This window comes from Nicotiana tomentosiformis, chromosome 1 (genome assembly GCF_000390325.3).
Source record: "Nicotiana tomentosiformis chromosome 1, ASM39032v3, whole genome shotgun sequence".
NCBI classification, from domain to species: domain Eukaryota; kingdom Viridiplantae; phylum Streptophyta; class Magnoliopsida; order Solanales; family Solanaceae; genus Nicotiana; species Nicotiana tomentosiformis.
In genome coordinates, this window is record NC_090812.1 from 28900145 (window position 1) to 28971264 (window position 71120).

Here is a 71120-nt window from a genome sequence, read left to right on the forward strand (position 1 = left end):
ATTTTATATAACATTTCTTTTTCTTTGTCCATCATTCTGTTATAACTGTTATGATCAACATCAAAATGTAATGACTACCCAGCGACAGAGATTTCGATGAAGAAATCCTGGCATCAACATGCAAACAATAGTCGGATTTCAAAATAGATGATTCAACCACAGAGGGTCAACTACACAGCACATAATTGCGAGAAGAATAGAGCTCGCCTCCACTTTAAATTCCACCCGTCTCTGATCTTATATGAAAGTTCAAATTCTAATTAAAGAGAAACTTGGAACCAGCCCAAATTGTTATTGAATATGGATGCAGAAATGCTATTGAACTGCGCCAAAAATAGCTCCTCAATTTTTTTGATCTTTATTACATCCATACCTACCACAAAGCTCATGTTTAACCTTCAGATCATATATAATTTATTTTTTTAATCGAGTCATGTCCTATATAATGTGCATAGAAGCTAACTGCTAAATATTCTAGAATAGAAGATATGGAGGTAAGGCAACTTCCAAAGAAATCTATTTACTTACTATCTTGAGGTCCCACATAGTCTGATTACCAACTGGAAGAGTAGGGTAATCAAGACAAGAAGATTCATGCAGTTCCAAGACAACAGTATAACATAAACCCCAAACCATGGTGCTTAAGAAAAAAAGATCTTTGAGGCAACTCAACATGACAATTAGATAATATACCTTGAAAATTTACTGAGACCATTCGAGGGGTGTATGTAAGGACGCCCTACATTCCAAAAATGTGAGAGTAGCTCTAAGTATGTGATAGCTATATAACAAAGACATAATCCACTATAAAGTTTATGATCAGATAACTCACCTGCTGAGTTTCACCAGTACGATACAACACGTCCATATCAAGACCATGATTTATGAATACTTGATCACTCTCAGGGCTTTCAGCCAATCCAAGTAATTCATCCTTCAATGTTCAATATTGAGTAAGAAAATATTAGCCAATAAAATCAGTAGTACTTAACCTACTTGCAGCCTATTACCCTGAATTTACAACCAATAATTGGGAACATAGTTACCTACTCCAGTAGGAACTTATACTAGAAATGGAAATGAGAGAGCAAAAAGGAGGAAGAAAAATAAAAGATATCAACAACCTGAATATGAGAGCCTCCACTTTAAATCAAATCAGCGGATGGAGCTATGATCAAAATCCTTATCCTTGGTTAAACGATTAACTGTGGTGCTTCACAAACTACTGAAACTAGGTTTCTGACTTAATGATTTTTAAATTTAACTAACCGATTGGCAATATAATGAACATAGGATGATCACAAAGAAAGAAAGAAAAAACTAGCATAGAATCGCTTGAAAATATTTGTTCATTTTCATCTTTTTTCTTTCTTTCTTTGTTGGGTCTAATTCGATTGTAAACTAGTAATTTCAATTAGGACCACCCACATTTTTCTTTCCCCCCATAGCTCTAGCTAGACCAAGATAAATGGTTACTGCCAAAAAACCCCCAACCACAGTGCCAAGTTTAGGGGTGGGAAAGATTGTAGCAGCCCACACAAGATTCTAATTTTTGAAATAACTAATCTTAAAATTGTAAAGCTCCTATCAGCCATTTGATTACTAATGGTAAGGAAAAATAAGTTGTATATAAAATTACTCATTTTAAAACTGCAAAAAACATAACCTCGCAGGAATTTACTACCTTAGCGTCTGTTTAAAACAAGCAAATGGGCATTCGACAAACCTACATATTTAACTAACCGTAACAGCTAGAGGGAACTGAGCTGCTTCTTGATTAGACACAGACAAATAGCAGTAAAAGGGGGTTTACCTGGAAGTTCCAGAAGTGAGAGCCAATAAAGTTGGCATAATTCCCCACTTGAACAGTTACGATTTCTCTCATACTGAACAAGGAACAATACGACGTCTACAACAGTGGAACTGAACTGAGTCAGTGGCAGAAATTGGCGCGCGATATAGGAAATAGAGGGAAAACGCCGCCCCGACCTTGTATTGTATTATTCCGTCATAAACCCTGTATACTTGACAATTATTGAGCTCGCGACCAACGTGTAATGTTTAATTAAAATCAAACTAACTTTACCTTTAAGGGTTCGTTTACTACGAAAGATAAATAAAAGTAATCATAGGATAAAAATTTACTATCAACTTATTTTTTATTTGGATATTAATTTTGGGATAAGTTATCTCAAAATTAAAATAATACAAGGATAATTTATATCTGCTAGATGGTGGAATAGTAATTCCAGAATAGGTTATCACTTGATAAAGTAATAAAATTGACAATCTCATGATTAATGCAACATACCAAACATTCAATAAAAAATAATACTAGGATAACTAATCACATCATAACTAACAAGTATAATTAATCCAGTATAACTAATCTCAGTATAACTTGTCTTTAAACCAAACGACCCCTAAAGGAAACATTATTCCAGAATTGAAATAAACATATATACTACCCCTACATTTTATCATTTATTTATTTGATATGAATATTGATATTGAACTAATATTGTTACACTTTTGAATAGCATATATTAGAAAGATATTTTTAGAGATGGGCATTATAAAAAAGAGACGAGAAATATCTAAATTGAAGGTTTAATTTTGACAATTTACATATATACTGATATTGATTGTGCATAATTCGCACTTATATATGCCTTATTGTTAGATATTCTAATTAATTTCATAGATGAAAAATATTGAACAATTCCGTAGATCTTTTAAGATTTATTTTAGCTGCAATATCGATGGTACTAATAAGTTTTGATTAGTAAATAAGAAAATTAGAACGACACAAAGAAAACTTCATGTAACACTGTAACGACTCGGTCGGTCGTTTTGAATATTATAACCCAATTCTCTCATTTATTGCTCAATTTATGCCTTGCAATTGATTTATGACGTATCGGGTTAGTTGGTTCGGGTCCGGAAGAAATTCAGAATGAAATGAGACACTTAGTCTCATAATTAAAAATTTTAAGTTAGAAAAGTGGACCGGATATGGACCTATGTGTAAATGACCTCAGATTTGAATTTTGATGATTCCAATAGCTCCGTATGGTAATTTTGGACTTAGAAGCGTGTCCGAAAAAAATTTTGGAGGCACGTAGAGGAATTGGGCTTGAAATGCCGAAAGTTGAATTTTTGGAAAGTTTGACCGGGGTGACTTTTTTATATCAGGGTCGAAATCCGATTCTGAAAATTTTAATAGGTCTGTTATATCATTTATAACTGGTGTGCAAAATTTGAGGTCAATCGGACGTGATTTGATAGGTTTCGACGTTGTTTGTAGAAATGGAAAGTTTCAAAATTCAATAGGCTTGAATTGGGGAGTAATTCATGATTTTAGCATTGTTTGAGAGGATTTGAGGATTCGACTAAGTTCGTATAATGTTTTAGGACTTGTTGGTACATTTGGTTGAGATCCCGAGGGATTCGAGTGAGTTTCGGATGGTTAACGGATCAAAAAATTGAACTACAACAGCTGCTGCAATTTCCTTCTATTGGAAATTTCTTCTGCCATAAACGAGCCCAGAAAATCGAGCCCAAATAAATCGAGCCTAGAATATCGAGCCCAGAATCGAGCCCAAATAAATCGAGCCCAGAATCAAGGACGATCGAGCCCAAGGTCGAGGGCCACGATCGAAGGCAGGGTCGAGGATCAGGCTCGAAGCCACAATCGAGACCAGGGTCGAGGGCCACGATCGAAAGGCAGGGCCGAAGACCAGGGTCGAGAGCCATGATCGAGGGCCAGGATCGAGGGTTAGAATCGAGGCCCAGGATCGAGGACCTCGATCGAAGGCCAAGATCGAGGCAGTTTGGGCAGAATTATAGAAACAGGGACTTTGTCCCATTCGCCATTTTTGAAAAATTGGAGCTTGAGGATAGGCGATTCTTTTGATATATTTTCAAGAAAAACTTGAGGTAAGTCCCTTGTGATCATTTCTACTCCATAATATTGAATTATCATCGAATAATCCGACTAGATTACATGACTTTGAAGTGTAAATCGGAGATTAGAACTTAGAAATTTGGAAATAAGATTTGTAGATTTGAGGGTCGAGTTGAGATCGGATTTTGGTAAAATTGGTATGGGTAGACTCGTGGTTGAATGGGCTTTTCGGATTTTATAACTTTTGTCGAGTTCCGAGACGTAGGCCCCACGGGCGATGTTTTAGTTAAATTTTGGATTTTTATGAAAAAAATAGTATTTTCTTATGGAATTAATTCCAATAAATTTTATTGACTGAAATGAATTATTTGTGCCACGATTCGAGGCATTCGGAGGCCGATTTGCGAGGCAAAGGCATAGCAGAGTAAAGAGTTTCACGTTTTTAGGTAAGTAATAGTTTTAAATCTAATCATGAGGGTATTAAACCCCGAATTTTGGTATCATGTGATTATTTTGGAGGTGACGCACATGCTAGGTGACGGGCGTATGGGCGTACACCGAGGGGATTGTGAGTTGGTCCGTCCCGGGAAACTGTAAAACTGAATAACTTGTTGATAGTTATGTGCTCTATATGTGTTGTGAAAACTTGACTATAAGTCATGCTAGAAACCATGTTTAGGCTATATGTTGGTATTGTTGGGACCCACAGAGGTCGTGTACATGTGAATTATCTGCTTAATTTGTTATTTTGTACTCAGTTAGAGCTTACTTGATTATTTTATCTCAGTCTCTATTGTTCATTATTGATGTATCATATCATTGTTGTTTGGGCTGATTTTGTGATTGTGGAGAGCCCGGAAGACTAGAGAGCTTTATGACTGAGTGAGCCGAGGGCTTGATTGTGAGATATTATACCATAGCACGTGAGTTGGCCGTGCAGCACGTGAGTTGGCCGTGCAGATCTTTATATTATACTATGGCACGTGAGTTGGTCGTGCAACACGTGAGTTGGCCGTGCAGATCTTTATATTATACTATAGCACGTGAGTTGGTCGTGCAACACGTGAGTTGTCCGTGCGGATCCTTATATTATACTATAGCACGTGAGTTGGCCATGCATCACGTGATTTGGCCGTGCGGATTCAGATATTTATAATATGGCACGTGAGTTTTTCGTGCAGCACGTGAGTTATCCGTGCAGATTATAGCGCTTGGGCTGTAGGAGCCCCTCCGGAGTCTGTACACCTTCAGTGAGCGCGGGTACCCATTGAGAGTGAGTGATGAGGGCTGGGAGCCTAGAGAGTGATGAGGGCTGGGAGCCCAGTGAGTGAATGTTGTCCTAAGAGGTTGTACTTGATTTCCATTTATTGTTGTACTTAGTTGTTATCTATCATTGTTGTGAGATCTCTGAAAGATTGTTGATATACGGATTACATGAACATGAACTGTATAAAAATTGATTTGACATTAAACTACCAGATTTGATAGCATATCTATTCTTTGCGGGAATTACTGGAAATGAACCATAACTGTCTAGCTCGTTACTATCTTCAGTTCCTTATTTATTATTATTACTTGCTGAGTTGGTTGTACTCATACTACACCCTGCAATTCGTGTACAGATCCAGGTGTTCTCGGACATAGCGGGTGTTGATCCTTTCGCGCGGTTGATTTTCAGAAGATTTTGAGATAGCTGTCGTGTTTCGTAGATCTTGTCTCTCCTTCTCTATCTCTTTGCTTACTGCATTTGGTCTCAGACTATTATAGACTATATTTTTCAGACTTGTATTCATATTAGATGCTCGTATACTCAGTAACACTAGGTTTTGGGGAGTGTTTGTATTGTATTTAAATATTATATTTTTAACCTTAAAGAGAGGTTTTGGTTTATTGAGATTTTCGGCTTGCCTAGTATCGAGATAGGCGCCATCACGACAAGTTGAGATTTTGGATCGTGACAAGTTGATATCAGAGCCTAGGTTACATAGGTCTCACGAGTCATGAGCAGGTTTAGTAGAGTCTTGCGGATCGGTACAGAGACGTCTGTACTTATCTTCGAGAGACTGCAGAACCCTTAGGAAAATTTCACTCTCTTGTATTCTGTCGTGCGAATTTGTTAATTCTGGAAACTAAATTTTTGCTATTCTATTCTCTCACAGATGGTGAGGACACGTATTACCGGATCGGACGGTCAGCAACCAGTTAGGGCCGCGAGAGGCCGGGGCCGTGGTAGAGGCTGGGGCCGAGGTAGAGATCGAGGTGTAGCTCGTACCACAGTTGGAATAACACATGTAATAGCAGCAGTTGTTCCAGCTCAGGAGCAGATTCCAGATATAGTTGAGCCGACAGGATCAGCTCAGGCACCAGCTGTGCGCAATGAGATTGCGGGCATTCACGAGACTTTGGCCCAGATATTGACAGCATGCACTAGTCTTGCTCAGGTGGTTTCGGCTCAGGCCGCCCCTGCCACTTCTCAGGCTGGGGGAGGTACTCATACCCCAGTTGCACGTACTCCAGACCAGGTAGTACAGGAACTTCAGATACCGGGGGCACTACCAACCCAGCCGGTTTCAGCTGCTCAGGCCCCGGTAGTTCCTGTTATGGCAGACGATGAGCAGAGGAGACTTGAGAGATTTGAGAGGCTTCGACCTCCACCATTTAGCGGTACTGAGTCAGAGGATGCTCAAGATTTTCTAGATAGGTGTCAACGGATGCTTCGGACAGCGGGTATTCTGGAGACCAGTGGGGTCTCATTCACTACTTTTCAGTTTTCTAGGTCTGCACTCAGATGGTGGGAGACTTACGAGAGACGTAGGCCTGTTGGCGCAACACCCCTTACTTGGCATCAGTTCTCCGTGGTCTTTTTGGAGAAGTTCGTACCTCAGTCCCGCAGAGAAGATCTGCGCAGACAGTTTGAGCAGCTTTGCCAGGGTGATATGTCCGTGACGCGGTACGAGATGAAATTTTTTGAGTTGGCTCATCACGCAGTCTGGTTGGTTCCCACTTATAAGGAAAGGATTATGAGGTTCATTGATGGCCTCGCATATTAGCTGCGGTTACTTATGACTAGGGAGAGAGTATCTGGTGCTACTTTTGATGAGGTAGTGGACATTGCTCGGCAGATAGAGATGGTTCGTAGCCAGGAATGTGGAGAGAGAGAGGCTAAGAGGCCTCGTGGTCCAAGTGAATACAGCGGTGTTCCTTCAGGGGGTCAGTTTCACCGTGGTAGGGGTCGTTCTTACAGACCCGCTCAGACGGGTCGTCCAGCTCACGTGGTGCATCAGCTAGCCATGGTTCTTACAGTGCTCACTTAGGCCAGTCTTCATTCAGTGCACTACCAGCGCAGAGTTCTCATCATGCCTCGTCCGCACAGGCTTCTGCAGGTCATTCCTCGGGTTATCAGGAGCAGCAGTTCCGTCAGAGGAGAGGTTGTTTCTGTAACACCCCGAATTCTTTTTTGAAGAACTTAAGTGTAAAGTTCGGTAAAATTTGCAAAAAAAAAATATTTCATGGTGCCGGACTAGGATTACGTATTTGAGGATTTTAGAAATTTTCTTCGGCAAGCTTGCGAGCCGCGACTCGAACCTTTGGGGTTGAACAATGCACGGAAAAGTAAAGAAATATTTTTGGCGGAGCTGTGCATTTCTGCGGTCCATTATACGACCGTAGAATCACTTTGCGGACCACATAATGGCCGCAGAGTGACGCAGTTATTTGGGTCAGTTGGAAGCAATTATGCGGTCGACTATGCGACCGCAGAACAGTTATGTGGACTGCATAGTGACCGCAAACTCAGGCAGATTTTTGGTCATTTTGGACACCAATTATGCGACCGATATGCGGTCCGCATAACCATTATGCGGTCGCATATGCGACCGCAGAACCTGTTCTGAAGCTTCATTTTTGGGTTTTTAAAACCCGACCCTATTTCGTTAAATAGACGCAAAGGGTCATTTTTGAGCAAATATTCTGATATTTTAGAGAGAAGGGAGAGTGTTTTAGAGAGAGAGAAAACCCTAGGCTAATTATTCATCAAGTCTTGCTGAAATCTTGGAAGATTAACAAGGGAAACCCACAAGTTCTTCATCTAAGAGGTAAGGTTCCATACCTTAGTTTTCAATTTTGAATTTGGGTAGAAGATGGTTGATTAGGAGTATGATTCATGAGTATGAGAGTATTATTTATACATGCATGTACCAATAAGAATTGTGGGAAGATTGTTGAACTTAAATAAGTAAGAATTGGATTGTGGAGTGAAGGAAATCTTGTAGAAGAACCTTGTAGTTAAATTTGCACACCTAGTGTTTGATAAAATGCTCAAATGAGCTGAGACCATGAATATCTTCCTAATTATGATTCAATTTTGTTATGTCTCAAATAGATTGGGATTGCTAGAATTTCCGGAACGTTGTAGTAATTTAAGGAAAGCTCAATTGAGGTATGTTGGCTAAACTTTCTCTCTTGGAATTGGATTCCATAATGTTACCGTGAGTTTCAAAGGATGGGTTGCGTATTAAAATGTTGTGGCTTTGAATCGTATTTCAAATGAAAGCTAGTATGCCAAATTGTGTGAGAAAATTTCAATATTCTTAAGACTCTTAATTGCTCATATGTGTACCTAAAGTCTTGATTGGGAATGTCTTATTGTTGATAACCTATAAAGATGTTTGGAAGTGAAATCAGTGAATTAGGGATATAAAGTGTGGCTAACATACCAGTAGTAAAAGGCATACTTATGGCCAATGGTGCCGATGTAATGAAATAATATGAGAAAGATTATGAAATGAGCTTTGACTCAACTATTCCAAAGTTGACTTCGACAATATAATCGGCTAAAAGTTTATGAACTCAAGTGATGCCCATTTGTGGCTGTTTTAGCTAATGTTATGCTTTGTAAGTAATTTTCAATGTGCTTTGTATTCTTACATATTCGTGAGTGGAAATTGTGTATGATTTTAATTTGTGCTTCGATTGCCAATCATTTTACTCCATTTATTGGAAAGGAATCGATTATGTTTAAAGCCTTCATTACTAATGAACTTAAAGTTGTGATTTCCGGAATATTCTACTTGTTGATAATTATGATGATGATCTATGAAAGGGAAGAAATAAAAGTGTGGAATATAAAATACGGCCATTGCGCCATGAATAAAGAACCATATGTTTGACCAAGAGAGCCAATAAAATAATAATGTTGTAAGTGGTTGAAAGTAGGGATTAGGTGATATGTGATGTGAAAGGTTATGAGATGTACGTATTTGTACTTTTGTTTACAATGTGTTATGAAACCCTATGGACGGTCTTTGAAACGCATAGGTATATTGTGTTATGAAATCCTATGGACTGTCTTTGAAACGTATAGGTATATTGTGTTATGAAACCCTATGGACGATCTTTGAAACGCATAGGTATATTGTGTTATGAAACCCTATGGACGGTCTATGAAACGCATAGGTATATTTTGTTATGAAACCCTATGGACGGTCTATAAAACGCATAGGTATATTGTGTTATGAAATCCTGTGGATGGTCTATGAACGCATAGGTACATTGTGTTATGAAATTCTGTGAACGGTCTATGAACGCATAGGTACATTGTATTATGAAATCCTGTGGACGGTCTATGAACGCATAGGTACATTGTGTTATAAAATCCTGTGGATGGTCTATGAAACGTATAGGTACATTGTGTTATGAAATCCATTGTGGTATGAAATCCTGTGGACGGTCTATGAAACGCATAGGTGCATTGTGTATAAGAGGCATAGATGTACGATATGAATAAACACTGTGGACGGTCTATGAAACGCATAAGTGTATAATATGATATGTGAACACTAAGGACGGTCTAATGAGACACATTATTAATGCAGATAATAGGTGCCCCTTTTGTTGTCCTTGTTTGTACAGGTTGTTTCAATTACATTATATTATGTGTTCCACGTATAGATCATATGTGCATTCTATTTTGAAAGAGGATTTCTAGCTATACATACTAGTGCTATTCGACAGTACTAACGTCCCTTTTGCCGGGGCGCTGATCAGTGATAGCAGTACACTCCTTTCAGCCGATTTGGTGAAACCCACTTCATTTCGGGGTCATGTATCTTTTGTTTCTCATGTACTTTGTGGTTGAGGTATAGTCGGGGCCTTGTTGCCGGCATTTCCATATTACTCTTCAGTTGTACTTAGAGGCTCCGCAGACAGGTTGTGGGTGGTATTTGATGTTGGGAATTGGATTAGAACTGTTGGTATTTGGCAACATATTTTTCATTAAATCTATAAACTCGTACTATTTTGAAAATATTGAATGATATTTGTTAATGGGAATGAAATGGAAGCTGTTAATGAAATCTCTTCAGTATTTGATTAACGGAGTACATCTCCTCTTTATTCATGAATTAATTTGGGTAGAAGGAATCTAACATGCTTGCTCGGTTGGGTTCACTCGGTTGAGCGCCGGTCGCGCTCCTCGGTTTTGGGGCGTGACAGTTTCGTGTGTGGAGAATTTGGTCATTTCAAGAGTGAGTGTCCTAGGCTGTTGAGTGGGGCTTCACAACAGAGTTCTCGACCGACGGCACCAGCACCAGCAGTTACACCACTTGCCCTGCCATCTCGGGATGGGGGTTAGGCAACTAGGGGTCGCCCAAGAGGGGGAGGCCGATCAGGAGGCGGGCAGGCTCGATTCTATGTTTTTCCTGCCAGGCCATATGCTGTTGCCTCAGACGCAGTGATCACAAGGATTGTTTCAGTGTGCCACAGGGAGGCTTCTATATTATTTGACCCTAGTTCCACTTATTCATATGTATCATCATATTTTGCTCATTATCTAGATATGCCCCGTGAATCCTTAGTTTCACCTGTTTATGTATCTACACCGGTGGGTGATATTATTATTGTGGATCGTGTGTATAGGTCGTGTGTGGTAACTATTTGGGGAACTGGAGACTAGAGTTGATCTCTTATTACTCGGTATGGTTGATTTCGATGTAATCCTGGGTATGGATTGGTTGTCTCCATGTCATACTATTCTGGACTGTCACACAAAAAGCGTGACATTGACGATGTCGGGGTTGCCAAAGGTTGAATGGAGGGTTTCTCTAGATCTTGTTCCTAGCAGGGTAATTTCTTATTTGAAGGCCCAACGTATGGTTGGAAAGGGATGCTTGTCATATTTGGCCTTTATGAGAGATGTTGATGCAGATGCTCCTATTATTGATTCAGTACCGGTCGTGCGAGACTTTCCAGATGTATTTCCTGCAGACCTGCCGAGTATTCCACCTGACAGGGATATTGATTTCGGTATTGACTTGGTGCAGGGCACTCAGCCCATTTCTATTCCTCCGTATCATATGGCACCAACTGAGTTAAAAGAATTAAAAGAGCAACTTCATGAACTCCTTAAAAAGGGATTTATTAGGCCTAGTGTGTCACCTTGGGGTGCACTGGTTCTGTTTGTGAAAAAGAAAGATGGTACTATGCGGATGTGCATTGATTATAGGCAGTTGAACAAAGTTACAATCAAGAATAAATATCCATTGTCGCGTATTGATGATTTATTTGACTAGCTTCAGGGAGCTAGGGTGTTCTCCAAAATTGATTTGAGGTCTGGGTATCACCAATTAAAAATTAGGGATTCGGATATTCTAAAGATGGCATTCAGGACTCGTTATGGCCACTATGAATTTCTTGTGATGTCTTTTAGGCTAACCAATGCCCCAGCAACATTTATGTATTTGATGAATAGTATATTTCAGCCATATCTTGATTTATTTGTCGTGGTATTCATTGATGATATTCTGGTGTACTCACGTAGCCAAGAGGAGCATGCACAACACTTGGGTATTGTATTACAGAGGCTGAGAGAGGAGAAACTTTATGCCAAATTCCCTACGTGTGAGTTCTGACTTAGTTCGGTGGCATTCTTGGGACATATAGTGTCTAGTGAAGGTATTAAGGTGGATCCGAAGAAAATAGAGGCAGTTCAGAATTGGCCCAGACCATCCTCAGTTACTGAGATTTAGAGTTTTCTCGGCTTGGCCGGTTATTATCATCGTTTCATGAAGGGTTTCTCGTCTATTGCATCGCCTATGATTAAATTGACCCAGAAAGGTGCTCCGTTCAGGTGGTCGGATGAATGTGAAGAGAGCTTTCAGAAGCTCAAGACAGCTTTGACTACAACTCCGGTATTGGTGTTGCCTACAGGTTTAGAGTCTTATACTGTGTATTGTGACGCGTCACGGATTGGTCTTGGTGCAGTACTTATGCAAGACGGTAGGGTGATTGCCTATGCGTCCAGACAATTAAAGGTACATGAGAAAAATTATCCAGTCCACGACCTTGAATTAGCAGCTATTGTTCATCCTTAAAAATCTGGCGGCATTACTTGTACGGTGTCCAGTGTGAGGTATATACAGATCATCAGAGTCTACAATATTTGTTTAAACAGAAGGATCTTAATTTGCGGCAGCGAATGTGGTTAGAGTTGCTTAAGGATTATGACATTACTATTTTCTATCACCCCGGAAAGGCCAATATGGTGGCCGATGCCTTGAGTCGTAAGGCAGAGAGTTTGGGCAGCTTAGCATACTTACCAGTTGCAGAGAGGCCTTTAGCCTTGGAGGTTCAGGCCTTGGCTAATCAGTTTGTTAGATTGGATGTTTCCGAGCCGAATCGAGTTTTGGCCTGTGTGGTTTCTCGGTCTTCTTTATATGATCGCATCAGAGAGCGCCAACATGATGATCCATATCTACTTGTCCTTAAGGACATGGTTAAGCATGGTGATGCCAAGGAAGTCACTATTGGAGATGACAGTGTATTACGGATGCAGGGCACGCTATGTGTACCTAATGTAGATAGTTTGCGTGAGCTGATTCTCCAGGAAGCTCATAGTTCGCAGTACTCTATTCAACCAGGCGCCGCGAAGATGTATAAGGATTTGAGACAACACTATTGGTTGAGGCGGATGAAGAAAGATATAGTTAAGTTTGTATCTCGGTATTTAAATTGTCAACAGGTAAAGTACGAGCACCAGAGACCGGGCGGATTGCTACAGAGACTTGAAATTCCTGAGTGGAAGTAAGAGCGTATTACCATGGACTTCGTAATTGGACTCCCACGGACTTTGAGAAAGTTTGATGATGTTTGAGTAATAGTAGATCGGTTGACCAAGTCCGCACATTTTATTCCAGTCGGTACTAATTATTCTTCGGAGCGGTTAGCTGGGATTTATATTTGCGAGTTTGTTCGCCTACACGGTGTGCCGGTGTCCATTATTTCAGATCGGGGTACGCAGTTTACCTCACAGTTTTGGAGGGTAGTGTAGCGAGAATTGGGCACACAAGTTCAGTTGAGTACAACATTTCACCCTCAGACGGACGGACAGTCCGAGCGCACTATTCAGATATTGGAGTATATGCTACGCGCTTGTGTCATTGATTTTGGGGTTCTTGGGATCAATTTCTGCCACTCGCAGAGTTTGCTTACAATAATAGCTACCAGTCAAGCATTCAGATGGCTCCGTATGAAGCTTTATATGGGAGACGGTTTCGGTCTCCGGTGGGTTGGTTTGAGCCTGGTGAGGTTAGACAATTGGGTACTGGCTTGGTTCAGGATGCTTTAGAGAAGGTCAAAGTAATTCAGGAACGGCTTCGCACGGCACAATCTAGACAGAAGAGTTATGCCGACAGGAAGGTTCGTGATGTTGTTCACATGGTTGGGGAGAAGGTTCTGCTCAAGATTTCACCCATGAAGGGTGTGTTGAGGTTCGGGAAAAGGGGCAAGTTGAGCCCTCGGTATATTGGGCCTTTTGAGATACTTAAGAAAATTGGGGAGATGGCTTATGAACTTGCTTTGCCACCTAGTCTATCAGGTGTTCATCCAGTGTTCCATGTATCCATGCTCCGAAAGTATGTCGGGGATCCGTCTCACATTCTGGATTTCAGTACAGTACAGCTGGACGGTAATTTGACTTATGATGTGAAGCCGGTGGCTATTTTAGACCGACAGGTTCGAAAGATGAGGTCAAAGAATATAACATCAGTGAAGGTGCAATTGAGAGGCTAGACAGTCGGAGAAGCTACTTGGGAGATGGAGCAGGAAATGCAGAACAAATATCCACACTTATTTGAGACTCCAGGTATTATTCTAAACCCTTTCGAGGACGAACGTTTGTTTAAAAAGGGGAGAATGTAACGACCCGACCGGTCGTTTTGAATATTATAATCCCGTTCCCCCATTTATTGCTCAATTTATGCCTTACAATTGATTTATGACGTATCGGGTTAGTTGGTTCGGGTCCGGAAGGAATTCGGAATGAAATGAGACACTTAGTCTCATAATTGAAAATTTTAAGTTAGAAAAGTGGATCGGATATGGACCTATATGTAAATGACCTCGGATTTAAATTTTGATAATTCCAATAGCTCCGTATGGTAATTTTAGACTTAGGAGCGTGTCCGGAAAAATTTTTGGAGGTCCGTAGAGGAATAAGCTTGAAATGCCGAAAGTTAAATTTTTGGAAAGTTTGACCGGGGGTTGACTTTTTGATATCGGGGTCGAAATCCGATTCTGAAAATTTTAATAGGTTTGTTATATCATTTATGACTGGTGTGCAAAATTTGAGGTCAATCGGACGTGATTTGATAGGTTTCGGCGTTGTTTGTAGAAATGGAAAGTTTCAAAGTTCAATAGGCTTGAATTGGGGCGTAATTCATGGTTTTAGCATTGTTTGAGGTGATTTGAGGATTCGACTAAGTTCGTATGATATTTTAGTACTTGTTGGTATATTTGATTGAGGTCCCGAGGGCATCAAGTGAGTTTCAGATGGTTAACAGATCAAAAAATTGAACTACAACAGCTGCTGTAATTTCCTTATGTTGGAAATTTCTTCTGCCAGAATCGAGCCCAGAAAATCGAATCCAGAATCAAGCCCAAATAAATCGAGCCCAGAATATAGAGACCAGAATCGAGCCCAGAATCGAGCCCAGAATCAAGGACGATAGAGCCCAGGGTCGAGGGCCACGATCGAAAGCAGGGTCGAGGATTAGGCTCGAAGCCACGATCGAGCCCAGGGTCGAGGTCCACGATCGAAGGCAGGGTCGAGGGCCACGATCGAGGGTCAGGATCGAGGCCCAGGATCGAGACCCAGGATCGACGACCTCGATCGAAGGCCAAGATCGAGGCAGTCTGGGCAGAATTATAAAAACAGCGACTTCGTCCCATTCGCCATTTTTGACAAATTGGAGCTTGAGAAGAGGCGATTGTTTTGATATATTTTCAAGGAAATCTTGAGGTAAGTCCCTTGTGATCATTTCTACTCCATAATATTGAATTATCATCGCATAATCCGACTAGATTACATGATTGTGAGGTGTAAATCGGAGATTGGAACTTAGAAATTTGGAAATAAGATTTGTAGATTTGAGGGTCGAGTTGAGATCGGATTTTGGTAAAATTGGTATTGGTAGACTCGTGGTTGAATGGGCTTTCGTATTTTATAACTTTTGTCTAGTTCCGATACGTGGTCCCCCACGGGCAATTTTTGAGCTAAATTTCGGATTTTTATGAAAAATTAGTAGTTTCTTATGGAATTAATTTCAATAAAATTTATTGACTGAAACGAATTATTTGTGCCAAGATTCGAGGCATTCGGAGGCCGATTTGCGAGGCAAAGGCATAGCAGAGTAAAGAGTTTCACGTTTTTAGGTAAGTAACAGTTTTAAATCTGATCCTGAGGGTATTAAACCCCGGATTTTGGTATCATATGATTATTTTGGAGGTGACGTACATGCTAGGTGACGGGCGTGTGGGCGTGCACCGAGGAAATTGTGAGTTGGTCCGTCCCAGGAAACAGTAAAGCTGAATAACTTGTTGATAGTTATGTACTCTATATGTGTTGTAGAAACTTGACTATAAGTCATGCTAGAAACCATGTTTAGGCTATATGTTGGTATTGTTGGGACCCACATAGGTCGTGTACATGTGAATTATCTGCTTCATTTGTTATTTTGTACTCAATTAGAGCTTACTTGATTATTTTATCTCAGTCTCTATTGTTCATTATTGATGTACCATATCATTGTTGTTTGAGCTGATTTTATGATTGTGGAGAGCCCAGGAGACTAGAGAGCTTTATGACTGAGTGAGCCGAGGGCTTGATTGTGAGATATTATACCATAGCACGTGAGTTGGCCGTGCAGCACGTGAGTTGGCCGTGCGGATCTTTATAGTATACTATAGCACGTGAGTTGGCCGTGCAGCACGTGAATTGGCCATACAGATATTTATAGTATACTATAGCACGTGAGTTGGTCGTGCAACACGTGAGTTGTCCGTGCGGATCCTTATATTATACTATAGCACGTGAGTTGGCCATGCGGATCCATATATTTATAATATGGCATGTGAGTTGTCCGTGCATATTATAGCGCTTGGGCTGTAGGAGCCCCTTCGGAGTCTGTACACCCCTAGTGAGCGCGGGTACCCACTGAGAGTGAGTTATGAGGGTTGGGAGCCCAGAGAGTGATGAGGACTGGGAGCCCAGTGAGTGATTGTTGTCCTAAGAGGTTGTACTTGATTTTCATTTCTTGTTGCACTTAGTTGCTATCTGTCATTGTTGTGAGATCTCTGAAAAATTATTGATATACGGATTACATGAACATGAACTGTATAAAAATTGATTTGACATTAAACTGCCAGATTTGATAGCATGTCTATTCTTTGCTGGAATTACTGGAAATAAACCATAACTGTGTAGCTCGTTACTATCTTCAGTTCCTTATTTATTATTGTTACTTGCTGAGTTGGTTGTACCCATACTACACCCTGCACTTCGTGTGCAGATCCATGTATTTTCGGACATAGCGGGTGTTGATCCTTTCGCGCGGTTGATTTTCAGGAGATTTTGAGGTAACTGTCGTGTTCCGTGGACCTTGTCTCTCCTTCTCTATCTCTTTGTTTACTGTATTTGGTCTCAGACTATTATAGACTATATTTTTCAGACTTGTATTCATATTAGATACTCATGTACTTAGTGACACCAGATTTTGGGGAGTGTTTGTATTGTATTTAAATATTATATTTTCTACCTTAAAGAGAAATTTTGATTTATTGAGATTTTCGGCTTACCTAGTATCGAGATAGGCGTCATCACGATAAGTTGGAATTTTGGGTCGTGACAAACACAAAATTGACAGGGTATATAAAAATAATAATTAGACGTACCAATTGATGTACTTTTAGGGCACTTCAGCAGTGTAGACTGCTAATGTCTGAAATTTGAATTTCAAACTAATATTCGTAAGTTTTTCTTTATACTAAATAAAAAATCTAGTAATAACAAGCGTATTGTTACAAAACGATTAAAACATTTAATGGCTGAACGAACTCAATCTCAAGGGCATTAGTTGACTTTATTGAATTAGTTGAAACTTGAAGCAAAAGGTATTCATTCTTATTTAAATTCACCTAATCCTCTAAGTCCTTATTGTTGATCAAAATTCAAAGGAGACCAACGCTCATGCTCATTCGTAACAGTGAGACTGCATAGACTAGTCACTAGTGCACAACCAAATAACTTATGGGGTTCCAGCAAAGCTTAATTAATTATATGAGCCTTCTTAAATCTAGATTTGATATTTAAATTGGGAGTCAACACCATATCCTCTAACTTCCTCCTTTTTGCTTTCTTGTTCATACAATGGTTAATAAAATAATTAAGAAATTTGCATGGTGTGAAAAACATCGATTTCTTATGATCATCTTCTACTTCATATCAGGAAAAATATCTACGGTAATAAAATACATGGGTAATAATCTATAATGATCTTAGTAAAGAAACTATAGTATATCAACCAGTATCTTTAGTATTGCATCGATTTTGCAAATAAAGTACTTTAACTTATTTATGATTACATTTCGTCTATAGACAAACCAAAATTTATTTAATAAATAAAGATGTCCTTATTTTATAAGATTGTAAAAAAATACTATTGAAGCATGGTGAAGTCATTGTCGGAAGTATAGTTGTTAAGTACTTAACTTTTTTGGCCAAGCAACAGCCACACATCTTCTATCTATATAGAATAGGAGAAGCAAATCAATATAATGATGCCAAGTGTAACAATAAAAATTTAAAAGTGTCAAATTTTAGGACAAACTTCCAACAAATTTTTTGTTGGAGATTCAAAAATTATTTAAAAAAAATAAAGAAAAACAATGATAACTATCTTCTATATGTTAGTAAACTGTATTTGTAAAATAATTCTGGAGAAGATAAAATAACATATAAATAGAAATGTAAAAGAAACGGAATTTAATCCGAGCTCATTGAATTACAGTATTTTCTTAAGGAATTTAATCCCCTCCTAGTGCCCAAGGTTGTGGATTATTTCCTCCCAGGATAGAACGAATTACACGCTGGTGTAGCGGTACTTCAAACTCCAGTGTTTCAGCGAACACAAAGATCGGTAGCAAATCACACTTACTCTTGTTTTCTTTGTAGTTAAAACAATGCAGAAGAAAGGAGGAGAAGTCAGAAATTCGTATTGAAAATCTGAGAGAATGGACTGGTATTTATAGCCAATGTTGAGCTCAAAATGAAGAAGTGCAACTCTTCAAAACTGAAGAGGTGCAACTCTTCAGAAGGGTTGTTTGTGTAAAACGGCCATAACGTAAATGGCTTTTACAAAAAGCGAAGGGCATATACTGTTCTGTTGGATGTAATATTAATATTCCGTTGGATTTTTACAAAAAAATGAATATTTAATAATATTTATGTTAATATTTACTATTAACAAATAAATTTGGTCCAAAATATTAATAAATCAATCGATCATTTGACCGAATCCGAAGCCGAGCCGAGCGAGTGACGACGACGACGACGCGAGCCTTGCCTTCTTCTTAACTCTTTAAGAGCTAGAAGAAGAGCAATTGTATATGTATACCCATCAAAACCTTTTCTTCTTCCAATAAGGGACAATGTCCCTTTGTCAAAGAGGGGAACTCAAATATTATCAATTTCCCTCCATTTCCCATTCACCCTCTTTTAAGCTTAAAAAAACCCAACAATCCCTCCACATGAATGGGGAATGGCTATATCACGGAAATATGCATGAAAAACTGTGTGATTCGCAAGCAAGGATTAATTGCATCTGGATAAGTAGGTTTCCTTTTGAACTTTCTGTAGTGAACTTATGTCGGATATATTCGGTCAATCGGTAGATTTGATATCTTTGAACCGTCGAACTTTGGTGTATACCCAGACAACCATAAGTCACACAACCAACCCTTAACCGTCTTTGGCTCTCATTGTTGTGTTCGTTTCAGCCATGAATACCGCATGGTTTTATAAGTGCATAGAGAACTGGCCTTACAAAATTCTCCTTAAAGCGGCTAACACTTCACATTTACATAGGTGATTCCTAAACGTGTCATCCCGTAGATACACTATTTGATATACCCCCGTACCAAATTTAGAAATCATTAAAAAGCTTTAATGCTTTATCCTTGGTACTGAACATTGTCTCATCATGAGAATGGACCAAAATTTTAGTTGACAATGTTGAACCGTCATTAATGACTTTGTTTGATCTCCTTGAACCTAGATCTTGGGATTTCCAGTCTTCTAGGTAGAGTTACCGCCACAGTGACTTGTTCTCGGCCATAGTCCCATTCCCCTCGATGATTACTCAACTACCTCTCTAGTTAGGCCTTTTGTAAGTGAATCCGACACATTATCACTTGACTTTACATAGTCAATCGTGATAATTCCTCTAGAGAGTAATTGCCTAACGGTTTTATGTCTTCGTCGTATATGACGAGATTTACCGTTATACATCACGCTCTCAGCCATTGCAGTTGTCGCTTGACTATCGCAATGTATGCATATTGGTGCCAACGGTTTGGGCCAAAATGGAATGTCTTCCAGGAAATTTCGGAGCCATTCAGCTTCTTTACCGGCTTTATCTAAGGCTATGAACTCAGCCTCCATTATAGAGCGGGCAATACAAGTTTGCTTGGACGACTTCCAAGATACCGCTCATTCACCAATAGTGATTATATATCCACTTGTAGACTTAGAATCAGTTGAACCGGTGATCTAATTTGCATCACAGTATCCCTCAATCACCACATGATATTTATTGTAGTGCAAAACAAAGTCCTGGGTATGTTCTAAGTATCCCAAAACTCGTTTCATTGCCATCCAATGAGATTGACCTGGATTGCTCGGGTATCGACTCAATTTACTTATAGCACAAGCTATATCTGGTCGTGTACAATTCATGATATACATTAAGCATCCCAACATACGAGCATAATCCAATTGTGATATGCTCTGGCCTTTGTTCTTTGCTAATGCAAGATTCACGTCAATTGGAGTCTTTGCAATTTTAAACTCTAAGTGCTTAAATTTTTCAAGTACTGTCTTAATATAATGAGATTGTGACAGTGCCAGACCTTGAGGAGTCTTATGGATCTTAAAATCAGCAACTCCCAAGTCCTTCATATCAAACTTGCTAGTTAGCATACGCTTAGTCGCATTTATGTTGGCAATGTCATTACTCATTATCAGCATATCATTCACATATAAGCAAACAATGACTATGTGATTTGGAACATTTTTAATGTACACACATTTATCACATTCATTTATCTTAAAACTATTTGACAATATTGTTTGGTCAAATTTCGCATGCCATTGTTTGGGTGCTTGTTTTAGTCCGTAAAGGGACTTAACAAGTCTACATACCTTATTTTCTTTACCTGGAACCACAAACCCTTTAGGTTGTTCCATGTAGATTTCTTCCTCCAAATCTCCATTTAAAAAGGCTGTCTTAACGTCCATTTGATGAATTGCAAGACCATAAACTGCAGCTAATGCCACTAACATTCGTATGGACATAATTCTTGTAACTGTAGAGTATGTATCAAAATAATCAAGATATTCTCGTTGTCTATACCTTTTGACTACAAATCTTGCCTTATATTTATCAATAGTGCCATCATCTTTCATTTTTCTCTTAAAAATCCATTTAGAACCCAAAGGTTTATTTCCACGAGGAAGATCAATCATTTCCCATGTATGATGTTCAATATGGATTCTATTTCACTATTGACTGCCTCTTTCCAAAACAATGATTTCGAAGAAGACATAACTTCTTTAAATGTTCGAGGCTCATTTTCCAATAAGAAAGTCACAAAATCTGGTCTAAATGAAGTAGACGTTCTTTGACATTTACTACGTCTTGGATGATTAAATGTACTTTCTTTTGTTTCTTCCTGAGGTCGTTTAAATCCTTCACCAATTGACTCATATTTCTTTTTATACGGATATATATATATTTTTAAAGAACTCAGCATTATCTGATTCTATAACCGTATTATTATGAATGTAGGGATTTTCTGATTTATGAATCAGAAATCGATATGCTTTACTATTGGTCGCATATCCTATGAAAACACAATCAACGGTTTTCGGTCCTATTTTTACTCTTTTGGGTTTAGGAACTTGCACGTTTGCCAAACACCCACACACTTTAAAATAATTCAAGTTGGGCTTCCTTCATTTCCATTTTTTATATGGAATGGATTGTGTTTTGCTATGGGGTACTCGATTTAGTATCCGGTTAGCCGTAAGAACGGCTTCCCCCCACAAGATCTGTGGCAAACCAGAACTTATCAACAATGCATTCATCATCTCCTTTAATGAACGATTCTTTCTTTCCGCAATCCCATTGGATTGGGGCGTGTAAGGGGCCGTTGTTTGATGAATAATTCCATATTCTAAACATATTTCTTCAAAAGGAGATTCATATTCACCACCCCTATCACTTCTTATCATTTTGATTTTCTTGTTAAGTTGCGTTTTAACTTCATTTTTGTATTGCCTGAATGCGTCTATTTCTTCATCTTTACTATTAAGTAAGTAAATATAGCAATATCGAGTACTGTCGTCAATAAAAGTTATGAAATACTTCTTTCCACCACGAGATGGTATTGACTTCATGTCGCAAATATCTGTGTGAATTAAGTCTAAAGGATTTAAATTCCTTTCAACTGACTTATAAGGATGTTTAACATACTTAGATTCCACACATATTTGACATTTTGATTTGTCGCATTCAAACATAGGCAATACTTCAAAATTAATCATTTTTCGCAAGGTTTTATAATTGACATGACCTAAACGTATATGCCATAATTTATTTGACTCAAGTAAGTAAGAAGAAGCTGAAATTTTATTATTATTCTCAACAATCATTACATTCAGCTTGAAAAGGTCCTTAGTGAGGTAACCTTTTCCTACAAACATCTCATTTTTACTTATTACAACCTTATCGGATACAAAAATACACTTAAACCCGTTCTTAACAAGAAGTCCAGCAGAGACTAAGTTCTTTCTAATCTCGGGAACATGAAAGACGTTGTTCAAAGTACCAGCAGTCATTTTCATAAATATCTTCCCACGTCCTTCAATTTTGGCCGCTGCAGAATTTTCTATAGAAAGCGCCTCTTCGGGTCCAACAAGACCATATATAGCAAACGCTTCTCTAATAGCACAAACATGGCGAGTGGCTATAGAATCAATCCACCACTCCTTAGGATTTCCCACCAGATTGCATTCAGAAAGCATATCATACAAGTCATCAACATCTTCGTGCTTTTCAACCATGTTTGCTTGACCCTTCTTCTTGTCTTTCTTTGGAGCATGACAATCTGCAGATCTGTGTCCAGCTTTTCCACAGTTATAGCAATTTTCGTTGAACCGCTTCTTGATTGGGTTGCTTTTCGGTCCATAAGCCTTCTTTCTCTTTATATCCTCAACAATGTTTGCTCCTATTATTGTTGAGTTTCCACGACCTTTCTTTTCAGCAGCTTTGTTGTCCTCTTCGATTCTCAATCGAACAATGAGATCTTCAAGGGACTTCTCCTTGCGTTTGTGTTTCAAGTAGTTTTTGAAGTCCTTCCACAAAGGAGGCAACTTCTCAATCATCGCTGCAACTTGGAATGCTTCATTGATGACAAGACTTTCAATAAAAATTCTGTTAGTAAAAACAATATAATTAATACTTTCAACATTAGTATTAATTTGACTTATACCTTCAGCAAGGAGATCGTGAATAATCACTTGCAATTCCTAAACTTGGGTAATAACAGACTTGCTATCTACCATTTTGTAGTCCAAAAATTTAGCGGCAACGAATTTCTTTAACCCGACATCTTCTGTTTTGTATTTCCTTTCAAGCGCTATCCACAATTGTTTTGACGTCTCCATATTACTATAGACATTATACAGATTCGTCCTCCAGTCCGCTAAGAATGAAATTCTTGCATAGAAAATCAGAATGCTTCCACGACTCAGTCACGAGAAAGCGTTCATTTTCTGGAGTTTCATCGCGCAGAACAGGAACATCTTCCTTAATGAACTTCTGCAGACTTAAAAGAAACAGAATTTAATCCGAGCCCACTGAATTCACAGTGTTTCCTTAAGGAATTTAATCCCCTCCTAGTACCCAAGGTTGTGGATTATTTTCTCCTAGGATAGAACGAATTACACACTGGAGTAGCGGTACTTCAAACTCCAGTGTTTCAGCGAACACAAAGATCGGTAGCAAATCACACTTACTCTTGCTTTTTTTGTAGTTAAAACAATGCAGAAGAAATGAGGATAAGTCAGAAATTCGTATTGAAAATCTGAGAGAATGGACTGGTATTTATAGCCAATGTTGAGCTCAAACTGAAGAAGTGCAACTCTTCAAAACTGAAGAGGTGCAACTCTTTAGAAGGGTTGTTTGTGTAAAACGGCCATAACGTAAATAGCTTTTACAAAAAGCGAAGGGCATATACTGTTCCGTTAGATTTAATATTAATATTCCGTTGAATTTTTACAAAAAATAGATATTTAATAACATTTCTGTTAATATTTACTATTAATAAATAAATTTGGTCTAAAAAATTAATCAATCAATCCGTATCCGAAGCCGAAGCCGAGCCTAGCCGAGCGAGCGACAGCGACGATGGCGCGAGGCTTGCCTTCTTGTTAACTCTTTAAGAGTTAGAAGAAGAGCAATTGTATATATACCTATCAAAACCTTTTCCCTCTTCCAATATGGGACAATGTCCCTTTGTCAAGGAGGAAAACTCAAATATTTTCAATTTCTCTCCATTTCTCATTCACCCTCTTTTAAGCTACATTTAAGCTTAAAAAAATCCAACACTATATAGAATAGGAGAATCAAATAAATGTGATGATGCCAAGTGTAACAACAAAATTTAACAAGTGTCAAATTTTAGGACAAACCTCCAACAAATTTGGAGATTCAAAAAAGATTTTTTAAAAAGAAAGAAAAATAATGATAAATCTATATATAATACGAGAAGCAAATCAATGCGATGATGCCAAGTGTAACAACAAAAATTTAACAATTGTCAAATTTTAGAACAAACCTCCAACAAATTTGGAGATTCAAAAAATATTTTAAAATGAATTGAAAAAACAATAAAAAATGAAAAAAAGTAACAATGTTACAAACTAAAATTACCTACTCAAAACGGGTGAAGACTGGTTTGGGTTAATTAATTTCTTTGTTTCTTTTTTTAAAATTATTTTCGTTTTCTTTTTTAAAATAAAAAGTTTGTTTATTTATTAAAATTCAGATAATATTATTGAGAATAATTGAATAAAATTTAAAATAAAAATATATTTTAAGAGTAATAAAATATATATCTTCTATTATATTACAAAAAGAAAGCAGCACACAAAATATTAAATAAAGTAATATGCTAACAAAAATTTCTATTAATAATATAGTAATATTAAATATTGGATAATATAATAAAGACAAATACAGAACAAAAAAGTTATTCGATGACTATATAAGTCCCTTTAATATAATACAGATTTTATTCATTAAAATTCAGACATTATTATTATTTAGAATAATAGAATAAAATTTAAAATAAAAAAATATTTCAAGAGTAATAAAATATATATATTCTATTATATTATAAAAATAAAGTAGTAGATAAAAATATTAAACAAAGTAAGTTGCTAATAAAAATTTCTATTAACAATATTATAATACTAAATATTGGATAATATAATAAAGAAAAATACATAACAAAAAAGTTATTTGATGCCTATATAAGTCCCTCTAATTTAATAGAGATTTTATTAATTAAAATTCAAATAATATTATTGAGAACAATAGAATAAAATTTAAAATAATTTTTTTAAGAGTAATAAAATATATATCTTCTATTATATTATAAAAAGATAGTAGCAGATAAAAATATTAAACAAAGTAATATGCTAATAATAATAATTTCTATTAATAATGTAATAATACTAAATATCAGATAATAAAAAGGACAGCCCGGTGCATTAAGCTCTCGCTATGCATGGAGTCCGGGGGAGGTCTGGACCACAAAGGTCTATTGTACGTAGCCTCCTGGTCACATGACAACAACTTTACCAATTACGTCAAGGCTCCCCTTCAAAATATTGGATAATATAATAAAGAAAAATACAAAACAAAAAAATTATTTGATGATTATATAAGTCCCTTTACTTTAATAGAGATTTTATTATTGGGCATATCATATTGGCAAATAAGATGACAATTGAAATTTATTAAAGTAATACGATCTAATATGTTCAAACAATTCTAATCATAATTTAATTTAATTCATATTTTTATAAATATTGACCGCGCATCGCGCGAATACGACTACTAGGGGTAAAAAAAATTGAACCTATTTCTTGTTCAACTTTGAGAAAGGATAAGGAACTATATGGCATTTAAGCCAAAGATTGAGGAGAGGATGAATGATTTTCCAATTTTCCCACTAATTAAATTAATATACATTAACGGAACATTATTCATTATCAATCTCAAAAAATTAAAATTTCATAAAAGGGAATAGCCTTTTCTTTTCTTTTATTTTCTTTTCTGGTGGGAACTTTTAAAATAAAAAACGTCATAACAAAAGTAACATATGTACGATTAAATCTAAAAAAATCTACCACCAAGTCCGCATAATGAAAATAATTAAGCTTCGTTGACTTATAAAAATACTAGTTTGTGTAAGAAAAGGAATACCAAGTCTTGAAAAAAAAGGATTACCAAGTTGATAAGTCTAATCTGATCATATCCAAAATTTTATCTTTTTTTTCGTCTAAACAAAAATATCTAAAATAGTTAGGAGAATTTCAAACGAGATTTTATCGAAACCATTGCACACTACCCATAATTGTAAAAACGAAATATGTCCGAATTTAATTATGCTCGTAGGCTTTAAATGCATCCAAACGATGGGGATCTGGAAAAGCATATTCTTAAACCAAATCTCTGTTATAATTAGCTATTAAAAAGATTCGTAAATGAGGAGTGGAAGTCAGCCAAAGGCCTCATCATTTTGCCATGTGATTGCTTCAGCTTTTCTCTAACTTCCTTCTAATTTCGTGCGCCATTGGCATAATCGGGACGTCAAGTTTTTGAAAATTTACATTTTGGTTCAGATTTCTTGATTATGTGTTCAAAGAATACTTTTAATAAGTGATCAGCTAATACTGTCTTTTAAATTAATTATATTCTTATTTAGTGTAGGTGTGTATATAATATCTAATTAATTTTCATGTTTGATATGTATATCACGTGACATCAAGATACTCTACAATATCTTCTCATGATTATTGTGTAGTTAATATATAAATAATCTTTCTTAACAGTCAATAAATAAAATTAAAACCCGCTTTGTTGATGGCGTGATAGTCAATTACTATCCTTGTCCATGTTATGTGACTTTCTACATTAGTTAAAAATAATAATATGTATATGATTTTCACGAAATTGACGAATTTAATACGTTTAACTACTCAATTATAAATTTTGAGATGTTATTTTCTACATCAAACTATCTTTTTTAACATTTTATTTTACATTATTATTAAAATAAAACTATAATCAAAGTAATATTGAAAGCATCAAGTCAGGGACATCCAATAAAAAAAAGCTAGTACTATAAACTTCGTAATTCAAATCATAATGCGATTGGATAGACTATATAGTGGCATTCGTAAGATGCATATACTCCATCAATTATTTTGCGTTATACTTTCGAAGTTCAATTTCCCTTAAATTAAAGATTGATCATTACTTTTTGACATATTTTTAAAATTTTGGAATTGAACTTCTATTATTTTCAGGCAACTAAGAAAATCTTCAAATAAGATTTTAAATTATGATCTTATATATTTCTCTAACATTGCTCTTCCTTTAAGTCGATTACTAAAAACTTAGATGCGCACTACTAATTTTTAGATAAAATTTAAAGAAAAAAATTACAACACAAACGTCATACGTCCTCATCCTCCCAAAAATATCTAATGGCCAAACTTCTCCTGTCCTAGAAGCATTCTTTTGATTTTTTTTCCAAAATTAAAGTATTTGGCCAAGCTTTTGGAAGAAAAAAAAGTTATTTTGAATAGAAGCATAAACAACTTTGGAAATATAAAAAAAATTAGTTTTTATCCAAAATACTTTTTTAAAAAATAAGTATTTTTTAAAAATTTAGTCAAACATTAATTATTATTAAAAAAAAATTTTCAAATTAATTAATCAAATATAAATTATTTCTTAACAAAAATACTTTTGAGAAAGAGCATTTCTCAAAATAAGTTAATTTTTGCGGCTGGACCAAAATAATCTATAGAAATAAATTGGTGGACCCCAAAAAAGAAAACCCCAAAAAAGAAGAGTGGGTCCGGAAGCCATGGATCGGAGCTTGAGGATCCGCACTTTATGCCATCAAGGGTGGTGCCCCCTCCTTTCTTCATTTTAACTTCACTCCAAACACACGTTATTTCCTTCTTTTTCTTACAGTTTCTTCACGACTTCAACCATCTCCATTTCTCATCCTCTATATCTATATGACTGACAACAATAACTACAAACCAGTATAATTCCAATAGTATGGTATAGGTAGGTTTGCGTTTATCCTATTGTTGTTGGGTGACTCGATCTCACAATCTATTGGTTGTAAGTGGACGGCTCTCGCAACCGCCGCCAGACCAACACACTCTTACAACATATGCATAGTCAAAAAAATAGCCTTGTAAGTAAATGCTTGTGTTTTGTTCTTCGAATCAGTACTAGGCAGGTCTTTTTCCTATCTTATCCACTATCATGTTTTTCTTTTTTTGGTTTTCAATTTTCTCTCATTTTTTTTTGGAAATGGGTCTATCTTGAATTGCAATTTTCTTGTGAAATGGCGAGTTTTTACCCTTTTTTTTTTTATTCTTCTTCTGTTTGTTAGGTGAATTTTACTTTTTGAGCTTAATTAGAATGTGATGTTGCTCATCGAATATTCTGATTGATGAATTCCTTAGATACATTTTCAGTTTAGCTGTAATGGTTTGTGCTAAAAGGTGTCTCTTGTAAGATTTGAATGCTTTGGGTTGACATCAAATTCACTAAAGCTAAGAACTTTTAACCATTTTCATTTCAGCAGTGATGGTTTTTGGTAAAAAGTCTCTTTTTGAAATTTGAATGCTTCGGATTGACTCAATTTAGGTAATGGTTGTTGGAGAGTTAGTTAAATAATTTCTTTTTCTTTCCCTTTTGGATTAAATAAACCTAGATTGATTTTCTGGATAGTTCAATTTGCAGTGTGTTATCTTTCGTGTTGGCTATAGTGCAATAAACACTTTCCAAAATGGTAAATTTTTAGTTCATCAGGTCTTTACCAGGCAACAACTTGCTTTATTGCGTTATACAATTATGAATAGTTTTTCCTTTTCAAAATAGATTCTTTCATATGGAAACACTTAGAAGGTGTAACTCAAGTTTTGCTTTTCAATAGTCTGAAAAAGATATGTTTAAAAGACTCTGTAGTGCTGAGTTATAAGACTAATTTCCTAGTCTTGGAGAATGAAATTTTGGTTTTAATCAGAAACCGTCTATCATTCCAAAATGGTAATTTGGTTTTAGTTAGAATACAATCGTTATCAAGGTTTGCACAGTTAATAGAGCTAGAGAACGCTGTCGTGGCAGTGAATCAAGGTATTTGTCGTGGTTAACATGATGCTGTATGTTAGCATCAAGATGCTAAAACATAGTGCTGTATGCTGTGATATGGTCTCATGCTTTCTGTGGGAATCCCTAAGGTTTAATATTATTTTCTCCAGGAATTTCTTGATTTAGAGAAGACCTTTTTTCCCCCTTTTTATTTAATGGTTTCCCACCGCCTTATAATTGGGAAATTTATGAGATCTACAGTCTGGATATATAAATGGCTGTACTTTTTGCAAACTTCTATAACAGTAGCTGTAGACATTAGACAAGTCAGTGGTCATATATCTTTCAGCTGCTAGTGTTTAGAGAATACATTTCTTTGTATCTCCTCTTTGTATATAATTGATTACTTTTGATCTGCAGGTTAAATATATCTTCTTACTTCATCAGTTTGAGCTCTCCTGTAAAGCGATTATTGGATTTAGATGAGAAGAGCTGCAATGTGCTTCTCGCTGTCACAGTTTCCTCGATGTAGTGTTCATACCTTGACTAACTCATGGTGGCAAAGTTTCCACCATATAAGTAGGATCGGTAGGGGAAGCATTAGCTCCAAGGTTCTTGCCTCTGGTAAACATGGGCTGGATGGTAGATATAATAGTACTGAGAATAGACAGACGCTAACTACAAAAGCCGAAGGGAAAAACAAGGCTGCTTTTAGCAGAAAAACAACTATCAAGCATGAAATATTAGATGAAACAACAACTTCTAAAGTAGACATATATAATTCAGAAGTAACTGAAATAGGATGTACTAAATATGTTGATATTCGACAGACAATTGCTGAAAACAAAGATTTGGCCAAACTCATGACTATTATCATTTTTGATATTGAGACTACTGGGTTTAGTAGAGAACACGAAAGAATTATCGAGATTGCATTGCGGGATCTTCATGGGGGTGAAAACAGCACATTCCAGACATTAGTCAATCCTGGACGTAGTGTTCCGAATTCACATATCCATGGAATTACTACTGGTATGGTCAATCGACCTGATGTCCCCAGGTAATTTATGATAAATATTGCTGGGTTGTTTCACATGCTTCCTCTATCTCATTGTTTCTTGACTTTTCTTCACATAATCCTATATGAGATTTACAACTTGTCTAATTAAGAGTTCTCCTTTGAAAGAATATATTTGTCAATCTGATGTTGGGTATTGTACTGAGTCCTGCTTAATCACGTGTCTGATATCTGAATGCACTATGTATAAATATAACTAAATGACAATAAGATGCTTTCATGGGGTTTTCTCTTGGAAGCATACTTCTTGTCAACACCTGTTCATTACATGTATAATTCGGGTTCACTCTGCTAATGTGTTGTGCTATTGGCTTAATGGGTGGGCTTGTATGTCATAATGCATTATTTAATTTCCAATGCTAAGGAAAAGACCTTTATTTGAGAAGTGAACTATCCGACAGATTAGTGCATACCTTGGTGAATTACTCTCTAGATGAGATTATGTACTTTCATATTTGCCCTGCTCTTAATCATGGATGTATATGCCGATAATTTACTAATTATCAGACAAACTTATAAATAAACTAGACTCAGTGTCGTGAGAATTAAAACAGCCTTTGGCTGAATAAAATTAAAGTAGCATGCTGGAAAATATCAATTTACTTCTATCTAGAATAGGCTACTGTATGACTCCCTTTATGATAGTGGTATTGAAGCAAGGTAATAGCTCACACCATGTTCTGCCATACCGGTATATCACCTCATATGTATTGTTTGAATCTGTGGTGTATATCCTTTCTTCCTTGCCTTGTTATACATCATATTGTGTCTCTTTACTCTGATGAACAATCCTGGCTTAAATCATATCATCGAAATTAAACAATACCTGGTTGTGCAACTTCAATCATGAATAGCTAAGTCGTGGAATTAATTTTCTTTTTACGGAATTCTGGTCGTAAGACCTAGCAAATTCGAAGTCTCAAATAAAAGTTCTGTTCTCTCCTTGGAGATGTACATGCAGAACCATCTTTTGACTGAATTATACAAGAGCCAAGAAAGTCAAGTGGTATAACATGACTCAACTATTCACACACACATTGAATGGCCTGTCTATGGTGTGGAATAGAGACTATATGTTCCTTTTACCCTTGTTTGGGAATAAGTTTCTTCTTATAATGCGCGTATAAAATATCCACCTTTGGCTGGTTAGCAGAGAAGCTTGTGATATTCTTTTATATAAGAACAATATATATCTGTTATATCTTAATCTTGAGGTTAGAGTTATTTTGCTCTCATACTCTGCTTTGCATTTTTCAGGATGGGGGACCTCATTCCCATCTTATTGCGGTATGTAGGAAGCCGCCAGAAACCTGGTGGATATGTGGTGTTGGTGGCGCATAACGCTCGCGGTTTTGATGTTCCTTTTCTAATTAAGGAATTCAGTAGATGTTCTTTAGATATTCCCTCAAATTGGTTGTTCGTTGATACTCTTCCTTTGGCACGTGAAGTCATGAAGTCCGGAGGTCTTTCTACTTGTCTAAATTTGTGTCTTTTTATCAAAAAATCCAATTGCTTTGGAAGTTCTTATCTTGATATTTTTTACTTTCACTTTCCAATTAGGCACAAAGGTTCCTCCAAAAGTCTCTTTGCAAGCTCTTGGTCAACACTATGGGATCCCATTAGTTGGTTCAGCTCATAGAGCCATGGTGGATGTGCACATGTTATCAGCAGTTTTTCAACGGCTGACTTTCGACCTGAAGTTGACAATCCCTTCTCTTATTGAAGGGCATTCCTTTTGGCCATCCGAAGTAGGCAGCTCAAAGAAGAAGAAGAATACTGGCTAAATATTATAACCGTGCTCAGGTAGTCCAAGTAGTCAGCTGTAACAGATTCTTTTTAGGGAAGTTTTTACTGTAAACAAGTGATAGAATTAGCTCATTCTTCCATTAAAAAGGCTGGTCATAATCAACTGTTGTTTATGAGCCTTGGCATTGATCTTTGCCATTCTTGTATTTAACTTCTCTTTCCCTACTCAGGAATTTGAAAAATCATGTTTCATTTGCAGCTGTCAAATGGTTTTCTTTGTCTTTACTAGTATCTGAGATTGGCAATATGTATTTTATATACCAATTTCGGTCCTAATTATTCAGAGGATTCATCATAAGCAGACTAATTTTATGCTGTCTTTCAACTTATACAATCTTCTTTAATCCGAGCTTGGGATTGGTAAGGAACTCAAATAGAGATCGAAATGTACTAAAAACATCTAACTTTTGACTCTCTTCACTCCTTAGTCGTTTCAATTGGATTTCAAAGCCAACGTTGATGATAATTGTGAGATGGAAAGACCACATCGTTGGAGCAACTTTTTCTATGACGGAGAGAGATCTTCACAGTAAATTATGATATCCATAATCGTTGTCCCTTTGTTAGTTCCCAAAAGTGGGGAAAAAAAATACCTACGACTAACAATCTTTGAATGTATTATGTCATCACGTTTGGTCGAATAACAAATTTTATATTTGGTCTGAATAACTGGACAGTCAGTTTTCACCAGAATACAAACAGGGAATAAAACATAGAGAAATTGCTCTCGTTGAGAGTCGAACTCAAGACCTCCCGCTTACTAAACGGGTGCTCTAACCAACTGAGCTACGAGAGCTTCTGATGCTTGTGTTTGGTCTGTAATATATATATTTTGTGTCTCACCGGTACACAGCCTTTTTTTTTTTTGCGTAAATCAATCTGACATCTATGACTCGAGAAGCAAAAAGTGAATCCTTGTCAATTTTCATTTCGTGAATCTTTGGAAGAGCAAAGAATGGAAACCCTAATCACTCTCACTCCTACTAAAGTTTTTGCTTACTCATAAAGGCCTTTGTCTATAGCCTCTATATTAATCTTAGACTATCGACAATTTCTGTAGTTCTTGTAAAAAAATCGTACCATCTCTTTATGTCTTTCTACTTGTTTAAATTTGTCTTTCTTTGAAAAAATGTTACCACTTGGGAAGTTCTAATCTGGATATTTTTACAAATTGCGTTCAGGTTCAAAGAAGCAGCTCAAAGAAGAAGAAAAAGTACTGGCTTAACATAGAAACCATACTTTGATTATCCAAATAGTCAGCTGTAACAGATTCTTTTTAGGAAGTTATTTCTGTATACAAGTGATAGAGTTAGCTGAATTCTTCCATTTGAAAAGCTGGCCAAACGGACGGAAGGTTGCTTATGAGCCTTTGCATTGATCTTTGCACTCTTGTATTAATATTCTCTTTCTTTACTCAAGAATTTTAAAAATCCAGTGTTATTTGCAGCTGTAAAATGGTTTTCTTTGTCTTTCGCACAACTGAATCAACTAAACTTCAATCCAGACTAATTGATTTCGACAGCATGAATTTTATATACCAACTTTGCTCTTCATGTTCAGAGGATTCTTCATAGATAAACTATTTTGCGCTGTTTCTCAACATATGCAGCCTTCTTTAGTATGCGCTTGGAATTGGTTATGCTTTATGGAACTCACGGAGTCACTGAAATGCACTAAAATCACCTCATTTTCACTCTCTTCACTCCTTTGTTGTTTCAATTGGATCCAGAGCCAATGTTGATGATGAATGTGAGGTGAAAAAACGACATTGTCAGAGCAACTTTTTCTAGTATGAAGAGAGATCTTCACAGGAAATTACAATATCCTCTATTGATGTTCTTTATTACTTCCCAGGAGTGGAAAATAAAGGATTTAGACTAAAATCTCTGAACATATCACGTCATCGCATTCAATTATTCAAATGGAAAAGAATTACATCCGTCAGGGTGAACATACAATTTTGATAGTTAGTCTAACTGTAAACGTGGCTTATTAAATGAGTGCTCTAACCATTTGAGCTATGGGAGTTTTTTTTTTTTTTTTTTTTTGGGGGGGGGGGGGGGGGGGTGCTTTCAGTAGAACAACTAAAAATGAACATAAAAGATGCTAATTTGCTTTCATTAGAACAACTAAAAATGAACATAAAAGATGCATAACCAATCTGCAGGGGTTCATCTAAAAATGTATGGCCGTAGATACAGAATACGATATATTGCCAGGCATATAATGTCAAGACATCAAAATTTTCCTAGGGTAAAGAATAGTATTATGCTCTCTAACGATAAATGCTCTATACAGGATCCCTGGAGGTCTATTGATTTCTCGAGTATACAGACCTTACCATTACCAAATACAGAAAAATTAAAGGCACTAGCACAAAAATGATATGGGCTAGCTCACCTCATTCTTCCACTTTGTCACAAATGTGTCAGCGTGCCTTCATTATGTAGTATTGTGAATACAACATTATGCAAGGTTTGTAGAAAATATTTTCATGAATCAGAATAATATCTCCTTCAAAATTAGGAGGACCAGCATTATGAAGCACATGATAACTAGAGCTGTGGCACACATGACCATTCCACCTTGTTTCTGGGATCGTTCAGCCTGCAATCCAATCAAGCCCAACATAACATTAAATGAAATGACTGCCCTAATCAAGAAAACATTAAATGAAATGACATATCAGACTGTAAAGCTGGACAATCTACGAATTAGAAGGATGCAATGGAGAAACCACGGTGAGACCTTTTGCAGTTGTTTAAGACCTTCCTCAACTGTTGATGCAACATTTTGAACGTTGTAGTCTATCCTATCTACGATAGTACCCTGTATTTAGACATTAGTTAAGTACACCAATAACCCGTGCTGAAGTACAACTTGGTGATTATGAAAAAGGTGTTGTCAGTTCAAACCTGGTCTATCACCAGAACTGACAGATCTTTCATAATTTGGGCAAGTTCATTGACCGATTCAACAACCTACCATATAAGCACATGAAGGCTAAGTTAGAAAACAACGATATGCACATTTCAGGTAACCACTGAGAAGCAGCAACCAATATCACCTGCTGTATTTCTCTCTCCCTTTCGACAGTGAATGCCTCGCTTTTCTTTAGCTTGGCCATCTGATGCTCATTAAATCCCTGGAAAGACATTTAGTACAGTCAAAGTTTTCTCGTGAGAAAAACTCTCCAAGGTATCTCCTAAAACCATTCTTCAAAGGCAGCAACGACTTTTAAGGATGTAAAACCCCAACGACCCTCCAACCACAGCCATACGAAATAACGAGAGTTCCAAAATGAGAGAAGCCAATCAAACAAATATCATAAAAGATTAGGCTCTATTGCCAAAAGTAACTGATGTTAAAACAACAATTAATGTTCTTTCTTTACACCTTAAGCGTTCACCTGAGATAGTACCGGGAACATTCAGTCCCCACAATACTGCTTCAGCTGGTATCGGAATTAATCAACTCATGTCTGATCACTTCCAACATAACACAAATAGTTGCCTAATTCTCATTCATATAGAGCGCATAGTGCATTTTATTGGTGATGCTCTGTTTTACTTTGCTGATCAAGCATTGGTATTAGCACAACGAAGGTATCAGACCATTAGATCCACATCTTCCTGATTACATTTGCAGGAGATGATCCCAAAGAGAAGTAAGAAATCAAATTTATATATATAATACAAGTTGCATACCAAGTCATCCAAATCATCATCATCCCTTCGAGAATGGCTCCCATTTAAGTTCATTTCCAAGTCAACTCCATCTGGACCCTACATGAAAAGGCAACATTTAAAGAAAGTTTGCAAGGATATATTTCAGGAACGCAAAAGGAAAAACCATCCTAGAAACACAGGCAGCATGCTGATCAACCATCCATAAAATAAGAGTATAGGCAGAATCAACAGTTTAGCTAATATACTCTAGATAATGTAGTTGCAGCACATGGGATGTTATAATATAGGATTTTGATCCATAAAATCTCAACTGCAAATAAGACTTTCTCCTGCTAATACCTACTACTAACAGATTGTGGCTCAGGCCAAAAACTACGTGTACACACCTCTTTCTGCTGCTGGAGCCGCTTCAAATAAGTAGATTGTTTTTTGCGAAGCTCCATTGAAAGGCTTTGAAGATCTGTAGCAAGAGAGCGCTGTCATAGGAATATCACATTGTAAGCACAAACACAGTATGCAATTATTTCAATCAGAATATTGAAAATCAAGAAAAAAATGTAGTTTAAACAAACACTCGTTAGTCGTTACTAATGAAACTGAATATCACATTGAAAGACATGCCCTTATCAAGTTCTTAAAAGTAGAACACATCACATTTCTTTGTGAAGTTTCCATGTCACTCCCTCTTCCCGAATCAAGTAAACCAATCCGGCTGTAAGTTTAACAGTAAAATATTGGCATGAATACATAATCCCAGTTCAAAAAAATTGAATATATAATTATGTTGCGTTTGGTAGAAAAACATTTAATATAATAATTTGAACGTAAGAAGTGAGGAAGTTGCTGAAAAGATGTCACATCAAGCTTTAATAATATAAAATAATGGTTCTGCCAGAAAATTGAGGGGGGGGGACATCCCCTCCCTCTGTCTATGCCATATACCCCATCCCCATTCTCCAATTGTGAAAGTTTGAAGAGGTTAACAAAAAAAAACCATCATCTAACAAGGTGCGAATGGAGAGATGCAACAGGATATGGTAGTCTTTCAGCAGAGCCAAAAGAAGAATTTGTTATTTTACAAACTTCTTCCACAAAGGAAACAAAAAGTTCAGGCTAAAAGTTAAAATCCAAATTAGAAGAAAACAATTGTTTAATGGTTGTGAAGGCACACCTGTACATTTTTCCTAACATTTGAATCCTCAGAAGGACCAGCTGCAGAAAGTCTTTGCAATTTTTTTTCTGATCTTTTGAGAAGACCAGTTATTTCATGGGTAAGAGCCTCAATACGACGCTGATCTTCCTTACCATCTCCAAATGATGGCATTAACGCTTTAGCATGAGCTTTGGCTAGCTCAGCCATCTTTGTTCGAACCCGTTGCACATTACCCGTGATTTCTTCTGACACATCCACCCACGCTGGCGGTAGACCTACTGTAACTGGACCATTACTGCAGCAGGGAAACAGCATGAGATCCAGAGTAGGGGGAACTATTAAGGACATCCATAAAATCTAGGAAGTAAATATTTGCTCAAAAAGATGTAGGAAGTATATAAAGAGAAAAGATATTAAAATTTAAGGAAGCTGCTATAGGAAACGGTTCAAAGGAGATTTAAATGAGAAGAATTTCTTTTCAAAATTTATAATATGACAAATGACAGGGCTTCATCAAAAGTTTATATTTTAAATAATGACTAGGTATCCCTCTTCAAATCTTTGCAGTTGTTCCAGTTGTAATAAGCTCCATACTTCCTCCATGTTTCTCTTTTCACGAAAAAATTCTGCACTATGCTGTAGACATAGATAAACTTTCTTTACTCTTGCAAATCCAACCCCAAGCAGCAAGAGATAGGAAGTTCAAAGTGCCACTTAGAACTATGGATGAGGAATTCTAACGATCCAGGTGCTCCTTCTGTTTCAATACATGATGCCGGGGGTGTTAATGGAGGTCAAAAGAGTGTGGTTAAACCTGATCTACAAAGAGAAAAAAGTTGGACTTGACTTCACAGGATTCTCAAGTATGTGCAACATGTTTTTCTTGAATGTTTCTTTATCTTTTGTTTTTTAGGGGCATGAGTATCCTCCAATCTAAAGATGAATTTTCAGGGGCGACGGTGATAATTTTCCTGTTGCAAATTGCACCACACTAAGCACAGATCGAGTTAATTATCAGAACTTCATCTGAGTAAGCTCCACCAATTATCCTCCTTCACGACTAACTGAATAAGCAAAACTTCATTTGAATGTATTATATAGCATCAGTGCACTCATCAATTCAATAAACTCTTATAGGAACAAGAAATTTGAGACATGATTAAACCATTAAAATTACACAATTTGTAACAAGAAAAGTTAGCAACTTGGACTTAGCAATGCCTAGCACTTCAATCACCTATCATCAAATAGTTGAGCTTTTCCTCGGCATATATCATAATAACAGGAATTAAACAAATAAGTTCCCGATGCTATCCGTTTAAAGTTACTTCCAGATTTTGATCTAGCACAAATAGTCCCAAAACTTATAACTTTGATACACGTCACTAACCAAAATAAATTATTTGGGAACAAATTCAGAGGCAATAAGTGAAAATTCAAGGACCTATATGCAAACCTGGAGGTTCCGGGATCTTCTGTACTGAGAGGAGCATACGATCGATTGGAATTAAGCAACGACGTCGTTGCCAATTCGATCACCGGCCCACTACCATGACCCGATGACGTGGACGGCGAAGAACCCGCAGGGACCCGAACACTTCTCAACGCATCTCTATACTTCCTAAACAATATCGTTCTATTTCTCGACGCCATTGACGTTTCTGCACAGAAATCAATAAAAATGCCTACAGATCACTGATTCCTCTTCTACTTAGATCTGAAATTGAAATTTGTTTGTAGACGCGTGTATCATAATCAGTCCGGGTTTGGATCCAACTTGAATTAAATTCCGGATCTCTTGAACGGAGATCGGTGAAATGGAATTTCCGGTAATGATGGAGTCGTGTTAAATTGGGAGCGAGTTCGAAGCTTCCAACTTCCAAGCTAAGTTTTGAGGAAGATGAACCAAAAATGAAAGACGAACCGGGGTGGGGGGTTGGGTGGGGTTGGTGGTGGGGTGGGACACGCACTTTTGATCGGGAGTGTTGATCCAGCCTTTTATTTAAAAAACAAATTTATTTTAAGTTATAAGTGTAAATAAAATAGAAATAGAGAAAGAAACTAAAATATTTATAATAATTTCATTGTAAGTATATGCTTAATTTTATTTTTACAATACTAATTAACATATACATTTGATATGAATCGCTATTGATTTGCTATGAGATGTTACCAATGTACATGACATATTTGTACTTATAAATTATAACACCACCCCTAATGTAATTTTAATAACAAAATTATACTAAATATATATATATTTTTTAGAGATTTTAATCATTTCAGGTATATTTTAATAACGATAAATAAAAATTTATATATTGTTTAGTTATGAATAAAAAATAATTCTGATATATACTATTACTATATCTATAGATGGTCTTCAATTTGCAACTATCAATTGGGCAAATAGGAAAAGAAAAAAACATTAAGATAAGTATTTATTATTAAGATGCTACTTGTTTTCAATTTGTGTTGGTTTGGGCTAAAATAATAAAGAACATTAAGGGCTAAAATAAAAAAGAGCATTAAGAGAAGTATTATATTACGATATTTAGGACCTTAGCGGTATTAATAACTCAAAAGAATTACAGAAGAAAGAACTTTATATAATTGGATGCCAGAGAAATAAATAAATGAGCAACAATAGTGTTTCCAAAAAGACAATAAAAGGTGTGTGGAAGACGAGTCTCATCCTTCTTTTTTTGGTAGAATTTCACATTTTCTCCTGCTAAAAAGGCCTCAGCTACCTCCTCTCCATCATCTGCTTCTTGTTCTGCGTCATCTTCGTCGATTCGTCGTCGTTTTGTGTAACCAATATCGCACTCCGTTTCCCAAATCACACACACCGACACTCCTCACAATTCACAAATCGTCAACCCCACCCTCGCTCCTAACGATTGAATCGAATTGATACTTGAATTTCACTGTTTCAAACAGAATCCAGCTTAATCCTTTAAAATTCAAAGTGAAGTAAAGCAAATATGGATGCTGATTCATGGAGTGCTCGTCTTTCTTCTGCTTCCAGGCGCTACCAATCCGCTTTTCAGTCTCGATCTGGTAAGGGTTTTCCCCCTTAATTTTGTAGGATTATTGCAGTAAAGTTTGGATTTTTGTGCGATTTATGTGGTTAATTTTGGTGTAGGAATGAAATGGGAAAATCTTGACGCGGAAATGTTGATGGGTTTTGAGGAAATTGAGGTGGACGACGATATAAGAGAAGAGTTCCCTTGCTGTTTTTGTTCAGAGTATTTTGATATTGTTGGTTTATGTTGTCATATTGATGATGAGCATCCTGTTGAGGCCAAGAATGGGGTATACCTCTCTTTTTTGATCAGTTATTGTGGAGTTGATCACCCTTTGCTGTTTTCCCTTTGTTGAAATATTGGATATTGTGTCATTTCACGCTTAAACATGTCATGATTAATGTAGAAGTTTAAAATTCTTTCAGTTATTGGAAGATAGAGTGTCGTGTTAATATTTAGGTTTACTAGCTGACATTTTAAGCCATGATGGTATGACTTGATACAGTTGCCTTTGTTTGATGGCATTACTTTTTGATGTGTACTGGTCGCACGTTCTTGAGTGGTTCAGAAGCATGTTTTTGCCTCTGGCAATTGTTCTAGTATTTCTAAATGTCTGTGAAATCATTCTAGAGAAGTTTCTTCCATTGCTCGTGGTCGAGATTACTTTGGACGAAAACACGAATGTTTTGTTGTCCATCCAGAAGTATATTGTGGATTGCTTATATGCTAACTGTTCCTTGAGCTGGTATGTTTTTACCTCTATCATTTTTCCTCTTAGGAGTTCTGGCGCAGGGATGGGCTATAATCAGTCCATCTTAACTTGTAGATATGGTAGTTTCCTGTCTGGAATTTTTTTTTAATTCTAATTTTGCTTATTTGAGTATTATGCCAATAATATCTGTGGCATATGGAAGCTCTTTCTAAAACTAATCCTCACAGTCGGCTTCTTTGTGTAGGTGTGTCCAGTTTGCGCTATGAGGGTGGGCGTTGACATGGTTGCACACATAACCTTACAGCATGGGAATATCTTCAAAATATCCTTTATTCAGTATCTCAATATCGTTTTTGTGGTTCTTTCTTGTAGTTTCCTTTTGCTGCTTCTTTTGTTTGTAAAATCAGAGGTAGCAATGTCTTGTGGGAAAATTGTCACTTAACACAAGAATGTAGGAGATAGATTTTTCAATAACCTTGGGTATGCTAATCACAATTCCTAACTTTTAAAGTTCCACCAGATGTTTTCTTTTTATCAGGAAGTTCCACCAGATGTTTTCTTTTTATCGGGAAGTTCCTCCAGATGTTTAGAGCATTTCATTTAGTTTCGAGGTTTTCTGTCATAAATTGGAGTGAGAAGTCCTCCCCCAGTCAAATAATGTCAAACTCTTCCATTTTCTCATTTTTAGAATGTGTTCAATGGAGCTACTGAATCGAGATGGTTGACTGTTTAGGTAATACTCTGGGGGCTGTCGGCCACTCAACATAAGCTCTTAATTTATATTCTTTTTTACGGTTTCTGTATGTCAGTTTCATTTTGAGAGCCTTTAGGATGAGGTTCTATAGTTTGGTGCTAACCTCTGTTTTCCTCTCCTGGAAGAGTACAAAAGTATGTCCTCATGTTCTGATTCCTTTCTCGGCTTTTTGGTGAAGATGTAGTATGTAACATCTGTCCTTACCTTTTGGGCACTTTAAGTTCTTTTAAACCTTCAGCAAGTTGAAAGCGAGCTACTAAATCCCTCTCACTTTCCATAGGCATCTGCATCTCAACTTATTTATCAAAGCACACCTTCACATGCATCTTTGACCTCAGTTCATATGTTGAACAACGTTGTGTTTCATTCCACGTGAGTTCATTAAAACTTTTTTGAGTAGGCTTCGGAATGTGTCATTTATCATGATCCTGGGACCCAAGGATCATTTTTTTGTTATACATAGAACATCACTCCCCTGCAGATCTTGGAAAGCTGATACTCTTGTTTAGGTTGTGTAGCTTCATAGTTGGGACAAGACTGGAGTTTTTCTTCCTTTTTTGCAGGGGGTGGGGGTGGGGGTGGGGATGGGGATGGGTAACTGGATTGGGAGACAATAATTAAATATCAAAGAAAGAAAAAAGAAAATGTTTCCCCCTTTTTATCGAGATGTATATAATTGAAATCAAACTGCAAACTACATGTCTATCTCCCGCTTATAGATGAATATCGAGTTAAGAAATTTTAGGTGACCTAGGGGTTGTTGGGATCCCAAAAACATGATAAAAGGTAGATCAACAATGTGTATGGAGAGTTCGTTTACTTTTAAAAATCCTGATATCATGAGAAACAGAGAAAGGAAGTAAAGTTTGCCACATGGTCTGGTTTAATATTTTCTTATTATGCCTAGTGGTAGCTTGTGGGATCATACAGAAAAGTTGGATAAAAATTGAAATACGAATTATCATGTTCATTTGGAGTTCTATCAGTTGGTTGATATGGAAATTTGGAACAGAGTTGTAGAATTCAGAGGTAAAAATTTGGGGTCAAGGAAGGGTTGAATCACATTGGTAATGATTTCACTTCCATTTTTTGCGGAGGCCATGGTCTCCATTTGCTCCTCCCGTCTTTTGCCCTTATTTGAAAAAGTCCATATCCATGGGGGAGTACGACTATGAGTGACTCCAAATAGCTACTTTGAGTTCCTTGACTTGAGCTTACATGCAGCGCAAGAGGAAATCTCGCAGAGCTGGTTCTCATTCAACACTTTCCTTGTTAAGGAAGGAACTGCGAGAAGGAAATTTGCAATCTCTTTTTGGAGGGTCTTCTTGTTTAGTTTCCTCAACTAGTGCTGCACCAGACCCCTTGCTGTCATCATTCATTTTGCCAATGGCTGATGATTTCAAGAGTGCTCAAACGCATTCTCCTGCTGAAACAATCTCAGCCAAGAAAAGCTCAATAGTAACTACGTCTGAAAGGTATGTATTTTATCCTTGTCTGTGCTCTGGTTACAGTAGCTCCTTATAAACACTTGTATAGAGCTGCTATCAACATGCATAATTAACTGCAAAATACTAAAAGTTCTCCCAAAAGAACATGTTTGCTCAATTAATTATTTGTAATGGGTATTGCTCCTCGGTAAAATAAAGCTCTAAGTGCAAGAGGACCCAAATGTTTGAGTTTCGACTTTGACACCTCACCCTTAGTGGTAGCTTTAGAATAGAAATCAGCTATGGTACTTGTGGAAAGATTGTGTGCGAACTGTGAAAGCGCTAAGGATGTGCAGTGCGAATATTCACGAGTCCCAAGCTTTTTTTCTTCAACCTTTTTTGACTTGGTTCTTTTGATGCAATTAATTCCACAATATTTCTTACGAAGTAGAAGAAAGATCAAGACTCTTAATTTGGTTATACAATTTGGTGTGGTACCGGGTACTAGCTTCTTTATCTTTCCTAAGCGGCCACAACTGGAACGTGCGTTGGTTGCTTATCTGCTTCTGGAAGCCTGAAAATAGAGGTCAACCAAGCCACTTGTAGAAAGATTGTGGGCGACACCCCTAATTGTTGGGGAAAGCACCGTGGGTGCTTGGAGTTTCCCTTTGTTCCAAGCTGTTTGTCATCAAACTTTTTTGACTAGGTACAGATATTGCAACTAGTTTCATGTTTTTGAAAAGAAGAAAGACACGCAATGTAACATTAATTTGTTTAGGCAAAATATATAAATGGCCTGTTAAGTTGTCCAACTGCCTATTAAGTGCGTCAAGAAAACACCCATCCATGATAGTGTCATCGCGTGTTGCACAAACTCCCTAACATAGTTTAAAAATCAATTATTTTATTAGACATGGTAAAATACGTGGCTGAGGGATTTAAAAAAAGACAAAAAGAAACAAAAGAAAAAGTCCTGATTGGGTCTCATTTCCCCCAAATCGTCACCCTCAACCATAAGGTTGTTTCTCCATCTCTTTGAGTTTTCACCTATTTGCTTGATTTTCATGGTAAAATTACACATTCCCGTTACATACTACATAAAAAGATTTTGTTCCCTTCCCCCACCCCGTCTTCTTCAACTGCCAAATGAAATCAAAATGAAGCTTCTCTCTCTTCTTGCTACTTCTCTCTCCTTTTTAATCTCATGTCATTTTCACCATTTTTACATCTCAACTCAAGGCAAACTCTCCATTTTTTCTTCACTGAAAAAACGCATTCATTACTTATGCAATGGCTTTCTTTTTTCGTAGCGTCAACGTTACCTTTATATCTCCCTCGTACAGCCTTAATCGAACGTATAGGATAGGTGGGAGGTGGTGACACACAACGACCAATCCTGAAAGACCACTCTTTCGTCTAAGGATGCCTAACCGCCGCATCGATCATTCGGGGGGAGGCGGGACACTGCGAGGTGGGTAGTTTATCTGGGGCGAATGCCTCCTAAAGAGTAACGGAGGTGTGCGAAGGTAGGCTCAAGCTAAGCTTACCCAATGATGTTGATGGGTTAAGTGAAGAGAAAATGGTACTCATACCAGAGTAGTGATCAATAGCATCGCTATCAATGATACACTGTCCACTACTCGAGGCTAGAAGGGCGGAATCTTTTCTACCTCTTTGCACAAAAAGAGACTGAGATGACGAAGTGGACGTGCCTTGATTTCCTCCAACTCCTTACTTAATGCCGCAATGGAGTCCTCACCCCTGCCTTTTGAAGAGAAAGCCTTCATACTATATTCGACTTGCATGTGTCATCTCCTGTCTCCCTTTTAGTATCACACCACCTCCACATTCCCTTACCATTCTCATAAACAAACACACTGAAAAATTTAAAAACAAAAAGCATGTTCTTGCAGAAAAACCTAGGTTAGAGCTCGTGAGCAGATTTTGGTAAAATAGTATGGTGGAACCTAGTCACAAGTAGGGGAGATAGAGAGAAGAAAGAGGAAGTGCTAATTAGGATTCTCAATTTGGGTATAAAATGAGACCTCAATAAGAAAAAATTAGGAATTACACCTCAATAAGGAAAAATTAGGAATTACACCCATTTATTACCGCTGGAAATGGGTTAAAATTTGAGGCAACGTGCTGTTACATGAGTGTGCAACACGCGATATGCCAAGTCATACATGGGTGTTTAGTTGATGCTCTTAATAGACACTTGAGGTGTTTAGTCGGTCATTGGCTCAGTTAGGGTGTTCATCTGATTGTTGTGGACAACTTAAATGGGCCATTTATGTATTTCGCCATTTGTTTATGTAATGCATGTGCATTAGCTTCTGCTATCTTTTCTAAGCGACCACAATTGGAACTTGTGTTATTTCTCATGAAGTATTTGCTCTACTGCTTTTCTTTAAATTGACCAGAACAGGAACTTGCACTGTTTTTTAATAAAGTAAATATGCTACCACTTTACTGTATAGTCTTCATATTCATGATCCATTTGCTGTGGACATGTTCCTTGATCCTCTTTATCTTTCTTTCCTTATTAAGTGCTTCGTGAATATCTCCAGTATCCTTCTGTAATCTGTTCTTTACTTTAGCTTCACAAAATGAGTACATGTATTGGGATATTATGTGCAGAGATACGCCCAACATTTTATCTTTGATGACGTTAAATGGTGCCCATATCTTGAATATGCTGTTAGGTGGAAGTGCCTCTCTTTGTGTTTGCATTTTGTGAAACATTACAGGATTGGTGAGAATATACTGTTGTTTGAGTGTGGCTGGGGAAATGGGCCATTGCAATGAGCTATGCCTGCTAAACATAAAAGGGAGACTTTTATATCTCTGCGAATGTATGTTGGAATTGTTCATTTGTTTTGCTGAGTTTATTTTATGCTCTTCCCTTGCATGAGAAAAAGGTCTTTTGACTAGTGAGAAAAGATAAAGAGTACATTGCTATATGCTTGTACGGTAATGAGATAAAGACAAGTTACACCCCCCCCCCCCCCCCAAAAAAAAAAAAAAAAAGCATCCGCCGATTTTCTTCTTTTTTGTTTTTTTAAAGAAAGTTGCGGAGAACACTTATTCCTATACAAAATAAAAGATAGTATTTTGACAAGAGTCACCGCCTTCTTGGATATTCTGACATTTGAACACCCCCCAAAAATAGTTTAGAAAAGAGGTACAGAGAAAACTTAATCCTATACAAAATAAGAGATTCTTTGACAAGAGTCATCACCTCCTTGGGTATTCCCTAGAGTTCAGGTAACAGGAGATCAGAATTGTTTTATGCTTTTTTTCTGATGCAATTCATGAAGAAGTTGATTGGATTTAATCCACCAGAATATTCACATGTAGCTCCCCTGAGAATGAACTCCGACATGTGGAGGATAGGATAGTCAAGTGAAAATATTTTGACGGTAGTCAGCATGAAAGAACAGAGGCGGATAGAGCTTTTTAACAATGGGGTCAATTGAACGTAATATTTTCGACGTAGCATATATATATATATATGTGTGTGTGTGTGTGTGTGTGTGTGAAAAATCACTAAAATTTCAACAAATATAAAATTTTGAACTTATAATTTCAAAAGTACAATGAGTTCGGTACTAAGAATATTTCTCCATTCCCTTATCATCTGGATTAATCGGACTATCTCAGCATATGGGAATCCGCTAGGGAATGGATTTAACTCATAGAAGGCGAACTCTAGTTTTATATGCTGACAATAACTAACCAAAGAAATCAGGATTAATCCCACTTTTTGTCCCTTTCCTTTCTTAGGGAGTAAATGGTTGAATCCATTAAGTTTAATCCTGGATCCGCCTCTCCGTCTCTGAAAGAACATGTTCATGTTACCTGCAAAATAGTTTTTCTTAAAAAGGATTTTTCCTCCTATGAATAGAATCTATCAATAGCTTTTCTTAGTTGCTACTGGTCTGGCTTCTTTCCTTCTGCCATATTCTTCAATCAGTGAAAAATAGAGTTTTGGTCTTACCGTCCAGTCCTAGCACTATGATCATTCTGGATGTCCAATTGAAAAGAGAAAGTATGACCATTCCAATCAATCATGTCTCTTTATGTTGTCATTATTAACTCATGAATGAATTTGTTACAGCAGTTGCTCAAGTGTGTGAAATGTAGGCAGCACCAACTAGTTGGGACTAGAGCTTAGTCGTGCTGGTACATTTACATCAGGCTGATTTTTTCAAGGAGTCTTTTAGATTGTTTATTAGAAAGTTGCATGTCGGTAGAAAATAAGAAACTTTAGTCGTTAGAGAACCCAACTTTGTTTCAAAACACAACTTATTTAGGAATGGGATGAAGTCCAAATGGAGTGGCAGGGACATGGAATTCATATAGCCAACCAAATAGTTTGCAATTGAGTCGTTGTTATTGTCTAAATGCTGGAATGATGATGCAATTTGCAACCTGGGTTGTTTTGCTTGTGCTGAAGTATCTGGTTTACTGCTTTTGAGCTGCTTCCACTGAAGCAAGCTAAAGTTGGAAAATTTTGAGTGCATAATTTTCTCCTTTAATATGTCATGCTTGATGGATTAGTTCTCAATTGGGTTCTGCTGGACTAGCTCTTATTGGCTTCTATCAACTACTTGGGCTATGACCAGATCATTTTTACACGGAATGGAGGAATCCTTCTTCCTTTCGACATTTATGATGGCACTTCTATGGTCAAATAGACGGGAATTAGAGGTGTTATTCTAGTAGAGTTTACCTTGGCGATATCTTTGTTATCAGTTATTCAGTTCATCCTATATAAAAAATTTAAAAAGAAGCAGAAGAAAAAGTTATCATGTTTGATGCTCTTTTTTGGGCTTTATAATCCGAGAGAAAGAAACAGGAACATGAGATCTCTTTATCATGAGAATATCATCTCAGTTGTGCCTTTGGTTTAGGATCTTATATATCTAGATTTGGTAGCTCGCATCTCTTATGTTGTATTGCAACTTACTTTGCAGAAAAGTTCAACCCCCATTGTCAATCAAAGATCAAGAAGAGAAGGCGAAGAGGAGTGAGTTTGTTCAAGGATTGCTATTGTCCACCATTCTGGATGATAATTTATGAAAGGTTGACAAGGCTGCCGGCCCCCCACGTTCACCAGCTTACTGATAAAGCCGTGTGGTTAGTGGTCTGTCCTAGTGCGCATGGTGGTATTATGTAATCCAACCGTGGAATAAGATGTAGTAATCCATGTAATTTATCTTGTAGAATTTAGTTGATATGCAGCGGAGTCATGTATCTCCTTTTTATTGCAGTTCATGCTACGATAAAGAATATAATAAACGTTTGAGTTAGTGCTGTACTGCAATTTATATTTTTGGAAATCAATGTAATATATACTTGTATTCTAGAAACACTGGGAAGAAAGGTGAAGGTAAGCACGAACACGAATAAAATTGGATATTGAACATCCTAGTAACTGGACGTAGAGGCAAATGGAACTTCCTAGTTATAATTTGGTGCAGCAATAGGTTGGTCATTTTTTTATTTTATTAGCCATTTGATATCATGTAAATTGTAATGGCTCTCTCTTTTGGTTGTAACTTCCCCAGCAGCCTCTTTCGATCAAAGATACACTTTACCTATATTAAGAAAATTGTGATGTGGGATAGCAGAAGATGTTTAGTATAAAGCTTCATATGAGTCATGAAAGATCTTATCCAATATACAACGCTTAACCTTTTGCTTATCCCGGTCTATTCTAGGCAAAAGTAATTCAGAAATGTGACTTCACGGTCAAGGCCTTAATTAACCCCTCCACTGCCTATCTATGCATGTTATCTAGATCGGTGGACATTAATTTCCATCCTCAGCCATAACACATTCAAAGAAGCAAGTTTCTCAGATACAAGACATTCAAACACAACTTGCTTCTTTTTCCTCTCTTTGTTACTCATCTTCTTCTACTCCTCTTGCTGCTGGAAAGGTACTTTCTTTTTACTGTAATTATCAAATCCTAATCTTACTTTTTTTCTACGAATATTATCATCAAAGTTATATTAATTAGAAAATATCGTTTTGGGCACCGGTTTTACTTATTGTCGCTTGCATGAAATGTCAAATGAAAAAGAGAACAAAAAGAAAAAGGAGAAAAAAGACACTGGACGGTAATGTTAAATTTTAAGTTTATTTTCATTCCGAGGTAATAGAATAGTAATTAACACTTGCAATCTAGCAGCGTGGAGAGTATTTTCGTTACGATTTTTCACTTTAGCGTTTGAAAAGTCAATATGAGAACCATGGGAGGGTACACCGTTTATTATTACAAAATAGTGAAATAATAAGATGACACCGTTTAGCAGTTTGAGATTATTTTCTTTGCTATATTTCACTTTAACATTTGAAAGAACCAATATGAGAACCAACGGGAGGTCTTTGATTAATGATTACAACCAGGAGTAGCAGTTTCCGTCGTACTAATTTATATGAAGTGGCATATAATTTGAGATGCAAAACACACAACAAGACCACGAAGTACGATGTGAGCCTCAAATATTTTTGTTGCCAATATGATTATAAACCTTTTATTAGACTACTTCAATAAACCAGCTTAATCCCGGCTGGTGTAACCTTTATTTTCCTTTTCTGTGCGCCGATGATGCAGTCTAGTGGTCAATAAATTGGAAGGAGAACCATGAGGTCTCAGGTTCAAATTTCAGCTGAGGCAAAAGAAACTAGGTGATTTCTTCTCATATGTCCAAGCCTTACAACAACAACCCAGTGTAATCCTACAAGTGGGGTCTGGGGAGAGTAGTGAGTACGCAGACCTTACCCCTACCCCGAGGGAGTAGAGATGTTGTTTCCGAAAGACCCTCAGCTCAAGAAGACGAACAGAGACAATAAATCAGTACCATCAACAGAAATCATAGAAATAATAACAGCAATATAAGGACCAGAAAATAGATGAAAAACAATAACAATAACAAGCAAATAAGGCCTGGTACTATGAAAAAACGGAAGAATAGTGTGGATACAACATTAACCACTAGCAGTCTAAGACAAAACTCTATCAGACTACTCTCCCACCCGGAACGAAGTAGAAAAATGCCCAACTACCTCCTAACCTACAACCCTAATGCGCGGCCTCTGTACCTTTCTATCAAGGACCATGTCCTCGGAAATCTGAAGCCACGCCATGTCCTGTCTACCGTCCTCAACCTCTTCTCGTATCAGCCAAGGCCAACCGCTCAGACCTCCTTACCGGGGCTTCTGGGCTTCTCCTCCGCACGTGCCCGAACCATCTGAGCCTCGTTTCCCGCATCTTGTCATCCATAGGAGTCACGTCCACCTTCTGCCGAATATCTTTATTCCTAATCTTATCCATCCTAGTGTGCCCGCACATCCACCTTGATATGTCCAAGCCTTGCTGGGCAGAATTACCCGGTTGGGAGGCAGCAGTTGAATAATCAATGTGCGCGCAAGTTGGCCCAGACAGTACCGTTATTAAAAAAAAAAAACACTTAAAAAAACCCAATAAAATGAAAACTCTCCCCGTCTTTTAAGACACTTAGTATCAGTGAAGTAGCTGGCTCCTTTTTACGATGTATAAGCTTTAGAATGCAAGGAAACTGCATGGCTGTGTTTACAATGTCTTCATTTTGCTAGTTGGCTTTGCTAATGTGTTTTGTTGAGTCTTGATGGCCTGATTGATCATGAAGAACACCTGCCTCTGACAGTATACTAACTAATTTATATTTTTCCGTTTGGATGAGATCGATGAGGTAAAACTGTGGGGTAATGGAGAATACAGCTCAATCTGCTTACGTGGTTCTTTGTGACCTTTTAATTTTATTTGTGATATTGACTTAATCCTTTACAGTTGTGTTGCTAGCCTAGAACTTTACTTGTTTAAAAGACTTGGTTTGTGGATAAATTTATTCATCCCAATATCCCATGATATCTTTTGTCTTGTCTAAGAAAAGCTAACTTTTTATGCACATTTTAAAAGGCATCTGCTTGTTTTTTTTTTGGAGAAAGAAAGGATCGGAGTACACTGGATGAACAAGGAGAAGAAAACTTGCAGAGAGCACTCGAGGTGCTAGATGCAGCTTTCCATTCGCTTATTTAACTACTACCATTAGTCGTCATTTACCATTACTTCGACTTTTATTTAAGCTCTTTAATTTCTACCACCTCTTGGCAGATTTTAAAAAAGCTTCAAATGAAGACAAGTTGAGCTTGAGAAGTAGAAGCTCTAGTTTTTAAAACCAAGGACTTTGCTTTGTCATAGTTTTTGCATCTAAAACTTTCAAGAGGAAGGTAACTGCATTTTTCATGAGCAGTTGCATCTAAGTAATGACGGTATATGAAACATAAGTGCAACAAATGCGAACTGGAGCCCCCTCGGGAAAATGCTGCCATATCTTATAGTAGTAACTTTCTTAGTCAGAAATGCTTGACAAGAATGATTTGATAAAGCTCTCGGACATCTTTGTTCACAATTGACAATGGACAAGGAGAAAACTACTTTGAACTATTCAATTGCCTTTAACTAGATATCATCACTTGGTTGCTTGTAGGGCTTGGTTGGCGAAAAACCTAACATCAACATCTGGATCCTCACTGAGTTCAACCAAACATGGTCGAATTGTTGTCTCCACAACCTGTACATAAGGATTCGCGGTTAATAGTACCAGATTTAGCACTCCTTTCTCCAAAGGAAAAAATCATGAAATGATAAAAGATATGTCCCTTATCAAGCATTTCAAGTCAATCTTTGCTTTTAACTCCCATGAATATATTAGTTATTAGTACCTTATTACTAAGGCTCAGTAGACAGTCTATCGATTAACTATGCCTCAATACCAAAATGGTAGGATAGGCTATAAGTCCTCTATTTTCCATTCTGCTCTATTCAAGTCCATTTCTTCATTCAATGATACACCTGAATGCAGATGTAACTCATGCCTCGGAGAGTGCGACCAAATGCATTTATTAATATAAAAATCCATTATAATCTGCCTATTTTTACAGTTTAACTTCAACCTACCACAACTCTTCTCCTACTCTCTCGGGACCTGACACTAGTTATGGAAAGTTCAAATAGGTTAATTGACATGGGTGGAGTCGCGCACTGGACAGTCTAGTTTACATTAATAAAGCAAATGCATGAAATAGAGACACATGTCAGCCTTTAAACAAACTAGAAGTAAATTGATGCTTACAGATTGTTCAACTATTGGAATAAGAGATTGCAACACCTTAGCTACATTGAACTTGATATTCCGTACCCTGGAACATGCAAGTATTAGACCTGTAAGCTTAAAATTACCCAACAAAATGGTAAAGCATAAATAAACTGAAGACTAACCTGTCTTTTGAAGCAGTAATTATAACTGGCAGAAGTTTGGAACAAGTAATTTCTGAGCCCATTACAGGGGCAAGAAGAGAAATTGCATCAAGGATGGTCATCCGGTAAAGATAACAGTTTCCACTTTCCAAGCATAGACTTGCAAAAATATCCAATATTTCAAATTTTCGTACGGTTAAGAGCGGAGTTAACGTCAGTCTCTTGTCAATTTTTAGACCCCATTTTCTTATAATTACTCCCTGCATTGACTCAACACACAATTTAAGAAATGTTATAAGAAAAATCAAATTATGGTGGATGTCTACTCTTCCTCCATGATCTTCTCAAAAGCTTAATGACATATTCAATGACATATTTTTATGCTTAATGACATATTCAATAACATATTTTTCTTCACTTTTCATGCCTATATAAAGGCCTTGTAATAGATAAGAAAATACACACAATTGAAGAAGAAAATCTCTTTCTTCTTTCTATCTTCATTTCTTGTTCATGTTTTACTAAATTGCTTTTATTTCATAACAACATGTCTTGTTCATGTTTTACTAAGTTGCTTTTATTTTATAACACGTTATCAGCACGATACCCTAATCAATTGAGTTACTTACATCTACAAAATTGTCCTACATCATAAAAGGCATGTTCCTGTCGTGCCTAATATTCATCTTGAAGAGATAAGCTTTTCTTTCTCATTTAGCAATTTCAAAGAATGGTATCAAACATAACTGAAGTAACAATAAGGTTGAGGAGACCAGTACACTGTGATAAGGCATATAATGCTAATGCTAAGATACGTTTTCTAATCCTTTTTAATTAATTCATTTTCTTATTCATTTTTCTCATAGGTTCTTTATTTGTTATGAAAGTTTCCAATGCTAAGTATTTTCTTCTTACAAATCCATTCATATTCTTAAGTGTTTTACTTTATAAAGGAAAATACTTAAATGTAAACTAATTACTACTCCATGTTTTACTTATTTTATTTTGTTGCATTATCAATATCCATTTCAATGAACGAGTTTCTAATATTTGTTGTAAGTTTGGTCTGATCTTTTTCATCTCGTATCCTGGTTATATAGATCTTATTATAAGAATCAAAAGTATATAATGATGCAGCCAAGAGTTACGTACTAAACCAAAGACCAAAAGAAGTACAAGAAATTGGGGAGCTACTACAGCTTTTGCAAAGTCATTTGAGGAACTTTGGTTCCTTAGTTAAAAAAAAAAAGGCAAGAACCTTATGTAAAGTTTTTCTTAACTGAACGTTTTCCTATAAAATATATGCTTGACCATCATGCGTCATTCTGACTTTTGAAAAGGTAATGTGGGGTAAGTTTCTCTCGGGTAATCTTAATAGCACAACTAGCATACGTTATTGATAAATAAATATACGATCCAAATGAAAAAATATTTTGAATTAGCATTGGCCGATCAAAACTTTTAATTCTCGTATATTGAAAAATTGAGTGAGTTTGTATCTCTGCAACCCAATTTTTTATTATTTGTACACGATATTCTTAGTACACTCCATTAAATTAAAAAAAAGGGTTTAGTTTCTTGTGACTTAAAATACATAACTGCTCCTATTTTATAACTGATGTGGGAGGCAACAAGATGGTAGAGTCATTCCAGTATTAACTTTTTCAATAATGTTAAAAATATTGTCAATAATTTTTTCAATTAAAGGTTCTGCTATATCTCTTTGTTTTTCTAGAGAGCATAATACTTAGTTTTCATAAAAGTGCATGGTAACTAGTAGTACTATATTATTCTATTTGATACATTATTTTTCTTTAATGTTCTAGTCATATCACTTTCATCTTGAAGTAAGCTTATTGCAGCAAAGACCACATGTGAATTTTTAATATTATTTTATATTTTTATATATTTGTTTGACACTAATTACTTAGCTGATTTGAGTAAACGAAAGTCTATTGTTGAAAATTATATCCAAATGACATTATGAATAGTTTAACTCAAGAGGTAAACATTGCCTTCACAATAATAATAATAATAGTTCTTCAAAATATGAAGGTAATGTTTACCATCAAATTGGTATGCAAAATAATAAAGCACGCCACCGATTATGATACATTCATTGAAGAGAATGTGACTTGTGATAAGCATTGAGAATGCAGACCCATTCCTAAAGGTGAATGTTGTAATATGTGATAAAAGTAATGAATAAAGACATGCAATGCATGATTGGATGAATATCACACAACTCACCTCTGAGGGAGGTTTGAGTGAAATAAAGAGAATAAATATTATTGTGTGGTTACATGAATATGTCATCGGTCGCGTACATGTGATACGCCAAAAAATATTTTGTTGTGCCTTATAGAAGGTTATTAAAGGCAAAATTAAAGCAAAAAAAAAAATGACTTTGCTTATGATGATTTTGATAATGACAATTTATTATGATATAATTTTCTCCATGAATGAGACATTTACTATATGAATGGTGTAACAAAAGATCTTGTAGTACAAAAGTTGTTAAGAGCTCCGAAAAAATTAATTTGTTACTACCCAGATGAATAAAAGTATTCATGACATTGATATTGTAAAGTCTCAAAAGAAACTTTTTAAGTTTCAAATGTATGAGTCAAAGTGGTTGGCATATTGAGACTATAAATGAAAGGAATATTGAATATTTTCATATTTCTATAATCATAACGGATAAATATGAAAGATTACCCGATTTTCTTTTTATTTGTACTACACAAATATAAGCATGATGATGGAATCATATGTCACAAGTAAACTAGAGGTTTACTAAAACAAATATTAGTTGGCATGACCGGTTGACCATCTCGGTTCAATTATAATGCGAAAAATTAATTGAGAATTATATTGACATATATTGAAGAAATATAAGATTCTTCAAGAATTCTCTTGTGCTGCTTATTCTCATGATATATCAGTTAAAGTTGGGATTGAATCCTTTGATTTCTGGAACTAATAAAAAGTGATAAATTTATGGGTCCAGTCACCTGCCATGTCGACCGTTTACTATTATATGATTTTAATAGATGCATCTATTCTTTGGTCATACGTGCATTTGTTATCAACTTGCAGCTTGGCTTTTGCAAGATTGATTGCTCAAATTATTAGAGCACAGTTCCAAAATATAAATTATGATTATTTATCTTGATAATACTGGTTTAAATCCAAGTTAGTTTAGCAGAAATTGTATGCCTCCAATTATAGCCAAACCATTAGTTATGAGAATAAAATTGCCAAAATAAAATTTGGTATGTGATGTATTATTTAATATACAACAGCACTTGTACGCATCTAGCCAAATTAAGATAAGTTCTCCCTATCACAATCAGTTCAGGGTCAGGAACCAAATAATTTCTATCTAGAAATATGAATGTGCTATATGATTTAATTGTTCCAGCACAATATACAAAGATGGATCCCCAAATAGGGATATGTGTCGGTGATCCCAAAAATAGGGGGAGAAAATGGACAGCTGAAAAAGTAATGCATGTAATGAATTATTATGAGTACATCTAGATCCTCGTATGAGAAAATGTGAACTTGAAGTTCAAGGGATAATTCATTTGCAAAATATTGCCAGACGTATTTGCTGACCCAAAGTTAAATATCATATTCAGCTGCTAATGCTCCAAATGAAATAAAGTTCATAATGAATAGAGTCTATGGCATGCATGAAGCATAATAGACTAATCGGTTCCAAAGATAAAACTCCTTGAAAAGGGAGATGAGCAAATGTTCAAGATGGTCATAATAAGGAGGCAAGTGCTCTAGAAGAGCACCACGACATAACACTTCATAATAAGATAAAGAAATCTCAATAAGTTATGTCTTTATTGGGTAATAGTAGAACCGATATAAAATGATCGTCGACGATATTGTTAGTATAATGTAGCGCTCAATATTATTAATATTGATGAGGATCTTGAGCTCAAATCTATCATGAAATTTGGACAGATAAATAATTGGTCAAATGAAAAATACGCAATAAAAATTAATTTCACCTGAAAAATATGAAGTTGGACGGATAGTCCCAACACCTGAAAGTATAAAGCCAGTGGAGGTATAAATGCGTTCTTGTGCGGAAAAAAAAAAAGGCAAGTCGATAAACATAAAGGCGACTTGTGTCACAAGAAAATTTATAAATATCCTGCCATTGATTATATAGAGACATGTTCTCCTGTGGTGGATATCGTCATTTCAGGTTTTAATCTGGCAATACAAGAAAAACGTGATATGCATATAATGGAAATCATTGAAGGATTTAAATTGTTCTGAAGCATGTTAAGATTTCCAAGAAATTTATTAAATAAAGCTTCAAAAATCCTTATACGGATTGAAACAATCAGGGCGCATGTGGTATAGTCGCCTGAGTGAGTGCCTGTTGAAAGAAGGGTACAAGAAGGATTCAATTTGTCCTTGTATCTTTATAAAAAGATCTGGATCTAAATTTGTTATAATCACCGTGTATGTTGATGATTTAAATATCATTGGAACTCCTAGGGAGCTTCCTAAAGCAGTAGAGCTTCCTAAAGCAGTAGACTATTTAAAGAAGGAATTTGAAATGAAAGATCTTGGAAAGACAGAATTTTGTCTTGGTCTCCAAATTAAGTATATGAAAGATAGAATTTTTGTCCATCAATCAGCATACACTAAAATGATTTTAAAGCGATTATATATGGATAAAGCACATCCATTCCGACCTCATGAAAATAATGAAGAGCTTATTGGTCCCGAAGTACCATATCTTAGTGCAATTGGAGCACTAATATATCTTTCTAACATTACAAGGTCTGACATAACTTTTTCAGTTAATATCTTAACAAGATATAGCTCTGCTCCTACAATGAGACATTGGAATAAAATCAAACACATATTGCGGTATCTAAAAGGGACTACTGATATGAGATTATTTTATGGCAATGATTGTAGTCCCGATCTTGTTGGTTATGCCGATGCTGGATATTTATATGACCCATACAAGGCTCGATCTCAAACAGGCTATGTGTTTACATATGGAGGCACTGTCATATCTTGGCGATCGACTAAGCAATCAATCGTGGCTACTTCATCTAATCATGCTGAGATAATTGCTATTCATGAAGCAAGTCGAGAATGTGTATGGTTGAGGTCTATAATACACCTTATTGGAGACAAATGTGGTTTGAAGTGTGACAAACTACCCACAATTTTGTATGAAGATAATGCAACATGCATAGCCCAATTGAAGGGAGGATTTATAAAGGGGATAGGACAAAGCAAATTTCACCAAAGTTATTTTTCACACATGATCTTAAAAAAAATGGTGATATCAATGTGTAACAGATCCGTTCAAGTGATAATATGGCTAATTTGTTCACCAAATCTCTACCGACGTCAACCTTCAAGAAACTAGTGTACAAGATTGGGATGCGAAGGCTCAAGGGTGTGAATTGATGCTCTCATCAGGGGGAGTTAATAAGCGTTGTACTCTTTTTTCCTTACAAGGTTTTGTCCCACTGGGTTTTCCTTGCAAGGTTTTTAACGAGGCAACCAAAAAACGGATTTCTAAACATGTGTACTCTTTTTCCTTCACTAGGATTTTTTTTCCCATAGGGTTTTTTCCTAATAAGGTTTTAACGAGGCACATTATCTATGGACATCCAAGGGGAGTGTTATAAGAAAAATCAAATTATGGTGGATGTCTACTCTTCCTCCATGATCTTCTCAAATGCTTAATGACATATTCAATGACATATTTTTATGCTTAATGACATATTCAATGACATATTTTTCTTCACTTTTCATGCCTATATAAAGGCCTTGTAATAGATAAGAAAATACACACAATTGAAGAAGAAAATCTCTTCCTTCTTTCTATCTCCATTTCTTGTTCATGTTTTACTAAATTGCTTTTATTTCATAACAACATGTCTTGTTCATGTTTTACTAAGTTGCTTTTATTTTATAACAAGAAAGATTTTTTAAAAAAATTTATAGAGCCCGTTTGGATTAGCTTGAAAAAAACAGCTTTTAAGTGCATGAGTTTGTTTTATAAATAAGTAATTACATGTTTGGATAAAAGTGATAAAACTTTAAAAAAAAAATATTAGAAGTGTTTGGTAAACAAGTACCGGTAAGCATTTTTTCTGTTAAAAAAACAAAAATATTGCCTAAAACAAATCAAGAACCTACATCTTCCTCTGCTTATTATATAACATTCTGCCAAACATCGATTTTTACATAAGCGGACCATCACCAAACATAAATCTTGCAAAATGATTGTTACCATTTTTTTTTTAAATGCAAAGCCTTAAACCAAGTTTGGGATAATCTGGATATTCCCATACCTCAAAGAAAAAGCATATAAAGAAGATCGATTTCCACTGAAAACTTGAGTGGAAATACTGAACAAGTGAAGATGAAGGAGAAGAAGAGGAAAGAAGATGAGCAGAGGCTTATAAAATGAAGAAAGTGGGAGTAGTTCGATGTTTTAGGATTTATTTGATAAGGGTAGTTTTGGGATTAGTAAAAGTTATAAGGGACAAGTAAGTAATTTTATTGGTCAAAATAAGGTGACTTTTAAGCCAAAAACGGAAAAGTTAGGTCAGCCAACTTGTGGCTTTTGACTTTTTTAAAGCCCTTTTTAACCCTTTCTTAAGCAGTTTTCTTATTTTTCAAACACTTCAAAAATCTAAAAAGATCTAAAAAGGGCTTAAAAGCTGGTCCCATGATATCCATGTGCTTAAATCATTAAGGGTAAACTAACAAATTTTAAAGTTAAATTGTAGAAACTAGAAAGTTTTGAAGAGAAAAAAGCGTGACACATAAATTAGGCATAGGAAGTACAATTTTTTCGTTCCTGTTTTTCTTGTTGTCTTTCCAAGGTGCATCTGTTCAGAACTAGAGTTTTTCTTAGTCAGTTTCTCTTCATCTCCAGGGCAATTAATAATTCTACACGGTATCAAAAGAGAAGGAGAAAAAGAAGAAAAGACATGTTTGATCAAAGCATTAGATGGAAGCACTTGGTTTTAGCGTTTTACGATTTCTTTTAATGTAAGTTAACGTAGCGATTGTCTGTGGACAATACTATCCAGGATAACAACCTGATCAAGAAAAGCACTAGCCAGCGTTGCCGTGCCACTATAAGCGAACAATAAACTTTTAAGGATATAAGCCACCAAGAACCAGTTATATTACAGAAAACAGCAATTAGTAAGCATCTTGATCATTGGTAAAATCCCAACATATCCCAACACAATGACAGCTCATTGTCGGATAACAAATTTGCTAATAATTAACAATGAAAAATGGTGGCATATCTTCAACAGCAATCAAGGCATCTTTTGTCAGTAAAACGGGATATACAGGTATAAAAGAGAAAATGCTATCCTAACAAAATGGATTTCTCTGGCATGGTCAATGGATAGAAAGAATGGTGAGCTAACGACGCGAATCAAATTCCAATGCTTCAACAGCATAAGTCTCCTACTCATGATTTCCCCCACCATTATAGTAGCTTAAGTACAAAAAGAAGCAAGAAGATAACTGGTCCTCCACCCCCTATGAGTGATTGCAAGCTGGTCTCCAACATAATTACAGATTAAGGTGTGAACTGCACAAGGAGAACTTCGTCCCACCGCACATGCAGCTAAAATGGTCTTCTTAAAGTGCTAGGCAATGTCCTTGAAGGTACTGTAGACTGTATCAAAGCATGCAATTCATTCAGAATCTAATACATCACAACAATAACTTCAGGGGGAAAAAGAAAAGAAATAATACTAGGAAGGTGTAATTGCTTAAAATTATCAAAGTCATAAACATTCACGGATTTTTTTGATACTCAGTTAGCTAGCTAAAAATATTGATATGATGTATTGGTCCGCGAAAATTGGATTCAAATTCATTAGCAAGTAAAGCAAATTAATGTACCAAAAAAAAACAAGTAAAGCAAATTCAGTGATTCCAAAGGGGCCCCTTGGACCTTAGCCTCTTAAGGGTTGGGTTCTAGTGGCGGGCTCTTGGGTCGTCCGGACCCAAAGCTGGTAAAAGTGGTGGCGGAAAGTGTAAGAAGTCAAGCTAAAATGCACGTTTTACAAAGCAGTGGAAACCTTTCTAGGCTCTGATCAGTTCCTGGACACAAATAAATGTTTAAAAGGCATGAGTCATGTTTCACTGGCATAGAAAGATTGGAGTGTGAACGACCACAAGACTTGATTTATGCTTAACCACATCGCTGTACAGTTTAATCTAATCATTCCACTATACCTGAAGTCTATGGACTAGCTTTTAGTAACTTCTAACCGTTGATTATACGTGTTCCTTTTTCAATTAAAGGAGCTCACCTCTCTAAATGGACAAGGAGATGGGCTAGTATCAGGCCCCACATAAGATATGCTACTGAGGGGATGGAGTTGCTGATGAACCAAAGCCAAGCTGATACTTGCATCGGTACCTTGTAATTCACCCAAAAAACTCTGCGATGATGTAGAGGCTTCATTCAGATTCAGTTGCCCACTCAAATTACTTGACCTTTCAGGTAAAATATTCCGATTATGAGATAAACGAGCATTACTCTCCAGTTGCCTTCCCTGGAAAAATGTACTATGAGGAGCTGCCCTTTGTGCTACAGCAGGTTGAGTTGCTAATTCCCTGCTTCGAGCAATTTGGGAGCCAACGAGACTATTCCCTGATACAGCAACCAAGGTCCCATTAACATTACCAAGTTGTCTCCTCCTGTTATTAAGCAGTTGATTTATTTGCCGTTGTATTCTACGTCGGTCAAAAACCGTCGATGCCCCAACCCCAGAAGCTGGAGAAGCAACTCGACCATCTCGGGGAGATTGAAAACCACCGGATTCTTCAGCCAAAGGGGTATCAGGTACGTACATTTCATTAAGGTCAAATGTCTCCCTCACATTGGCTACAGGGGGTGACCCAATAGAAAAATTGCTGCTTGTTCTATTAATATCAGGGGTAGGATTCATATTCTGTGGGTTTGAAGAAGCAAGTGCAGTTGGCCGACAGCTTTCACAGTACCAGTTACCTTCAGGTACTTCATGTCCAAGACCAACACAATAAGTATGTGCAGGTGAATCACAGAGATCACATAGCAGCATAAGAGCATCATCCCCACCTTGCTGACACTCTGTACATAATACATTTTCGTATGGATCAATGTAACCCCTAAGCTCCTCTTCAGATGGTTGATAGACCTATAAACACAATTATAAACATTTGATTGCAGTTAGAAATTCTGGTATTTTTGTGTTTCAAACCTAACATCTTATTTTCATAATCATCAAACCTAACATCTTAACTAGATGAATATATAGGTTTACCACAGGAAAAAAGGACTATACCTGATCACGCTCAGGGACCTGAAAAGCCACAGTCCTCAATTCAAAGCTAGTGTCTGACCTTGCAGGCTTACTAATCATTACAAACCTTTGCTTGCACAGTGGACAGCGGGATTCCACTTTGGACCACTCCATGATGCAAGCAAAACAAAAGTAATGACTGCAGCAATTCAATGTCCCTCTAACTGTCCTCTTACCTTCTTCCGACAAACATATTCCACAAATCTGCTTTCCTACTTCAGTCTTCAAATCCACTTTCTCTTTATCCTTTCTTCCTGGATATTTTCTTTGTAGACGCGGAGCTTCCTCTTTCGGTAAATTTTTCAAGGAAGCTGAGCCCCTCCAAGCTGTAACAAGGCCCCTGCAAAATCGGCTAGCCTCTCTGACTTGTTCCCTCTCTTCTTCAGAGATGGTAAACTCACGGTGAGATGATCCAGAACTCTCAACAAAATCTGAATCCGAATCTACTCTTAGTCTCTTTCTTTTTCTCCTCTGACCTGCGTTCTTTTTATTCGTTTCTGCCAAAACTGGATCGACGTCTATGAACTTCTCATCATTTTCAGATCTTGCTTTCCTTTTCAATCGGCGTCTGTTCTGCGGTTTCTTTCTCGTGATCCTTTTCAATTCTTTATGATTTCTAGTTCTCTTCTGCTCTTTGGCAGTGCTATTACGCAATTGTGGCTTGCTTGAATACTTCATCCCTTTCAATACTGGAAACTCTTCTTCATCTTCTTCTTCGTCCAAGCCATCTGGAGTGAATTCCTCATCATCCTCATCATCCTCATCCTCTTCATCATGATCTTTGGCAGTGCCCTTACGCAACCGTGACTTGCTCAAATTCTTCATCCCGTTCATTACTGGCAAATCCTCATCTGCATCCAAGCCATCTGGTGTGAATTCCTCATCATCATCATCGTCATCTTCTCTATATGAAACTCTCTTTCTCTTTCTAGGCCTTACAGTGCCTTTTCTGTTTCTCCTTGGTTCTCCTGATCGAACAACCTTTTTAATCGGCTTCGTCTTCAATTCCTCGACCTCCTCATCTTCAAATTCACCTAAGCTCTCATCTGACTCATCTCCGACAAAAGAAGAACATCCATCTTCTGACTCATCAACTGTGTAATCCTCATCTGACTCATCTGAAGCTCTATACATGGATCCAGCCCTTTCTCTACTACAAGCTCATGTTGATTCCTTCCTACTTTAAGGTCTCCCAACGGATGCCCAAATAAAGATTACAAATCTGTCCATTTGCAGTTACAAAATTACCAAAATTAGTATCAGAACTCTCAAAATCTTAACATTCTAATATAGGCTTATCCAAAGTCCAAACAAAATCTTAACATTCTAATATAGGCTTATCCAAATAAGGCATCAAATCAACCAAAAATTAAACAATTGCACACCTTAAAAACTCAATTTTACTCAGAAATATACCAGAAATAGGAAGAATTGATCTAACTAAATACAGAAATGAAACCCCAAAAATCAAAACCTGAACCCTAGATCAAGATATTAGCACTAAGCCCCAATAATTCAGCTAACTAAATAAACATAATTCCCAACAAAAACACAATTAACACCAAATATGGATGAAATTAGTTAATATTAAAATCCAATCCCAATAATACCAATTTCCAAAATTCAGATGGAACAGTAAAAAAATCACAGCAATCAACAGATTACCAAATAAGTGAAACATATCGAGATTGATTGAATGATTCAGAAGAAAAAAGGAAAAAAAGATAGTCTATGGCAAGTACTTGAGAAAGGAAAAGGAGGCAAAATCGACAAAACCCAGAAAAAAAGATTTATAATTAGGTGTATTTTATCCGTATATATAAAGGCAATTTCAATTTTTTTAAATAAAAGAAAAAATCAAGCGGTGGGATTTAAAGTTGAAGAAATGAGAAGAGGGTCACCAAAGAATCTGTATTTACTTTTTTCTTCTTTTTGTTTTTCTACAAATGAATGTGCTTTTTTAAAAACAGTGAAATTATTGCAATTTACAAATGGAAGCATCTATTATTAGGAGGTTTCGTTGTTGCCCCTGGCCCTGGGTACTTTTATAAAATGCAACTTGGCTGTTATGCTATGTCTGAAATTCCATGTTTACCCTTTGTGGTTTTAAAGAGCAGACTCAACTGCAATTTTGACATTGGGCTCACCAAGTTGGATTTCGGGCTTGGACCATACGAGGCTTTGTAATGTTTTGATCACAACTTGATTTCACACACATCCACCAAATAGTCGCTTATCTAATCTCTTAATGTAACAATCGCCGATGTGTATATATATATATATATATATATATATATACTGGTTAGAAAAGGTAAATATTGAATCTGGACGGCTATTTGGATAACAATCCCCCACGACTAACTAATGACTAATTCAGTTTTTTTTTAAAAACAATCATCGACAGATAGAAACAAGCAGACAGATCTGGCAGTCAAAACATCCGGATTCCACAAGATTTAGCATGTTCATAGAATTAGCACTCAAATATTCATTCATAGTCAAATAGAGGACAATAGAAAATAAGCAAACGCATCTAACAATAGCAGAACAGTAGTAGACGACCAAATAAAGGTCTAAAATGAGGAATGGATATCAGCTACTCAACAATCGACAACAGCAGCAAATTGCAGATTCATTCTAGATTGCAAACCCAGAAACAAATGGAGAACTCTCTCAAATCAGCCAAAAAAAAATCCAGCCCTTTGAATCACTTCCAATGTAAAATCCATTGAAATCCACTGTTTTTCTTTTTGTTTACAGATTTCTTTCTTAATTTTCGAATTTCGGATCTGTTTTTCAGCTATTTCGTGTGTGTTTGTGAGAATATCAGATGATAGATTTCGTGTGTGTATCCAGATGATAGAATAGGCTTGTGTGATGTAGAGAAAAAGAAAGAGAGGGGCGGCGGCTGACTTGAGAGGATGAAGGTATTAGGGGGGCTAGGGTTTTATTTGTGTAAAAGAGGGAGGGGGTCCGCTCTATCTAAGGGAAATTGGGAGATGGGGTGTTTTAGTAAGTGAGGGGAATGGAACGACGTAGTTTTTATGTTAAACTACGTCGTTTGGTGACTTGGGAGAAAGGGTTGTTGGACCGGGTCAGATATTGGGCTGACATGGAGGTTGGGCCGCTGAAACTGGCCCAATTCGGCAGACCCACCCATCTTTCCTTTCTTTGTTTTATTTTCAAAATTGGCCACTTATCTTAACAACTCCTAATTTAAAACTAATTTGCAAATTTAATCCATTTAACTAATTTTCTAACAACAACAACAACAACCCAGTAAAATTCCACTAATGGGGTCTGGGGAGGGTAGTGTGTACACAGACCTTACCCCTACCCCGAAGGAGTAGAGAGGCTATTTTCGAAAGACCCTCGGCTCAAAAAAAATAAAAAGACAAAAGGGCAAAAAGGAAGATAATATTAGTATCACAACAACAATCATAGGATAAATAGGAACACCATGAAATTCAGAAGAAAGATGCAAAGTAAAGGGAGACAATGTTAGTAAATATTAGTATCACCACAACAGTCATAAGAAAAATAGGAACACCATGAAATCTAGAAAAAAGATGTAAAGCAAAAGCGAAGCTAGTAAATAGGACATGCAGTGAAAAGCGAAATAGTAAGCCACAACATTCCCACTAGTTATCTTAGAAAACAAAACCTTACATGGCTAGTCCCACCATGTTACGAAGTAAGGCACGACTCAACTACCTCCTAACCTTCAACCCTAATACTCGACCTCCACATCTTCCTATCAAGTGTCATGTCCTCGGAAATATGGAGCATCGCCATATCCTGCCTGATCACCTCTCCCCAATACTTCTTAGGCCGCCCTCTACCTCTTCTCGTGCCCTCCGTAACCAGCTGCTCACACCTCCGTACCGGAGCATCTGAGCTTCTCCTCTGAACATGTCCGAACCATCTAAGCCTCGCTTCCCGCATCTTGTCATCAATGGGAGTCACATGCACCTTCTCCCGAATATCATCATTCCTAATCTTATTTATCCTAGTGTGCCTGCACAACCACCGCAACATCCTTATTTCTGCTACTTTCATCTTCTGGATATATGAGTTCTTAACGGGCCAACACTCAGCCCCATACATCATGGTCGGTCTAACCACCGCTTTATAAAACTTACCTTTGAGTATCAGTGGCACTCTCTTGTTACACAGGACTCCAGATGCTAACCTCCACTTCATCCATCCTACCCCAATACGGTGTGTGACATCCTCGTCGATCTCCCATCCCCCTTGGATAACCGAACCAAGGTACTTGAAGCTGCCTTTACTCGGGATGACCTGCGAATCAAGCCTCACATCCATGCCCACTTCCACTGGCTCAGTGCTGAACTTACACTCTAACAATTAACTAATTTATTTAACTAATAATGCATGTAAAGTGCCTAATGTATTTTTGGTATTTTAATAAAATATTTTACAAATGCAATTAAAATCTAAAAATGTAAAGATTAAAATATTTTTGTTATTTCTTGGGATTTAAAATGCTACTAAAAATGCACCAAACACAAATACGCACAAAACAAATCAAGTAAAATATAGAAAAAATTCCTTAAATTCTGTAAAATAATTAAAAGCTATTTTTTGAGATTTTTAGGAGTAATTTTATATATTTGACAAAAATTACGTGCTCACAACTGCCCATCTTTGCTCGAGAACATGAAGAGTTTTCGTGCAAAGATAAATTAAGCAATTTTTGCCCGTTTGACTCTCCATGGGAAGCATTTTGAAAAAGTTTGACCGAACATTGCTTCGGAGGTTTCTTACATATCCTTGGCTATAAAGGAATCAGGTCAGTGTAGTTCTGGAAGTTTTGGTAGCTGGGACTACCGGGGAACTGTGATTTCACTGTTGTTATTGCTTGTTGAACTCCTTATTACACCAAAAATCAAAATAAAAAAGTAACTAAACAAGCCTATTAGCTACGAGTTACAAGATTCTTATCTATAAGTCTTCTGAAACTTGATCTTGAGTCTTGACTGGTTCTTCATGTATACTCTAATCTGAATCTTGATGCTTGCTAGCTGCATGTGCTAGTTCATTCTTCCACGGCTTTTTGTGATCAAAATGGGAAATGCAATGCTCGTGACTTTAGTCATGTCTTGAGCAGTCCACATCATTTCATCCGCTTCTGCATTTTGGATCCACTTTTTTTTCTTTTTTTTCTTTATTCTGGATTGAGACTTCTTCTTTTGATCATCTCAAACCTTGTGCTTCGAGGTAAAACCTGCTCAGACACCAAAACAAACAAACAAACGAAATTTTTCTGCCCCACTTTTCACTAGGAAAATTTCGTGAGTTATTTGTAATAAAACTCTATGCTACTTAATTATCGAAAGCAATAAAAAGGTCGGGAAAGGTGTACCCGGAGAAAACATGATTCGTTGGAAATGGTGTACCCTTATTGTCTAAATGAAGCCTCAACTAAGGATTGTGTACCTTATGTTGGGAAATATCAACTAGAGAGTGGGAGACCATATGTCTAAAAATAAAATCAACTAGAGAGTGGAGACCCTATGTTAGAAAAAGGACTAGGGAGTGAAGACCTTATGTCTAAAATAAAATTAACTAGAGAGTGGAGACCTTATATTGGAAAAGAGACTAGGAAGTGGAGACCATGTGTCTAAAATAAATCAACTAGGGAGTGGAGACCCTATGTTGGAAAATGAGTCTAGGGAGTGGAGACCCTATGTCTAAAGTAACATCGACTAGGGAGTGGAGACCCTATGTTGGAAATTAGACTAGGGAGTGGAGACCCTATGTCTAAAATATCATCAATTAGGGAGTATAGACCCTATGTTGGAAAGGAGACTAGGGAGTGAAGACCCTATGTCTAAAATATCATCAACTAGAGAGTGGAGACCATATGTTGGAAAGGAGACTAGAGAGTGGAGACTCTATGTCTAAAATAAAATTAACTAGGGAGTTGAGACCCTATGTTGTAAAAGAAGACTAGGGAGTGGAGACCATAGTAGCCATTGCCGCGGCAGAAGAGAAACCTAAAAACGGGCGCCAAACCTGAAAAGTTCTCTGTCAGGCGGGAATCTTGGTAGCCGATTTTCCTGTCTTTTCTGCTTCCGGATTATTTCATGGTGTGATCCAGATGTTTTACTTTATTGCCTTTACTTTCTGATGTAAACCCTTCTATCTTAAAAAAAATCAAACAAATGAAATCAATATTTCATCGTTAATGAATCCCTTTCTCGTTTATCTTGTCATTTTTCTTATTCTCTTTTTAGTTCCGTTAAATATAGATTTTAGTAACATGACATGCTTGCGGACTTCATGCTCAGATCCTAAAACGTTATCAAACCCCGATATAATGAATCAAGAAATAAAATATTTTGAAGACAAGGCTTGTAAGAAAATAAATAGAAAATTGGAACGAAGTTGAGATTCCCTTTCTTCGGATCATTGTTGAAGCCGATATTGAGGATAAAGATTGGGTCAAGAACCGATTGGAATAATTGACACTAATTGATGAAAAATAATTGGTCGCAGTTTACCACGGGCAGTTGTACCAACAAAGAATGTCCCGTGTCTACAGCAAGAAAGTGCGGCACATGAAATTTGAAATAGGACAATTCATTTTGAGACGTATCCTTCCACCTCATGAAGAAGCTAAAAAAAATTGTCTCCAAATTGAAAAGGTCCATACAATGTAACGAGAGTACTGCCAAAAGAGAACGTTGTACTTGGGAATCATCGAAGGAAATGTCTCTGAAATAACTGTCAACGCGGATGCAGTCAAAAGGTACTATGTTTGATCTTTTGTGCAACATTAATGTTCTCCGATTGGGATGATTAAGGCTTTCATTCTCGCTACCAAAATACCATTAACCCTTTTTGCCAGCCCTTTGAGCCGGTTACCGTTCTTTGATTACCCTATTTGGAACCTGAAGATATTATTTTTAAAAAAAAAGAAACAAGAAAGAAAAAAGAGAAGAAAAACAAAGAAGACAAAAAAGGAAGATAAGAAGAAAAATAAAAAAAATATTTTAAAAAATAAATAAGAAGAAAAAGAAAACAAAACAAAATCAAAACAGTTCATATTCATTGAACTACGTTCGACTTGATTCCGAAAGGATACGTAGGCAGCCTCTCTCTGGGGTTCAGTCACACCAAAATAAAATCCATTCCCCCAAAAAGTTAAAAGTGGGCAGATGTTACAATGTTTCGGCGATGGTTTCGCCTAAAAGGTTCCAAAGTTGTAATTCAATCCAAATCCTTCCGATCAATCAATGAGAATGTTCAAGAATTGGAGGATACAATCACTTAGATCTGATACAACCAAATGAAAGAAATAAAATGAGAGAATCTTGTTGGTGAAAACCCTCACATGCACCGTAAGACGATGGTAAGTAGAGAAATTAAAAATGAGAGAGTCTTGTTAGTGAAAACTCGCAAAGGGCATTATAAGGCGATGGTGAGAAGAGAAACGAGATAGGTCAGCTGGTGAAAACCCGCAAAGGGCACTACTGATCGAAAAGAGGATTTTCACAACCATTGGCATCGACACAGCCCTGGACAAGGTTTCTCGATTTCGAGGCAAAAGTTGTGATGAATTACTGAGAGTCAAACTATTTACACAGATCAGGAATCCAATACAAAAGGTATGTCATGTTCATTGAAGTTCGCATGTACTCCAGATAAGTCATTCTTTCCTTTTCCCGAAAGAGATACCTCTTGTCTAAATTCATTGTCCATTCCATTATTTGTTTTTCTTTGAATCCCTTTCGGTCTAACTCTGTTCCAAAACTAAGTCAAAGAAGGGATGACAAGACTCATTTACAGGACTTTTGTTTGATACAAGCTAATATTCAATAGGCACCCAGTTTCGGTAGGGGCATCAAGTCAACCCCGACTGGCCATGGTGGATGATGCTTTGAAATCAAAAACTCTCGAAAGGAGGAAATCAAATTGATAGTGCCTACAAGGGCAAAATAAAGTTGAAAAGTTTAAATCTCACGCGACCAACCGTCATGTTGTGAGCACCTAATTTTTGAATATATTTGAATTTTTATCACCTTCTACTATGCAAATATTTTCAGAAATTTAATATATATATTTTAACTTTGTTACATTTTTTTATATAGGGTAAAAATTAATAATAATTTAAAATGTCAATTATTAATATTAGTATTATTTTTATTTTTTTCTTTATTTTTAAATAAAATAAATTTAAAAAACCGAAAATAAATAAAAATTAATTATTATTATTTTATTTTAAAAAAAATTACGGATGGGAATTAAAAAAATAGTAAAAGTAGATATATAGAATTAAAAAGTAAAAGTAAAAGTAGGTAGAAATTGTTTAATAAAAAAAATGGAAAATTAAAAAAATAAAAGTAAAAGAATGTAGAAATTTAAAAAAATAAAAAGTAAAATAAAGTTGGAATTAAAAATAAAAGTAAGGGTATCTGATTTTTTTTTAATAAAAGTAAAAGTAAGTGGAAATTTAAAAAAAGAAAAGTAAAATAAGTGGGAAATAAAAAAAGAAAAGTAAAAAAAGTAGGATTTTAAATATATTAAAATTAAAATAAGTGAGAAATTAAAAAATAAAAGTAAAGGATAGTGGGGAATTATTTTTTTTTAAAAATAAGAAAAATGGGAAGTGAAAATTCTTTTTAATTAAAAAAAACTGATAATTACGAAATTTTTTCTATAAATAGAAGATAAATGTGAGAGAAAATAAGAGGGGGAGAAGGAGAAAAAAAAGAGGGAGGAGGGAATTGAGATAAATTTATTTTTTTTCTTCTAGGAGAAGAGAATTTCTACTTGTGTCATTCTTTCTTCGGCTTTCTTTTGAAAAATCCAGCAATTCATCACCTAAACTCCAGCCCCGAACAAACTTGAAACCAAGCTAAAAAGCACCACAAAAACGAGCCGAAAACCCAACGAAACAGTCCCCTTTTGTATAGAAAACAACAGCTCCAAAGTTGAGTCGTCGAGTTCGAGCTCCATTTGTCGATTTTGGTTGAGGCTCAATTTACATCCTTGTCCATTGTCCGAGCTTCAAAACAGTCTTGTAAAGGTTCATTTATCTCATTATTGTTTTATTAAAATATTATGCTTGAATATATAATTTGATCTTATTTAGATTCATGAAGATTGAAATATTTTTTTATTGTATTAATTGTTAGGTCTCATTAGCTTTGTTAAATTTTGCTACTTTTTTGATGATTAACATGAAGATTGATAAAAAGCATGATTTTTGGGCACGTAGTGAATGTTTGAAATTTGGGGATAAAATATATGTCTGTTAGTTGAAATTGAAAAATGAAGTTTGGACTTAAAAAATAACAATGATTGGGCCCGGTGATTGGGATTTGCTTAATGAAACATGTACTACTGTAATTGAGTAATTGATAGGGGAGTAACTTGATGAGCTAGTAACCGGGCATACTCATTAATTAGTTTTAAAGGGCCAATTGTACTACAATCCAATTTAATTTATTTGGTCCAAAATAGTTTCTGTCAGGCCCAATTTAGTAAGAGCAAAACCTGACCCATTTTTCACAATTAATTTTCATAGCTCTTGACCTTACACAGATCTCAAACCCGTAAGGAAAAACAAATCATGAACACATGCTAGTTGCTTTAGGCGCGATTAATAAATTATTGTGACTTTGGGTATGGTTATCGTGGCATGGTCACGATACGTAAACCCCAACTCAAGTGCGCGCTTCACGCGACTTGACTTCAACTTCGAATAATAATAAAAATAAACATGTTTTAAATCGCGGGTGCGTTTCACGTAACGCAATTCGCAATACGTACAAAAACAAATGAGTTTGCGACATTGCGACTTGTTCAAATAAGTTCCATAAATAAT

At 36.4% G+C, this 71120-nt stretch overlaps 6 protein-coding genes and 1 non-coding gene across 8 annotated transcripts in view; 2 read left to right on the forward strand and 5 right to left on the reverse strand.

The window, feature by feature from the left end:
• The window catches only part of LOC104115115 (uncharacterized), a 7307-nt gene extending 5285 nt beyond the window's left edge, over nt 1-2022 (reverse strand). Inside the window, exons 1-3 of the mRNA XM_009625688.4 lie at nt 1814-2022; nt 833-934; nt 694-739 (exon numbers count right to left, since the gene is read on the reverse strand). Of these exons, the coding sequence (XP_009623983.1) occupies nt 694-739; nt 833-934; nt 1814-1885 (220 nt within the window). The 5' untranslated portion in view covers nt 1886-2022. The remainder of the gene's footprint in view (nt 1-693; nt 740-832; nt 935-1813) is intronic.
• Nucleotides 2023-27744: 25722 nt separating this feature from the next.
• On the forward strand, nt 27745-32017 carry LOC104110458 (exonuclease DPD1, chloroplastic/mitochondrial). Its single transcript, XM_009619960.4, has 4 exons — nt 27745-28024; nt 29347-29986; nt 31262-31467; nt 31565-32017. The coding sequence occupies exons 2-4, from the start codon at nt 29409-29411 to the stop codon at nt 31786-31788; spliced, it is 1008 nt and encodes a 335-aa protein (XP_009618255.1). The 5' UTR covers nt 27745-28024; nt 29347-29408; the 3' UTR covers nt 31789-32017.
• A 515-nt stretch (nt 32018-32532) lies between these two features.
• On the reverse strand, nt 32533-32606 carry TRNAT-AGU (transfer RNA threonine (anticodon AGU)). Its single transcript has one exon. It is a non-coding gene; the product is annotated as a tRNA-Thr (tRNA).
• A 1400-nt stretch (nt 32607-34006) lies between these two features.
• LOC104110460 (syntaxin-43) lies at nt 34007-38538 on the reverse strand. Its single transcript, XM_009619961.4, has 8 exons — nt 38109-38538; nt 36671-36947; nt 35886-35975; nt 35518-35595; nt 34878-34955; nt 34726-34791; nt 34559-34639; nt 34007-34417 (listed from the first exon to the last, which is right to left on the reverse strand). The coding sequence occupies exons 1-8, from the start codon at nt 38303-38305 to the stop codon at nt 34310-34312; spliced, it is 975 nt and encodes a 324-aa protein (XP_009618256.1). The 5' UTR covers nt 38306-38538; the 3' UTR covers nt 34007-34309.
• Nucleotides 38539-39291: 753 nt separating this feature from the next.
• LOC104110461 (protein DEHYDRATION-INDUCED 19 homolog 3) lies at nt 39292-47946 on the forward strand. The gene is made up of 5 exons (XM_009619962.4): nt 39292-39712; nt 39798-39967; nt 40635-40712; nt 42363-42619; nt 47551-47946. The coding sequence occupies exons 1-5, from the start codon at nt 39637-39639 to the stop codon at nt 47654-47656; spliced, it is 687 nt and encodes a 228-aa protein (XP_009618257.1). The 5' UTR covers nt 39292-39636; the 3' UTR covers nt 47657-47946.
• A 3042-nt stretch (nt 47947-50988) lies between these two features.
• Nucleotides 50989-52032, reverse strand: LOC104110463 (protein phosphatase PP2A regulatory subunit A-like). Its single transcript, XM_009619964.4, has 3 exons — nt 51903-52032; nt 51757-51823; nt 50989-51195 (listed from the first exon to the last, which is right to left on the reverse strand). The coding sequence occupies exons 1-3, from the start codon at nt 52001-52003 to the stop codon at nt 51094-51096; spliced, it is 270 nt and encodes an 89-aa protein (XP_009618259.1). The 5' UTR covers nt 52004-52032; the 3' UTR covers nt 50989-51093.
• A 7123-nt stretch (nt 52033-59155) lies between these two features.
• Nucleotides 59156-64250, reverse strand: LOC104110464 (uncharacterized). Of its 2 annotated transcripts, none has more exons than XM_009619966.4 (4): nt 63870-64250; nt 61247-62486; nt 60230-61099; nt 59156-59586 (listed from the first exon to the last, which is right to left on the reverse strand). In XM_009619966.4, exons 2-4 carry the CDS (start codon nt 62396-62398, stop codon nt 59536-59538), a joined length of 2073 nt encoding a protein of 690 aa, XP_009618261.1. In that variant the 5' UTR covers nt 62399-62486; nt 63870-64250; the 3' UTR covers nt 59156-59535. The 2 variants fall into 2 exon arrangements, with proteins under 2 accessions (XP_009618261.1, XP_009618262.1); XM_009619967.4 differs by having other exon boundaries at nt 63827-64250.
• Nucleotides 64251-71120: the final 6870 nt, after the last annotated feature.

Excerpts from the sequence above, each read along its gene's own strand:
- LOC104110458 (XM_009619960.4), top strand. The coding sequence starts at position 29,409 with ATGAGAAGAGCTGCAATGTGCTTCTCGCTGTCACAGTTTCCTCGATGT. Across the intron at positions 29,987-31,261 it reads AATCGACCTGATGTCCCCAG|GATGGGGGACCTCATTCCCA; the intron begins GTAATTTATGAT and ends TGCATTTTTCAG. Across the intron at positions 31,468-31,564 it reads TGAAGTCATGAAGTCCGGAG|GCACAAAGGTTCCTCCAAAA; the intron begins GTCTTTCTACTT and ends CTTTCCAATTAG.
- LOC104110460 (XM_009619961.4), bottom strand. The coding sequence starts at position 38,305 with ATGGCGTCGAGAAATAGAACGATATTGTTTAGGAAGTATAGAGATGCG. Across the intron at positions 35,596-35,885 it reads GGCTCCAGCAGCAGAAAGAG|GGTCCAGATGGAGTTGACTT; the intron begins GTGTGTACACGT and ends CTTTTCATGTAG. Across the intron at positions 34,956-35,517 it reads ATGATGATTTGGATGACTTG|GGATTTAATGAGCATCAGAT; the intron begins GTATGCAACTTG and ends ATGTCTTTCCAG.
- LOC104110461 (XM_009619962.4), top strand. The coding sequence starts at position 39,637 with ATGGATGCTGATTCATGGAGTGCTCGTCTTTCTTCTGCTTCCAGGCGC. Across the intron at positions 39,968-40,634 it reads CTGTTGAGGCCAAGAATGGG|GTGTGTCCAGTTTGCGCTAT; the intron begins GTATACCTCTCT and ends TTCTTTGTGTAG. Across the intron at positions 42,620-47,550 it reads ATAGTAACTACGTCTGAAAG|AAAAGTTCAACCCCCATTGT; the intron begins GTATGTATTTTA and ends CTTACTTTGCAG.
- LOC104110463 (XM_009619964.4), bottom strand. The coding sequence starts at position 52,003 with ATGACCATCCTTGATGCAATTTCTCTTCTTGCCCCTGTAATGGGCTCA. Across the intron at positions 51,824-51,902 it reads ATTACTGCTTCAAAAGACAG|GGTACGGAATATCAAGTTCA; the intron begins GTTAGTCTTCAG and ends TGCATGTTCCAG. Across the intron at positions 51,196-51,756 it reads TTCCAATAGTTGAACAATCT|GTTGTGGAGACAACAATTCG; the intron begins GTAAGCATCAAT and ends CCTTATGTACAG.
- LOC104110464 (XM_009619966.4), bottom strand. The coding sequence starts at position 62,398 with ATGTATAGAGCTTCAGATGAGTCAGATGAGGATTACACAGTTGATGAG. Across the intron at positions 61,100-61,246 it reads AGGTCCCTGAGCGTGATCAG|GTCTATCAACCATCTGAAGA; the intron begins GTATAGTCCTTT and ends TTGTGTTTATAG. Across the intron at positions 59,587-60,229 it reads CTCCTTGTCCATTTAGAGAG|TCTACAGTACCTTCAAGGAC; the intron begins GTGAGCTCCTTT and ends GCTTTGATACAG.